General features: G+C 35.5%; 7 protein-coding genes and 1 long non-coding RNA gene across 8 annotated transcripts in view; 2 read left to right on the forward strand and 6 right to left on the reverse strand.

Annotated features, from left to right (window-relative positions):
* LOC128212092 (allene oxide synthase-lipoxygenase protein-like) overlaps positions 1-3,121 on the reverse strand; it is a 3,537-nt gene extending 416 nt beyond the window's left edge. Inside the window, exons 1-5 of the mRNA XM_052917351.1 lie at positions 2,957-3,121; positions 2,617-2,794; positions 2,218-2,437; positions 1,785-2,040; positions 1-1,684 (exon numbers count right to left, since the gene is read on the reverse strand). The exon at positions 1-1,684 is cut by the window's left edge and continues 416 nt beyond it. Of these exons, the coding sequence (XP_052773311.1) occupies positions 334-1,684; positions 1,785-2,040; positions 2,218-2,437; positions 2,617-2,794; positions 2,957-3,018 (2,067 nt within the window). The 5' untranslated portion in view covers positions 3,019-3,121 and the 3' untranslated portion in view covers positions 1-333. The remainder of the gene's footprint in view (positions 1,685-1,784; positions 2,041-2,217; positions 2,438-2,616; positions 2,795-2,956) is intronic.
* Positions 3,122-5,786: 2,665 nt separating this feature from the next.
* Positions 5,787-7,766, reverse strand: LOC128212097 (tenascin-R-like). The gene has a single exon (XM_052917355.1). The coding sequence runs from the start codon at positions 7,725-7,727 to the stop codon at positions 6,855-6,857; it is 873 nt and encodes a 290-aa protein (XP_052773315.1). The 5' UTR covers positions 7,728-7,766; the 3' UTR covers positions 5,787-6,854.
* A 9,803-nt stretch (positions 7,767-17,569) lies between these two features.
* Positions 17,570-19,385, reverse strand: LOC128212099 (uncharacterized). Its single transcript, XR_008257388.1, has 2 exons — positions 18,612-19,385; positions 17,570-18,143 (listed from the first exon to the last, which is right to left on the reverse strand). It is a non-coding gene; the product is annotated as an uncharacterized LOC128212099 (long non-coding RNA).
* A 10,665-nt stretch (positions 19,386-30,050) lies between these two features.
* Positions 30,051-34,393, reverse strand: LOC128212098 (perlucin-like protein). Its single transcript, XM_052917358.1, has 5 exons — positions 34,291-34,393; positions 33,916-34,004; positions 31,569-31,662; positions 30,935-31,145; positions 30,051-30,121 (listed from the first exon to the last, which is right to left on the reverse strand). The coding sequence occupies exons 1-5, from the start codon at positions 34,337-34,339 to the stop codon at positions 30,097-30,099; spliced, it is 468 nt and encodes a 155-aa protein (XP_052773318.1). The 5' UTR covers positions 34,340-34,393; the 3' UTR covers positions 30,051-30,096.
* A 5,100-nt stretch (positions 34,394-39,493) lies between these two features.
* Positions 39,494-40,717, forward strand: LOC128210752 (uncharacterized). The gene has a single exon (XM_052915105.1). The coding sequence runs from the start codon at positions 39,494-39,496 to the stop codon at positions 40,715-40,717; it is 1,224 nt and encodes a 407-aa protein (XP_052771065.1).
* Positions 40,718-43,814: 3,097 nt separating this feature from the next.
* On the forward strand, positions 43,815-46,685 carry LOC128210753 (forkhead box protein L2-like). Its single transcript, XM_052915106.1, has 4 exons — positions 43,815-43,889; positions 44,479-44,886; positions 45,347-45,653; positions 46,068-46,685. Exons 1-4 carry the CDS (start codon positions 43,815-43,817, stop codon positions 46,580-46,582), a joined length of 1,305 nt encoding a protein of 434 aa, XP_052771066.1. The 3' UTR covers positions 46,583-46,685.
* A 2,658-nt stretch (positions 46,686-49,343) lies between these two features.
* On the reverse strand, positions 49,344-54,411 carry LOC128210754 (monocarboxylate transporter 9-like). Its single transcript, XM_052915107.1, has 6 exons — positions 54,288-54,411; positions 53,366-53,509; positions 52,832-53,047; positions 52,250-52,618; positions 51,686-51,736; positions 49,344-49,486 (listed from the first exon to the last, which is right to left on the reverse strand). The coding sequence occupies exons 1-6, from the start codon at positions 54,409-54,411 to the stop codon at positions 49,344-49,346; spliced, it is 1,047 nt and encodes a 348-aa protein (XP_052771067.1).
* A 15,398-nt stretch (positions 54,412-69,809) lies between these two features.
* LOC128210755 (monocarboxylate transporter 9-like) overlaps positions 69,810-72,089 on the reverse strand; it is a 2,515-nt gene continuing 235 nt past the window's right edge. Inside the window, exons 2-5 of the mRNA XM_052915108.1 lie at positions 71,695-71,910; positions 71,113-71,481; positions 70,549-70,599; positions 69,810-69,949 (exon numbers count right to left, since the gene is read on the reverse strand). Coding sequence (XP_052771068.1) covers positions 69,810-69,949; positions 70,549-70,599; positions 71,113-71,481; positions 71,695-71,910 — 776 coding nt within the window. The remainder of the gene's footprint in view (positions 69,950-70,548; positions 70,600-71,112; positions 71,482-71,694; positions 71,911-72,089) is intronic.

Raw genomic sequence — 72,089 nt, forward strand, 5'->3', positions numbered from 1 at the left:
ACACAAACACATTACAGACATACAATGACATATAACAGAATTAATCAGCGTTGATAATTGTATATTAATAAGATAGCAATAAACAAAGGTAAGCTAATACAAACATTTCGCATGCATTTAACAAATGCTGCTAAGTGTATTATTATCCGAATAGAATTCCTAAACATTGAGCTTCAGTTCAATCAACGTACTTCCTGAAAAGTGTTCCTCCTTTTTATGGTTTACTAGTACCCGTCATTTTTATGACACCTTTGTTCGAAAATTATATAGCAAAAACAACACATACACACAAACGAGTTCAAATCAAGGACAGATGTATTATTTTCATAACATCTATATACTGATTGAGTTAGGTATGTGTTCGGGATCCAGATAAAGGTATTGCAATTCTATTGGTCTTTTGCTATTATTTTCCTTGATGATAGCAGACACCCTTCTGAGTTTCATCCGAAATTTTTTGACCAATTCCACAGCAGCTGGGTCTTGAATGTACTCTTTTTCAAAATATCCGAGACATTTTGTCGTGCGTTTGCTCAACAACGTTGCCACTGTCATAAGTTCCAGATGCGTAGGTTTCGGAGGCAGAATTGATAAAATGTCGACGACATTACGTTTCCTTTTGTCTTGAGGAGGCTTTCCCATCAGTTTCGACGGGTAGTTCAAGGGAAAGGCATACTCTTCATACTGCTCGAAGTTCACCGCTGCATGCCCGACGCTGCATGTGTAGATGATACTTGTCAACACAAGAGCCAAATCCTCTTTGTTTTCGAATTTACTGTCACGTCCGGGGACACCTTTAATCCCAAGTCCACCTTTTGATACGGGGAGGTCCATATCACGTCGCCACGCCTGTACCTCACTGTCGCTTCTTAATACCTCGTCATCTTTGTAATACAGGTTGACGTAGTCTTTCACATACTGGTTGATAGCGTTGTACGTGAGTAAAGCATCGTCTCTGAACGGATAATAGGGAATTACCTTTTGGTCATTTACCCCTCGAGTTATCAAATCTGTCGGAAGAGTGCCTTCAGCGTTCAAACGCCATTTACATTTGTATTGAGCTATCAGGCTTTTACTGCCATTTCCGCCTGAAGACATAATTTGATCAAAAACTTTCCCTTCTCCAAGCAACGATTTTATGCACTCCTTATTTATCGCCATCATATTAAGAAAATGTGGGGCAAGTATTTTGAATACCGGATGAGAAGTGGATAGGAAACGATGTGCAGCGACTGCAAACCCTTCCATGATCAGATGTGTGTATGCCAGATGGTGTATTGATTGGTGCACTTGCGCATCGGCGTTGTTGAACCACATTTTTGCCAATTGCCAGGTTATTTCGTCATCATTCGGGGTAAATACTGGATTACCTACTGTTTTATTCTGGAAAAGCTGAATCGCCACTGGCACGATCTTGCCATATTCATTACGGACAAAAAGAGCTATGGGCGAACAAAGAGTGATGCCCTCGTTCGTTGGGCAGTCTTGCAGAATGTTGTGGTCAACGATAAAAAGACGGTTTGCAGCGATTGCATCCTTGATTGTAAGATTCTCCGAAGAAAGTACCTTGTCGTTTTGGTCTACTTTAATATTTCTAAGTTGGGCCATGTTCCTCACCAGACAAATAACGTTGCTATTCACTCCATTAAGGCGTTGCATACCAAACTTTTCATCGCTCATCCATCTGAAACAAATACATGTAAATACCATTCCAGTAAAAATTAACACTGTATTTGATTAAAAGTCCACGCGATCGACTTATACTACGGAGTAAACTAGCCCACCTGTCTAAATCGCTGGGCGGTGTTGTAAACGTATACAGGTTCTTCAAGCCCTCAATGTTTTGCCCCCACTGTTTGTTTACGAAAGCAATAGGAATGACCTTTACACGAACAAGCACTAGTTCTAGAAAAAGCTTCAGCATGTACCAAAATGAAAATGTTTCTTGGGAAGGTAATTTCCTGACATGAACTGGCAGCCCATCTTCATATTTATACACATAATCCCGCTTCGCTTCCTTTAATTCGCGCTGTCTCTGTTCTAAAAGTAATAATTGTTTCATCTGTGACGTACTTTCTATAATGTAAACTTATTCATATTACTTTTATTTCTTTATAAAAGGATTCTTTCATTCAAAATAATCTTCAACAAATGATCACAACTAATGATTATTGTTTACAAATCTATATGTGTAAATGTTATCAGGGTAAAACGTACCAAACCTCTCTGGGAGTTTTTCATAGATCACGTCATTTGGCAAGTAGGTGTCATAATCGTGAACGATGCATGTTTCATTTGACGTTATTCTACGAAAAACTGCAAATTCCCTACTCCATTCAGTTTGCATATTCTCAACTCTAACTGTGTTGATCAACCAGTCACGTTTGTCATCTGGATTACACTTGCGCAGTTCTATACTGTCAACTTCGTAAGGTAACTATAATGAAGTCAATAACATATGATGTCTATTTAAACGCTAAAATATGTTCATGTTATACTTGTATGTTCAATTATTACAATGTTTATTTATATAACATGGGGCTACATACATGTACGGGTGCAATTAAGATTCTTGATAAAAAAGGCAAAAAAAAAACATAAGGAAATATAATATACCTTAATGTGTTGTTTCTCGAACGTATCCGTCTGTCCCCCTTCAAAATCATCCTTGAAGCGTGCTTCCAGTTTTTGTGTCGGTGCCTCATTTCCTTTCGCGTAAAGTGTAATAAAAACACTTGCAACTTCACTTTGTTTTGGTTTATCGCCAGTCTTAACTGTTATTTTAAACGTGTTCCTGAGAATGATATTAAACAAATAATAAGTAAATTGGTTTCCAGTCAATGAAATAGATCGTTTATAGAATACAATTTGTTATGATCTTTTATTGAAACAGAATAAAAAGGGACTAAACATTTATTCTTTTTTTTTCTTTTTGTTTTTAAGGTTGGAAATTTACCTGTAAAAAATTAAACGTAGAACGTATTTGAATGCCCACGTGAAAAATCTTCTCGGAAACATGCTTCCAGCGTTTGTGTCCAACCGCGGAAAGTGTAAGAAATGCCCTTTTTGTGTCACTCTCTAGGGGTTAATCGCCAGTCTTAACTGCTATTCTTTATGTGTTGGCCCTGACAATGATATGGAACACATAAGCAATTATTGTGTTTCAGTTAACAAAAAAGATATAGTTAACAAAAAGATAGCTTACAAAATGCAACATATAAGGATCATTTATTGTTGTAAATGCAGCAGGGCCGGTAATATCGTTTAAACGTTTATTTGATGCATTTTGTTTGAAGGGACGGGGCAGCATTTACCGTTGAGATATGATATTTTTACGCTGGGAATTTATCTGCAGTGAATACTTTGTCTTGATAAAATAAAAGTTAATTTCCATATATGCAGAAACGCATTGGATTGTGTGTAACTGAAAAAAAGAATTCCTATACGGTGTTAAATAAATGTCCTTTTGTTTTGTAATTTCGTGCATGAAAAAGCCTATTTTTCTGGATTTTAAACGGTTTTAACCGCGTGCATTAGGTGCAAAGCATTTTCACAATGAAATTTAATATATTTTACAGTTATCAAAATGAATTTTTCCTTCCAACCTGCATTGGCCACCAAAAAGAATGCAACTTCCCGATTCAGAACAGTAAATTAAAGCAAAACGTATGAGCAGGACGATTATTTATTAAAGGATTCAATTGTTACCCCTAGTCATTTATTTAGTAGTTTTAACACTCACATAGACACCCCTGTACTTGTGCATGCATATCGTGATCCTGACGCTGAGATATCTTCGACACCGCACATCCCATTTTTAGGCATTTTCGCTGTATTTTAGAGTGTAAAATAGCCTTGTATACGAATAAAAACGGTGGCGCCATTACGTCATAGATGCGCCGACGTTGGCGTTACGTAGGAAATTGAGAGTGCTAAATTTCAAGACCAGAACCAACATCCTAGCCCTTTTGGCACCGGAGATTCATCGAGATTTGCATTCCCGTACCGGGTACGTTGAGGGAACGTTGAAATGTACGAACTGTCGCGAAATTTGGTCATACTTTGACGCGTTGGAAACCGGTGACAAGATAACATCCTTGGCACCCCGACAGGTGCATCTTGACGGGTAGAGTGTCCCCTAAATGGAAACCTTGTCCCAGTCGCGGCCTATGCAGGGATGCTGATATATCTTCGACACCGCACATCCCATTATCAGACATTTTTCGCTGCATTTTAGAGTGTAAAGTAGCTTTTTATACGAAATGAAACGGTGGCGAAATTACTTTATAGATGCGCCGTCGTAGGCGTTACGTAGGAAATCGAGAGTGCTAAATTTCAAAACCAGAACTAACATCCTAACCCTTTTGGTACCGGAGATTCATCGATATTTGCATTCCCGTACCGGGTACGTTGTGGAACGTTGAAAAGTACGAACTGTCTCGAAATTTGGTCATATTTTGATGCGTTGTAAACCGGGGCAAAGATATCATCCCGGGCACCCCGACAGGTGCATCTTGAAGGGTAGAGTGTCCCCTAAATGGAAAAGCTGGTCCCAGCCGCGGCAAGTGCCTTGTTGGCGAATGGAAACGGTGATACAATGACGTCAGAGATGCATGGACGTTGCTATAACGTTGACAATCGAGTGTGCTAAATTTCATGACCAGTACGGACCTATTATCATTTGTGGTTCCGGAGATATCGAAGAGATTTGCTGCATCTTCATACATGGTAGGTTTGGGCACGTTGAGAAGTACGAAATGTCGCGAATTTGGTCATACTTTGACGCGTTGGAAACCGGTAACCAAATATCATCCAGGGCACCCCCACAGATGCATCAAGTAGGGAAGATCTTCCCCTAAATGGAAATATTGGTCCCAGCCGTGGCAAGTGCAGGGATGCTGACATATATTCGACATCGCCCACCCCAGTTTTAGGCCTTTTTTGTTCATTTTAGACTATACAATATCCTTGTTGGCGAATGTAAACGGTGGCGCATTGACGTCAGAGATGTGCCGACGGTGGCGTAACGTAGGAAATCGAGTGTGCTAAATTTCAAGTCCAGTACGGACCTAGCATTTGTGGTTCCGAGATATCGTCGAGATTTGACTTCCGTTACAAGTTAGGTTGGGGCACGTTTAAAGTTCGAAATGTCGGGAATCGGGTCATACTTTTACGCGTTGGAAACCGGTGACCAAATATCATCCAGGGCACTCCGACAGATGCATCAAGTAGGGTAGATCTTCCCCTAATTGGAAATATTGGTCCCAGCCGTGGCAAGTGCAGGGATGCTGACATATCTTCGACATCGCCCATCCCAGTTTTAGGCATTTTTCGCTGCATTTTAGAGTATAATTTTTGGCGAATTTAAACGGTGACACAATGAGGTCAGAATTGTGCCGACGGTGACCTAACGTAGGAAATCGAGAGTGCTTAATTTCAAGACCAGTACGGATCTCATAAGCACAGCATTGTTAAGGGATGAAAACGATCACTTCTCGCGTCCATAAATCCATAACCTTGGATGGTTTGAGACGATCGCCAAGATTAGACATTGAACTCTTTCGTGAAGCTATTCATATGCAAATATTTTCAAATCATGGTATGATGGCCGTTATCTTGATTGACTAGTACGATAGCTTACGATGAATCGTTCTGGCGATAAAGATCCACATCTCAGACTAGACTGACTATATTAGGCTGGTTTGCTAACTTTCAGTTAGTAAGACATAAATAATTTTCCATCGTCTGGTAAATATTGTACAAATACAAGTTACAAGAAGACAAAGTCGTGTTTTAGTCTTTGTGTTCAAACATGTAACATCACCAAAATAAGCTCACAGAACCAGGTTTGATTTATCAATACATTATTCGTTGCAAATAAAAAATACCGAAACTTAATAAACGGCCGTGAGAACTTTTGGTTTTTAGAAATGAGTCAGGTTTTCTCTGCTTAAAAATATGTTTTGCTACAGGATGCGTCACAGGGTTGTAAGCACACCGATTGAAAGGTCACAGCTCTCGGACATTATTTCACAGATGTAAACTTTTTGAAATCTTTATAGCATTAATTTTGTTTATTATGTTTGATTGAATAATAAATACCAAGACAACGCGATTCAGAAATTGGCAACACATACGAAAATGGTAACACAAATAATACCAAACTGAAAAATAAATATGCGTTAATGACACAAATCTATGAATTATTATTATTATCAATGTCGATAATAAATACATGAAACCAATCAGTGTTTATTATAATCCGCTAGTGTATTAGTGACATATTAAGAATTCACGATTGATTCTTTAACACCTGTTAATTGAGTTTAAGTACATGCCGAATATTTGCAAGAATTGATATTTTTGAGTTTTCTTCTTATTTGACCTGTCAACACCTTGTATATTGTTGGACTATATGCGTAGCTTTTATATGCCAATTTTGCTGACATTATGCCAAATTCAAATAAGAAGCATATATTCAGATATTTACATTAAACTCTTACTTAAAAACATTTTCCTTGTTGACATTCTCAAAAGGAACAATTTAAAACGGTAAACTGGACTTAATCCATCTGTGTGTTTTTTTTGGGAAAATTATATTTGTAATTAAAACATTTAAAAACAATAGATGTAAAAATCTTTTCTTCTAAAGTTACTGAATTATAATAAAAAAATGGATATAATTTTTATCAACCCTTGTTTACCGAAGTTTACAAGTTCTGGACCTTGGAACATATTCAGGGTTAACGATTGATTTTTGAAAAACGAACAACAGTGAAATAAACAGTACACGTTGGCAAGGTTTGATTTAAACAATTGCCGAAGATTGTTTAACGTGACACGTAAAATACGTTTTAGTTTCGTGGTGCGCGTCGAATTTTCATTTCAGTCATAGAAAGGGAACCATAATGGTCAGTCCAGGTGTACCAGTTCATCCCTTTGCCGAATACTGTATTTCCATAGTCACCGTTCATATTTGCATAATGGCAACTGTTATACCACCATCCTCCTAAAAATCTTTTTGCACAGTCGGTTACACTAGCATCGTTGTCTCGGTCATTTGTTGAAAACTCTCTGTTATCGTGATACGCTAAACTATCCCCTGCGGTGCCATTGTATCCATCCACGTGAAGCGTGTAGTTTCGAGATTCTTTTTCTACCGAAAACCTACTATACTGTGCATAGCGAGTTTCGCCGCCCCACTCCATGTCAATCCTCAACATACAGGGTTCGTCACTACATAAGGAGACAATTTTGTCATTGCCGAGCCAAAAGTTGCCATCCAAGTCTCCAAAGCCATGTTTGTACTCATCCCATGTTTTATTGAAGTCTGAAGCAGACACCCGCCTTTGGAAAACAGTCCATCCTCCATTGTCGGTCTCCATGTCACATCGGACGTCGAATGCAGATGTTTCCGATCCCTCTAGATAGACGGTATATACGCCAGTTTCGATATTTCCCTGCTCCAATACGCCTTGACAATCACCTGGAAATGTCACGGGAGAAGAAGAAGGTGTAGGACCGGCCGTATACTTCGTCCTAGCGATGTACTCGTCCAGCACAGACCTCGTCGCATTTTCAACAATATCCTTCAAATTTTCACAGCAATATGTTTTTGTGTTTGTCACGACGACCTGCTCATTGCTGCTACATTGATCAACGTTGATCAAAACCTTGCAAAAAGTGGAGCCCACAACCACGAGAAAAATGGAAATTCTTAGGAACATGGTGCCTTGTCCGACGCTGAAGATCAACTGAACTATTTTTCGTTTTAATCATATTATGTTGCAGATTTGTTTGTATTATTTTCCTCAATGATTGTTATCAGCACAAAGCTTTTTAACAAGCAAGACTGATATCAATAGGTATGGTAAGGAGTGAATACACGAACGATGAGTTTCAGCTTAAATGGCAAACAATCAATAGGGAAATATAATGTATATATTGGATCGTCAACTACTATTTTGTTGAATATAAAGAAGGCAAACGCAAACCACTAAAGAAATACGGTTTTCACCATTTTAGGAGCTAACACTGCAACAAAATAATAATGTCGGAACTGTAAATGTTGCATCAATAACACCATAAGACCTCTCAATCGGTAGCGCAACTTAAAAGAAATATAGTTGTAAGGTTTAGTACTTCCTTTCATGGTTCATGTGATTTTTTTATTACAACTATTTAATCAAAAAGGCAAAATCAAAACACTAAAGAAATAAGGTTTTCACCATAACACCGTTCAATCGGTAAGCGCACCTGAAAAAATATATTTGTAAGGTAAGTACTTCCTTTAATGTTTCATGTGATTTTGTTTATAATAACTGTTTAATAAATATGTCTCGTTCTAACACAAACCATTACCTTTGTAATACACATGCATATGTGTATTCTAATAGATCATGAAAGATGCGATCGGACCTAGCTGCCAGAATCCAAACTATGAGAACGGAGCCAGACATGAACGAAACAAGAAACCGAACATCGTAATACACACAGATATATACATTACTAATCAAAACACTAAAGAAATAAGGTTTTCACCATAAGACCTCTCAATCGGTAGCGCAACTTAAAAGAAATATAGTTGTAAGGTTTAGTACTTCCTTTCATGGTTCATGTGATTTTTTTTATTACAACTATTTAATCAAAAAGGCAAAATCAAAACACTAAAGAAATAAGGTTTTCACCAAAAGACCTCTCAATCGGTAGCGCAACTTAAAAGAAATATAGTTGTAAGGTTTAGTACTTCCTTTCATGGTTCATGTGATTTTTTTTATTACAACTATTTAATCAAAAAGGCAAAATCAAAACACTAAAGAAATAAGGTTTTCACCATAACACCGTTCAATCGGTAAGCGCACCTGAAAAAATATATTTGTAAGGTAAGTACTTCCTTTAATGTTTCATGTGATTTTGTTTATAATAACTGTTTAATAAATATGTCTCGTTCTAACACAAACCATTACCTTTGTAATACATATGCATATGTGTATTCTAATAGATCATGAAAGATACGATCGGACCTAGCTGCCAGAATCCAAACTATGAGAACGGAGCCAGACATGAACGAAACAAGAAACCGAACATCGTGATACACACAGATATATACATTACTAATATGAACTAAGGCGCTGTAGTCTAAGTTTTATAATTGCATCAAGTAAAGCATACAATCAGTGAAAGGAAAACGTTTGTAATACATACACAAACATGGACGATTATATTGTTTACATTTACATGATATCTTTTTCAAATGTTAAACTTTATTTTTTTTATTTTTAAAGGTGTTTTAATAAGTTCAACAATCGCAACATGTGTACATGTATTGTCTTTATCAATCACTTTATATAAACATTATAACACAAATTAATTTACGTTTATTTTCATAAACAAATGCAGTTAACGTGTTGTGTCATCTCCTAACTTTACAATCAAATCGATGTCAAAGACTCGTCAGTTGTAACTAAAAGTGTAGAAACAATCCACATGAATTAGCCAGAGATGTACCTTAAATTAAACAATTTGGCAAGGTTGTTTACGTACTTCAAAGAATGTTCTTGTAATGAAAGGAAAATTGTTTAGAAATAACCACAATTAGTGAATAATATTCCTAACGAATAAAACAACATTTCTGTCTTAAAAACATGAATATTTCGTCTAACAAATTCATCAGTTTTAGATATAATGAACAGTGACGAAAACTACAGGAACAAACCCGGTTACCAGAATTTGTTCAATGTTACAAAGTTAGTCCTATCATAAACCAAACAAGACAACAACACAGACAGACAAAACACATGAACAACAATATACAGTCGAAACTCGATGGCTCGATATTCTAGGGACCGGCCAAAGTACTTCGAGCCTCGAGAATATCGAGCCAATCGGGATTGCTAACAGAATGTTATATTTTCATTTGTTACATAAAGTCTTGTTTACCTCGTATGTTATTGGCTAAGCTATCTCCGCAAGAGAAGGAAGAGTATTTATTTGGCATAGTTACGCACCCTAAATTTCGTAATATGACTTATTCGATTATTAGAAAATATCATTTTATTTTTTTATTTATAATAAAAATACATTTATGCGAAAACAAGCAATTGTAAACAGCGGGTAACACAAACATAGCTTTAAAGTTATATCAAATGCATAGTAATTTAGGGATGGATAACAATTAGAGACATTACTTAAAGTGATGGCATGTTTATTCAAACTGTTAAACCATTCAAATTCGATAATAATTATAATATCAGTCAAGCAATTTTAATCAATTACCTTGTGCTAAATGAAGCCAATCAAATAAATCAAGGAGTGAGATTCTAAATTGAACCCGCGAAAATGACATCGACACAAGCAACCAAATCAAAGTGTGAAATTCTTGTTTGGGACCGTGAAAACGACTTCGAGCGTGGAGAAATATCGACCCTCAAGATATCAAGCCATCCGATCGAAATTTATATGAACAAAGAGTAAATAAAAATCGGTCCTTTTAATTTGGTTCGAGCCAACGAGAATATCGAGCCATGAGATATCGAGCCAACGAGTTTCGACTGTATATACTAATAAATGGCGTTGTTGTTAACGCCTTGGAACGCTCAGCAAAACATATTAGCTGAACCGCACACTTTTCCCAATAGTTAACAACAACTGCAAAAGTGTAAGCCTTGTCGGAGCCAAAGTTCCAATCTTTGTTATACAGTCATCGTCCAACAAAAACAAAAAATTTGTAAGCCACCTTCAGATTCTGATAGAATAACGATAGCCGTGCAATCACTATAAAATAAGAGAAACAATTTCAACATAAAAACTCCAATACCCATTTAAGTGGTGCCATAGCATTTAAATACATACAATACAAAAAAGAAAGACAAAGATCCACCAAGTATTCATAGAAAGTGATCAATGCAATAAGTTGTGAAAATACTAAATGAAATAAACACCACCAACACTTAACATTACGTACATTATGCGAAATGTCATTGATGAAAAAGGTGGCAGATTCAAAAGCTTGTTGACTTTTGATTCAAATCTTCTATTCAAATGCCAATTATTGTCATATAGTTAATCTTACACATAAACCTAGACTTGTTACGTTATACATGTTTGTACAATGATCTTGTCGCTTTAATAGATAATTTGCATATAACATTGCAGCTTAGTACATTACGATGCTAAAGACAGTTTCATAATCCCAAAACAATGACAGACAACCCATTAATCATGACACAATATATTGAAAATTCACAAACAGTTAACTTAAATATTCACTTCATATTTTGCTACAAATACGTCTTAATTATTTACATTTTTCAAATATTTATATTTTACTTATTCAAGTCATTGCGGAGATGGAGATAGGGCACAAAATTATGTGAAAAATAAAAAATATTGTTTACTCTTTCTATCTGACCAGGATTAAAATACATGTACGTTATAACTACGGCAATCTTAACTTAATTTATGAATCCCTCATGCTAGAGTTCACTTATCTAACTGACCAGTTACGCCAACGTCGTATATCTGAAAACTTTAGAAAAATTCTGCATAACGTCTTTACGCTCATATTCAGGATTTTACACTGTATGTGTCTTTTCATCTTTCGGATACAAATCAACCGTTGAATGATATTTTATTTATTGAAAAAAAAAACACCTGAGATGAATTTAAAACACAAACCAATTATAGTCCTTCTTTAATTTACTTCATTGACACCTCACCATATAGCATGAAGACAGACAACAATTAGACGTACAGTCAAACCACGTTGGCTCGAACTCGCTTGGCTTGACCTCTTCATTGACTCAAGCTGGATGTAAAGGACCGATTTCAATTTACTAAAGGTAAGCATTCCCGCTTGGCTCGAATATTTGGGAGCTTGACGCATATTTGCCGGTCCCTTGGAGTTCGAGCAAACGGAGTTTGGCTGTATTTCAAAATCAATTCGTGACTTAATAATTGTGCTCGATACTGCAATTTAAGTCATCAAAATACACATTATTTGATAATATGTATACGCTGATAGTTTTTGAGCCGTGTAGGAAGAGTTTCAGTTTACATCAGATTGAACAAACGCAATAAACAGGAATATAATGTCAAGTTGTGTATGGACACGCAATGTTTTGGTAATGCTCAAGTTCTTTCGCTATACAATAGGAGAACAAATACACTGCATATTGCAAAAACAAAAATAACAGAAACCAATTGTATAACAGTGAGTTAAGTTGTCCGCTCGTTAGTGTGCACATTAATGTGACTGAACTGTTCATAGAAAATACTTAAAAATTAAACAAATTCTGAACACTATGCCTAGCGTTTACCGAACCAATGATTTTACCAGTTCTATAAAAATTGCTGCAGGTTATTGAATAATATTGCCCATCCACCTTCAAGTCCTGAGAGTCACGTTGCTCAGGGTAGGGACTGCAAAAGGTGAAATGATCGAATTTTGAAAATGAAACGGGGCATAAACAAAGTGGTATGGCTCGTTGTTTCGATACAAATATTGATAAACATCATGCCTATAACGAGTGTACCCACGTTTGGTAAATATTGAGAGGGAGATGATACAGTTAAGGAGAAGACGAGATCCTTTTGTCTGGCCTTGCGCAAATATATATATCATTGCAATGATCTTCAACACAACATGATTGCAGTTTTAAATTAATTCAACTTACGATAGAACATGCATAGTTTTTATTTGACCGAAACAATGATCGAATAGGATTGGCAACTTCTGTTTTTATGCCAATTTGCCATTGGTGTCCCATTTGTATTTGGTTTCCCGGATAGACGTACAAAACTAAAAAAAAACAGGTCGTCACATTTCATTGTGCAAGTTAACAAACAAGTATCGATGAATACTAAGCACAAGGTGATTATTAACCTACTTGAAATCAATGTTTTTGACAACAAAACAAATCAGAAACGCAATGGTGCATGATTGCCGAACTTATCGTGATTGATAAATCATTGGATATAGTATTATTCAAATAAGTATTATAGTGACAAAGTGAACACTGTAATAATGTCTGCTGCATGGTATATATTGATTATGCATGACGTACAGTCAAACGCAAATACTTGGAGGAAGACTTTCGGTTTAAGCAAAATAATGAAACAGGAATATAATGCGAAATCGAATAGACACGCTTTGTTTTATTAACTTCCTTTTTGTAATAACATATGTACAACCTTTGATGACACAGCAACTTTTCATTATATGAGTTCCTGCTACAGATGGTTTAAAATATTACGTAGTGAACATTTGTTACATGTATATGTATTTGAATTCAGCATAAACATTATCTACAGGCTAAGGAACAGGGTTGCAAGCATTTTGCAACTTCAAATATCATGCAATAAAAAATCCTTATTGATTTAATGAAATATATCAAAACAAATACCAATCAGAAATTGAAAATCATATTTATTAAGGCATAAGGAAATGTCAAACATAACATAAATTTCTGTATATGTGGCAAAACAATTTGGAAAGGCGATCCTTCGAAAGTATTAACTACACACAAAGTTTGAACATAGCAGTTTCAGTCGACGTCCCCTACCAACGCCAGTTTTCTAAGAATTCATTTCATTTGAGCTGATATATGTTTATTCTTACAATATTTCAAAGATGTTAATTACAATGTAAGATTCGTAAACAAATATAGTGTTATACTAGTTTAAATACATTTCTGTACATGCCATATATGTATGAATAAGCTGCAATATTTGAATGTATGATAAGGTTCAACCACATAGAGGATTATTGTTTGTTACAGTACAGGATAAACAATACTATTCACTGAGTGAGCACCTAAAGTTACATTTTACGAGTTAAATATGTTCATTGTGTGTTCACGACGTAACAATTTTTGCAATCTGACACTGAAACAAATTATGTTCCTTTTTGTCATGCTTACAATCAATAAAAAACAATACTAAATCAAACTTTAAGTGGAAAATCGTAGCAAAATTAGGTAAATAATATCTTAATCGGAAATGACGTCTTTGATTATTCTTCCCGTTTTCGATCATTCAGAGTTTTATTTTCATCGTTAATTTATCAATGTCATATTAGGAATCCATTACTGTTTGTTCAAAACACCTGTTAAAGGATTTGAACACTTGTTGAATACTAGGAATACATCTGTTTATCTTCTTATCCAATCTTCCAGAGCCTTCCATTTGTTCAGGTTTATACTACTTAACAAAAGTGAAATACTGTTGGATTATATGGGTAACTTTAAATATGAAGATGATTGCAAGATGACATATGAGATATAGACGAAAACGTGCAGATACAAACAAATATTTCACTTATATTTTGCTCGTAAACATTGCTTTTTTTATCATTCTAAAAAGAGGTAATTTAAAAAGTTGAAATAGATGCTATGTATTAGTGTTATATTTGGAAATATTAGTTATCAGTACATTGGAAAAAGTACAAATCAACACTGCCCTTTCTGATATTAGTGAAAAAACATAACAACATCCATAAACAATGTGTTAACTCTTGCATGCAAATGGATATTTTGGACAAGCGAATATATGTGTTGTTCATGATTGTTACCTAAGGCAACCGTGTGTCATCACTTCAAAGGCCTTACGGCAGCAGCAGGTTTTCTGTCTCGACATATTTAAAGTACGGCATACGCTATTCCACAAGGTGTGACTGTTACAGTCTGTGACTATGGGATTGATGCGGCGGGCCTATAATTGCTATTAGTCGTAGATAGTTTAGACCCCACAAATATTGCGGCCCTTATTGTTTTCCATAGCACACATTGATTTTGAAATTCATTGCTAAAACCGTATTTACTGCCTTGACACCTTTCAGGTACTTGGACCGTAGTTAACACACGTCTTATAATTTAATTAAGGTAAGAAATATAATGAAAACCATATGTTGTTGACCTTTAACGAAACTTAAACTGGACTGTACATTGAATGATATCCGATATCACGCTCTAGTCCGTTTCCTGGCTTGAAACCAGTACTGGTCTCCATTTTGAGAAACAGTGTTGGATACCTTGGTTGGATGTGGAACCTACAGTGTCTTGAGTGCGTGAGGGACACATATACTACTTAATCTCTTTCACTCTGAACAAGTTGCATTTGTGTAAAAAGTAAGAATATAAATTGCTCAATTGACATGCTCCCATTTGGTGTAACTTAATAATTCATGATTTCAAAAAGGATATAAGTTATAATATTTATATAAATTGTATGGCTGATATCTTGCGATTGATGAAAATTGTACTTAACAGTTTCATCTCCCTAACAATATTTTAAACCTTTGCAAGATTTATTTATCAAGATATGTTGTTAAACTATTTTTATTACATCAAAAAGTATATTTTCACACACGTTGACCTTTATTTAAGTTTCTGAATATGAAACTCTTAGCTCTTGATATCATACTTTCAGGGGAAATACTTTTTTGGAGATCGGCAGTCATTTAAACACTTACATTTTGAATCAGTGTCAATGACTGGCATTCAGGACATTATGTTTGAATCTTTACGCTTATGGTTAATAATTGGCTGATTATCAGTTGTCTGACCGTCATTCATTACAGGGCATAGAGCTTTAAACAATAGGCCCGTATGTTGTTTTAAAAAAGGTGTACATTTGGGGTAGTATACGCAAGGACAAAAGCATGCATAATTTTCATCTTAATTGGTCTCCTGAAGTTTAATGGAAGATTGTCGCTGTTTTGTGTCTAATAGCTTAACTGCAGTTTATCGGCTATATTTTATCGTCATCGATGTGGTGCAAAATCAACATACTTGCGGGTTTGATCGAACAGTGACGACAGTTCTTTCTATATTTTTTAACGGAAACGACATAAGTAATGAATAACAATTGCTACTAGATTAATCATTGCCAGATTCTAGTTAAGTTTTATGATCGATGAAAAGCAAAAACGATTACATGAAACACCAAATACAAACACTTTTGTGATCCGTTCAAACAAAATAATCGCGTTTCCTTGCTTATCCAAAAGTTTTTTTTATTGCATAATTGTTATACCATGTGTATCTCATATTTTTCGTTTAACGGATCGCCCATATCCTAGACTGGTTTCAACTCATTATTCGTCGTGTTGTTCACAATTAAAATGTTTGGATTAAACTTAAAGTATCAGAAATTGCATGATCCAATTGAACTCAATTATCTATTTCAACCCTCAAGTCAAAGGCTTAACGTAAGTCCTAGGGAAAGATGTAATGCCCAAAAGCTCTCCCTAAACTGTATTAACCTGCATACGCCTATGTTTATACATATACGTAATATGAGTTTAACCGGTATTTACGTAGTCTGTTTAACAAAAACAACCCATCGAATCGAGGAAGGCGTCGATTTGTTTTGTTTTGTCCAGGGCTTTCAAATGTTTCAATAATTTACATTGGTTAAATGTTCATTAATATCGGCTAGATATCAGTCAGATAGGGAGCAAGCTTGTCACTTTCAGGAAAGATCGAAGTGTGAATAAACAGCATGCACATATAGTTTCTGTAAAAACTTCAAACGTTGACCAATTTCATATAAAATGAAAAACAATAAATATTAGGGAGAGTAACGATGGCAAGTTATGAAGGCAAGGCTCGTTTCAAAACTACTTTGAGAAATAATGCCCTTACAAATTATGCCTAGTTCATTATAAATTAGCACAGCAATGGCAAACTAAGAAAACAATCTATTCTTGCGCAATTTACTTAAAACTACATTATACAATTTCCTATAGGATTATTCGAGCCGAACGCCAAGACAAGACATTAAATTCATCCTTGGGATTATACACTTACAAACAGTTTCCAATTATGGTATGGTAGGCTTTTTTATTGATATGTACGATAGCGGACGATGGATTGTTGGTAAAATTGCGATATTAAAGGGCCAAAACTCAGACATGTGATACAGAATATATTAGACTTGTTTGGCAACTGTATGTGAGTTTGTTTATAAATGTGTTTTTCATCTTCTGGTAAAGATATTATACAAAATGTTGCTAGAACATGTAATCGTGTCTTAATCTTTGTGTTAAAACATTCAACATCATCACAATAAGCTCTCAGAACAAAGTTTGATCTATCAATACATTATTCGTTGCATATTTTTTGAAACTCGATTAATGGTTCTGAGAACTTTCGTTATTTAAAAATGATTCAGGTTTTTACTGTTTCAAAATACGTTTAACTACAGGATGCGTAACAGGGTTGCAAGGTTGAAAGGTCACATCTTTCCTATTTCACAGATGTAAAGGTTTTGAAATATTTACAACCTTGCTGCAGTTTATCATGATTGATTGAATAAAATAACAATACAAGGCAAATCAGAAATTGAAACACATATTGTATGTAGGTATACATATGTCTTATGTAGCATGTATTTCTATATAAATGACGATGTGTTTTGGAAAGGTGATCCGGTGATCCGTTAAAAGTACAAACTACATCAAAAAAAATCGGACATAGCAGTTTCAACGCCCCCTGGCGCCGCACTAAGCGGTTATTTTTCCCAAGAGTCCAGCTGACATATCCCCGACGGACCAGACAATAACCAACCCTATGTTAAAATATATTTATTAAAAGCGTGAACATATTAAGTACATTCATTTAAACTGACATAAGCTTAATAATACAAGTTTTCAAACATGTGTTTTACATTCACAATTATAATGTTGTTGGTGTTATAGGAGCTTTACATTTATGCACAAGATATGTCTGCAAATAAAAATGCACTACTTCTTTAAAAGAATGATAAGGTCCTCACACATGGAGGATATATTTTGCACTTTTGCACTGTACAACTTTATTTTTCCCTTTTTCCCCCTTTTTTGCTAAATGGTTCAGATAGTAAGCACCTACACACATAGTACCACTATGAATAATTGAAATTATGATAAACAAAAATCAAATAACACGCAATTGTATTTGTAAAAGTAATATCTTTAAATCATTGTTACCAATCAGAGTTTATTATTGTCCGCTAGTCTATTTTTGACATATTAAGATTTTACAATTCGAATGATTAACACCAATTAATGGATATTAAGTATATCTTGAATACTCGATATATTTGATACATTTAGCTTCCTATTCGATCTTCAAGCGCCTTGTCATTGTTGACGATCAAACTACCTGAAAAATTAAAAAAAAAAATGTTGGATTATATGCGTAACTGTAATATGAAAATTTTGCTGACATGTTGACGTATTCAAATCAGAAACAAATGTACAGATATATATTAGACGTTCACTTGAAAACATTTCCTTTGTTGTCATTCTAAGAGGAAACATTTTAACATGATAAACTGGAATTGATCTTTTTGGTGATTTTTTTTGTAAATTAAAGTGTAATAAAAACGTTGAAAAAAATCGTCATTAAAACTGTTCTTTTAAAGTAACTGAATTATCATACCACTGTTGTGTATCATTTTTTTATTAACCCTTGTATGCCGAAGCAGTTGTTTGAGAAGTTATGGAAAATATCCAGTGGCAATGACTGTACATTTAATAACAATTTTGAAAATAACAGTAAAAATAACAGAACATTTAGACAATGTTTTATTTAAACAATTGCCGATTATTTACGCGACACGTTAAATACCTTTTAGTTATGTGGTGCCCGTCGAATTTTCATTTCAGTCATTGAAAGATAATGTATGCTTTCAGGCCAGGTGATCCACTTAATTCCTTTGGTAGTTACGTTACTTCCGTACAACCCGTTAAGATTTGACTTATAGTATCCTTTATACCACCATGCTCCCGAAGATATCTCTGCACAGTTTCTCTCACTAGCATCGTTGTCTCGGTCGTTTGTTGAAAACTCATAGTTATCGTGAAACGCCAGACTATCCCTTGCAGTACCACTGAATCCATCACGTGAAGCCTGTAGTTTTGTGATTCATCTTCTACCGAAAAACTGCTGTACTGTGCATAGCGAGTATCGTCGCCCAACTCCATGTCAATCCTCAACTCAAATTGCTCGTCGTTACATAAGGAGACAATTTTGTCATTGCCGAGCCAAAAATTGCCATCTAAGTCTCCAAAGCCATGTTTGTACTCATCCCATGTTTTATAGAAGTCTGAAGCAGACACCCGCCTGCTCCCTGCTCCAATACGCCTTGACCTGGAAATGTCACGGGAGAAGAAGAAGGTGTAGGACTGGCCGTATACTGCGTCCTGGCGATGTACTCGTCCAGCACAGACCTCGTCCCATTTTCAACAATATCCTTCAAATTTTCACAGCAACATGTTTTTTGTGTTTGTCACGACGACCTGTTCATTTCTGCCTCATTGATCAACGTTGATCACAACCTGGCAAAAAGCGGAGCTCAAAACCAAGAGATAAAATACAATCTGTAAGAACATTGTACCTTGCCCGTCGCTGAAGATCAACTGAATTACTTTTTTTCTGTTCTTATCGTTTTATGTTGTAGAACAAAAGAATGTTTGATAATTATTTTCCTCCATTACTGGTATCAGTACATTTTTTTAACATGCAAGACTGATAGCAATGAATATTGTGAGGAGTAAATACACGAAGGAAGAGTTTCAGCTTAAATGAAAAACAATCAACAGGGAAATATAATGTATATAATATTTTTTTCAATTACTTTTTTGTCTGATATAGACAATGCAAAGACAAAAAACTAAAGAAATAAGGCTGTCACTATTTTGGGAGCTGAAATTGCAGTCGGTACCGTAAATAATGCACCAATAACAACATAAGACCTTTTAATCGGTAGCGCACCCGAAAAGAAGAATATTTGTAACGTTTAGTACTTTCTTTAATCACAAAATCATTATTTTTGGAATACATGTATAGATGTGATTTACTCGTAATAAAACTCAAAAATAGGAAAATGTGTACTGAAATAAATAAATTTGCAAAATTGTTAAACTATTGAATTTGAAAAAAAAAACACACTTATGAGTGTAAGCTTTATACAAAAATATTGTTGAACCTTACTTTAAAGTAAGTTGAAAATACATTTAAAGATATCATTCATGAAAAAATGTAGATAAAACAAGGTAGTAGAAGACGTATTAATTTTTGCCATATTGCGCATTTTCTTGAGCTGACAATAAAACACAGGAAATGACATTGTAGGTCTATGTCGTGTGATTTATCAGCTCTGTTTTACGAGATAGATATTTTGGTTACAAAAATTGTAAACTCTTGAAAAAGAAACTCTGTTTAGACTTTGTCAATATTTAATGGTATCAGAAATAAAGTAAAAAATATCAAAGTAAGATCTTAGCTGATGGGTTTGTCCTGTCATTATAGCAAACAGCTTTACATAGGAAATGGAGCTGCCGTACACCATTGGTAAATTAGAGAAGATTTGCGCTTTGAATTGGACCGTTGTTAAATTGTTATAAACAGGATTTCTACCTGTTATTTCATTGTACTGTTGTATTTTTTGGATCTATAATACTCAATGCAACATATCAAGACAACACAAATAGTTTGGAGTACAAATTGTAATATGTTTGACATGTAGCAAATTCTAATCGATTAAAAGACCCAGCTTTGAAGTAATAGTAGTTTAACCATTTTGATAAATATTTACACTTTGTCAATAATGCCAAGCAAATCATCTGATATAAACAGAAATGGAAAATGTACGCACATGTATATCATTATATATCAAACATTAATCCATTAACAATCGTCTTCTAAAATGCTGTCCGTAGTATGCAAACAATAATTTTCCTTTCCGAAAAAATACTCTGACAATCTTCATAAAATGAACTTAAGGATAACATAAATATGAATGCACTGTCCACAATATGTAACTTTGAATTTATTATAGAATCAATTTCTTGAAAGTAACAAAACAACGATGTTTTCATTATTATTATGCCCGGCTCAATAATATTGATATTATTTTGACACACACACATACGCACACGCACACACACACACACACACACACACACACACACACACACACACACACGCACACGTTGCCATGTGTTATTAAAATAATGTCAATTGTCTGCTATGTTGTTATATTTTCCAGTCCGACTTAGACTGAGTCCGGTAGTTCTTCATCATCGTGGCCATGTTGAATGCCTTTCGCACAATATGGATTTTGAAAAGTACTCTGACTAATCTGGGGTTATTATTTGGGTATCTTGGAGTCTAAACTTGGAAATCATTAAGCAGAAGCTAGCATGTGTGAGTGTGTGAGCTTATAGTCATAGACGGGCTTTAAGATATTATATTTGTTAAAAAACAACTAGATGTTAAAGATCTTTTTACAAAGTCCCTGATATCGCTCATAACGTTATTGTTGACTCCATGTATATTTGCAGACAATTGCTGTTGTTTGATATAATACAATACATATTAGATGCCATGGAGGGTGATAGCATATAATGTTAACCCTCGAGGCATAAATGTCCATTAACGTTATTGGGTTAACATTATATTAATATTGACTGCCTTGAAAGTGCGTATTGTTTTTTAAATGCAATTCTTCTTTATTTCTTTTATTGTTTCTTGTATTCTTTTTTTCCTCCTGGTTTGTAAAATGGTTCTTTCATAATAAGACTATATATAGACAATGTTTAATGGTTGGCGTTGAATAACTCTACGAACCCTTTTAAGAGCTTCCATTTTGCTTCGGCTTGATTCATTTGTTTGAAGGTTGTATCAGGGCATTGACTTCTGAAAATTACTTTATCAGTTAATACGTTTTTTCCTCATTTCTTTAAGTTCGTTGCTTGTTTCTCTTTCTCCGTTGCATGTTGTGGTCGTAACACAATGTTATGACATAATGACATATAGCACAACTAATTTATGTGAGATAGACACCAATTTTACAGTTGTAGCTTTAAAAACAACGCTTGGTCGGGTTGGTAACGAAATTAGTTTGAACAATTATGCTCTTACGACCGAAATGACAGTTAAACCACTGCTGAAGTTTGAGAACGGATAAATCTAAGTTGACAATTGATTTCAAGTTTTACAGCATAACTAAAATATGTGTCGGACGAAAGGGTAGTTTCCCGTGTTAAACATAAATGCATTTCAAATTTCTTTGCAATTATTGTAAAATTATTGTGTAATCATAGACACAGTTAATATTATAATTCATCAACTGGAACAGTGCTTCCTAATATCAAGTATTGTTTTTCCATCTGCTTGGACAGGGGTTTATTTTTATGTTAAGGTATTCATTTAATGAATGCTATTTATAATGTGATTATCATTTGAGTGATTCAGAAAATATTAGAAATAAAGTTAAGTTTAGAGACAAAGACACGTTATCCATTATCTATTTTGTTGATATTTGAACTTTGGAAGATCAATAACGTTATAACATATTTGATTTCGAGCTAAAAATGCCCTTTTGCTACAAGTTTTACAAATATTATTGGCAATATCAGCAACACAAAAGCCTTTGGCAACGTACAGTTGTCATAATTACAGATATAACATTGTCAGAAAAATGAGAGTTTTCAGACTTTTTCCTGAAAAAAATATATCAAAAAATATATTTCGCTAAGAGTTATTTTCAAGAATTAATTTGCTTGAAATCATTTTTGACCCCAGTGCAAAATACTGTGAAAAAAAGCGTTTGTGTAAATGCTCTGTCTTTCACCATAATTAGCTCACAGTACCAAGTGAATTAAATCAATGCATCGGAGATTGCAACTTTTAATTTTAAGAAAACCTGAAAAGCGGCCCTGAAAATCGTTTTTATTCAAGGTCGGTGGTTTGATACACTACAAGTCATGTTATTTGTTTCCCAACAAAATCCAATATTGTTTTGAATAACATAGATGCAATAATGCAAACATAGTAAGGTGAGGCATTTGTATTTCTTGCTCTAGTTCTATATTGTACAGATTCTTAATCATTTGTAAAAAAATTTGTTCAATATTGCATTTCATGTTTCATGTATTTAAATCACCTATATTTGGCTAAAATGTATTGGTATTACCTTAACCTTTTTACAAAAGGAGAGGTGAAAAGAAAGACAAGCAATAAGAAAATTTAGAAGATAAACGATGATAAGCTATAATAGTCATAACAGTACTAGTAGTGCGGACAATTCTGTAAACTTTTAAGTTATAGTATGAATATGAATATTGACTTACTATGCTAATTGTTGAAAGCCTAGAATTTGCACTGATATATAAAATGGTTTAAGTAAACTAGACTTAAGAGCAAAGCGTTTCCAGACAAAATTGTTACAACGCAATGTTCTAGTATGTATGCGGATTTTATATTGTCTGCAAGTATGATATATTAGAAAATCCTAACTAATAGAGTCCGAGTAATACCAGCTAATGCAGAGAGCAATACAAAGGAACTCACTGTACGTCTTTGAACGTTTTTCGGTATGTGTTGATATGACTCCGTAGGAAATTAAACCATTTTTCTCCGTGCCAAAACCTTATTAAAATATACTTATCGTACACGTTGAATCCTATGGTTTATAAAATTTCTCAAAATTGTCCCGCATTGCCTCCATTTTGTTATTTTATCTGTTAAATTTGGTAAATACAATACGGTTCGTGGTACACCTCCTATTTGTATTAAAATCAGGTTTGGTCAAATACAAGTACTTTGAGGAAGACTTTCGGTTAAAACACATATAGTAAGCAGGAATATAATGAGATGTCGCACAGAAGTGTTTAATTGTTTAAAAAATGTGGCCATGACGCATACATTGCTTTTTTACTACTCAATTTCATATGTGCGTATGAATGGCTTTAACCGGTAGTTTCAAATTATGCTTAAGAAATTAAAGTTCGCTCAAAGGTTCTAACTTTTAAACATATAATATACATATTCATTGAGATTTAACATCGGATGTCACTTTGTAGAAAAACTGTTTCAAAAATCAACTTGCTCAGGCAACAAATTAATCTAACAAACGACTTGCCTAGCTTGTTTAATTCAAAGTGATGGAAATCCATCCTTTATTAGAACATTTTAAATTATATAATAGGCAGAACTATATTAATTTATCTTAAAAACTATTCCAATCGTATCAAAAATAATTTCTGTATATTTCTTGGGCTCAAATATCTGACACATGTTTTACGCTGTTAAATTAAAAAGAACAGACTCTTCTTGGACATTAAGTGGAATAAGTGGAATAATTGGTGGTTTGGTTTAAACCTGACCTAGTTTGAAATATTATGACCCTATATAGTGTAGCCTACAATAGAGGTAGAAATGAAACACGTCCGAGTAAATATAGCCGTTATTATTGTATCCATGGTTGGCGATAATGGGTTTGGAAATGCTCAGGTATGAAATTAAACAAGGTACCTTTGATCGAACTTTGAAATATAAATAGCCATAACTCAGGTGTGACTGATGAGACATGACTGATGGCTTTCGGAAAGAAGTATTATGTATGGATTGTACTACAGCTTGGTCGATGTTGGATGGGAAATGGTACAGTTCGAGAGCAGAATATATCGTGTTTTGTCTTTGTATCAAACATACTCCTCAATACTGCCTGTCATTATTATCAGCTCGCAGCACTTATACATGCGTTAAAAGCTGAAGCTACTAATTTTAAAGAAATTATTAAAACGGCTATAGAATAATTAACAACATGGAATGGAGCAAGTATGAACTTCTGTAGTCCGATTCTTCAAAATAAGCCGAAGCCACAGAGAGAGCTGAGGAACAAAGTAGCAAGAACATTATCAAGAAAAAAGTTGTAAATATCAATGCAACATTCCTGAACTATAAAAACACAATTCAATAAATAACAAACAATGTTATTAAGTATCATCATATGTAGCATATTTATGTATGTATGTATATAATTATTTTTATGCATATATATTTAAAGTGACAATAACGTTATTGTTTTTTTTGTCCGCTCATACGCAATTGGATATTCGCAATATATTGTTCAATATACCTAGTGATAGATGTTTTAGGCACTTGTGAAGTATAACGCAAAAGGAAATCATTAAGTCAATCTCTGAGTTTGTAGAACTTTCAAAAGGTGAAGTAGAATTATTTCATTGTCTAAATATGAAGATAAGACAACACATGTACATATTGAAGAACAATAACCAACACATGTTTTTAAAAAAAAATGTTTTATTCCAAAATGGGCAACAGGAAGAAAAAGCGTTTAACTTCAAATGAAGAGTGTGAGTGAAATTGATATTTTCAACAATTAATAATATCTTTCTGACTTTATGACAATAGTTTCTGAAGCAAAACCTTAAAATACACTACAAAGCAACAAAGTTCGGTATTTCAAAACTACTGATTATATGAAACATAAGATAATATAATCCTTCTTTGTAGCATGTTCTAATTATTTTAGAAATAGAAAAAAAAATATTATAACATAAAATTGTTTTTGTCGCGGAGAATTTCTCACGTATTTTTCAGTCACATGGTATCCGACGAATTTTCATTTCAGTCATAGAAAGGGACTCACGCCAGCCGGACCAGGCATGCGAATTAGTTCCCATGCCAAATTCTGTATTTCCGAAGCCTCCGTTTAGATTTGATAAATGGCAGGCGTTATGCCACCACGCTCCAAATAAAGCTGTGCGCAATTGGATCCACTTTTATCATTGTCTCGGTCTTTTGTTGTAAACTCAAAGTTATCGTGATACGTCAGACTATCCCCTGCATTGCCACTGTATCCATCGACCTGAAGCCTGTAGTTTTCGGATTCATTTTCAATCCAAAAACTGTCGTATTTTAAATAGCGAGTTTCTCCTCATCTGTCCATATCAATCCTTAGCACACAGGGCTTATCGCTACATAAGGAGACAATTTTGTCGTTACCGAGCCAGAAGTTGCCATCCAAATCACCAAAGCCTGCTTTATATTCATCCCAGCTCTTGTAGAAGTCTGAATACGACATACGTCGTTGGAAGACGGTCCAACCCACTTGATAGTTCCTGTTTCATCGAACGTCAAATCCGAAAGTTTCTGGCCCCTCTGGGTAGACAGTGTAAACGCCTGTGGAGGTGCTTCCCTGCTCTAGTACCGGTTGACAGTCGTCGGGAAATGTCAAAGGAGGAGTCGTTGAATTGACAGATAGTAGCTGGGTCTAGGAAACGTGTTCCTTTAACACCGACCACGTCACATTTTTAAGAATATCCTTAAGATTTCTATAGGAAGAATTTTCAGTTTTTGTGTTGTTGGCACTCTCATTGCTACCAAATTGACAAAGATTGATCATAACTTTGTAGTCAGGGGAGCTAAGAACCCCTTGGCAGTGAATGTAACTAAAAAAACACAAACAAAATTGAAATAAGTAAGAAAATGTTGTCTTGCCCGTCCCTGACAATCGACTAAACAACTATGTTCCTGTTTCAACATATGAATGAATGTTTAACGATAGCTTAAAATGGTTTGGTTATTTATTTTCCTTCAATTTTAGTCACAGATTAAAACCATTTTTTCAAGTGAGACAGATAAACATCGGCAAGGTAATATGTGAACACTTACAGGGTGTGTCTTGGCTCAAAAGAAAAATAAACAACAGGAAAATATGTAATGTAATAGAACTTATTCTACTGCATTACTGTTTGGTCAGACATAAACAAAGCAAAGATAAACCACTATTGAAATCTGCAGATTATGAATCGAAATTGCAACAAAAGACAAATTAAAGCCAAAAGCAAAACACACTGTATGAATAACATTCAAGATCTTTCTATCAGTATTCGTATCTAAACATTTGCACTACTGAATGTAATTATTTGTGAAGTAAACTACTGACCTTCCTTGAACCGGATATTCTGCGCTGGCAGGTTTTATCAAGTGTTCGCGTATCGGATGTCGGAATAAATGTGAAGTAAGGTGTTCAAATACCCTTTTACGGACCACCCCTCTGATCACAGAAATGTATTACTAAGGGAACTATAGTGGTTGCTACTGTTGTGTGTACAGTGTATACTGTGGATATATGTGATACATCGAAGGATCGCCCTCCCGGAAAGTATATACTGAAACAACTTTTTAAACTACAGGTACGAGTAGTCTTCAATTCAGCTAAGAGCTGGTTAAATGGCACGAGGATGAAAGACTAACAGACACGAAGCATCTAGGCAAAATGCAAAGATTACTTACACATTATACCTATACGCTATCGCCTTGGGGAGGACAGTGACGTTTTTTGTTTCCATCATCGTACAAATATTTTAGAACAACAGCCCGTTGTACAAAATTAGGTTATTGAACAGAATTTATAAAGAATCGGCTATTTTTAGTCACGAACTTTTTCTTTGGACACTCAAAACTCAGCCGAAATGAACCAGGTATATTATATGGCATCGACACAAGTGCATGGCTGATTAACCCCTTGTTTAAAGTACAAATAACGATGATCTACATGGAGGCACTTAAAACCGCATTTAAAGCGAACAAATCATTTTCCACCCATTTTTATTTACATGTTGCTGAACAATTTACATGGCGTGGCACATCTTATCCTTCGTATTTCAATGAAATTGTTAACATATTACAGTTTAATACTCATCCCAACTTAATCAGGTGGATAACCGAGAAGTGTAACTGTTGGGTATCCTTTTCATGCGATAACCTTTTAATTTCATTCGTTTAGTATACGTCACATTTATGGCGTCACACAAATATAGGCACAGATACGTTACTAATTCAGTTTCAAAATGTTTGGAAAATTACCAAAAAGACACTAGAATGATAGTATAAATAGTTAAGATCAAGTTTATCATGCTCGGCACGAAAAATAGAAAATATATTTTATTTTCTAATCTTCGCAGAAACTTGATCAAAATTGAAAACTTATCCATTATTCTCTATAGAGCCAAGTTGCTACTGAGTGACAACTTAACTTCTATGGTACATTCTATAAAGTAATCAGCGAAAGTGTGCATTTAAATAACTTAATAATTCCAAAAAACGAACTAGTGAGAGAGAGAAAGAGAGAGAGAGAGAGAGAGAGAGAGAGAGAGAGAGGGAGGGAGGGAGGGAGGGAGGGAGGGAGGGAGGGAGAGAGAGAGAGAGGGGGGATTGACGAACGGTAAATAATCCCATTATCATTGTGAGACCGTGGTAACGTCTAGTTATCGGTCTAACGCTTAAAGCAATATATATCCATGTTCCAATCTGGTTTCGGTGATTTCTGATGGAATCTGCTTTGAGCCAAATTCAATTTCTTAAGGAGTGACGTGAAGGAATGGCATCAGTTAACATGCAACTGAAAACCTTCTATGAAGGTTTTTCCATTCAAAATTGAACAACTTACAAAAATGAGACTTTGCTGAGTTTTGGGTGTCACCCTCCCTATACTTCATGTTCTTATGAAAGACTTGAAGTTTTTTTGACGTGATTTTTTTTAAATTTGAGCTGAAGATGTATAGTATGATATACACTTCGGAATATCAAATTCACACCTCTAATTACTCTATATCGAATAAAAACACAATAAAAGACCGTGGGATGAACCTGTCTTACACGAGCGGCTATGGTAGATGCTTTTTCTCCCACATCAGTAAAACAAAATTAAGTAAAAATGTATTTTTTTTGCTGGTACTCTTTTGTGCTTAGTGAAAATAATTGGGTATGGATATGCGTTAAAATGCGTTCGTGGTTGTCATGGATATGCGCGCAGAGATTCAGATTATGTTAATAGTCAAATCGGTCTTTAAATAGTTTTAAGGAGAGTGAAGCATTATTTCTTGAAAGGTGCGTGAAAACTGTTCTATGGTGACATTTGAAGCGAGAAATAATTAATAAGCGTTCGAAATATTGCCACAAGACAAGGTTTCCATGATCCTACAGACGACAGTCTTTAACAAGGGGGGTAATTTCAGTGTGGTGACCATTAAAAAGGAGTTCCATACGGGCATTTTATATTTGCCCGTGGGCAAGATTAAAAGTATCTTCCATGGCCGAGAGTGTAAGATAGGTTCATTCCGACTTGAGCGTAGTGTGTTTTGCGGAAACGAGGTTTACCGAGGGTCGGGATGAACCTATCTTACACGAGCGGCTATGGTAGATTCTTTTTCTCCCATGTCAGTTAAACAAAATTAATTAAAAAGATGTATTTTTTGCTGGAACTCTTTTGTGCTTAGTGAAAATAATTGCGTATGGTTATGCGATAGCAAGTGGTTGTCATGGATATGCGCGCAGTGATCCAGTTAATGGTAATGGTCAATTCGGTCTTTTTAAATAGTTCTAAGGAGAATGAAACATTATTTCTTGAATGGTGCGTGAAAACTGGTTTATGGTGTCATTTGAAGCGAAAAATAATTAATAAGCGTTCTAAATATTACCATAAGACAAGATTTCCTTGATGCTGTTGACGACAGTCTTCAACAAGGGAGGTAATTACAATGTGGTGACCATTAAAAAGGAGTTCCAAACGGGCATTTTATCTTCGCCGGTGGGCAAGATAAGAATATCTAGCATGGTTAAATTATCGGATCTACTTATCTGAGGCGGGAGAAAAGAATTTCTAGCATGATTAAATTATTGAATCTACTTATCTGAGGTGGGAGAAATACCAGTCTAAAAGGTGAGAGAAATTTGTGTCCCTGTAATAAATGGGGGACAAGTGATGAAGCAGAAGTAATCATTTACCAACAAAATGATAAAATTAAATATCAAAAATAAAGAGAAACAAAACATGCCTAAACAAACACAAAACATGCACCCACCTTCCTGAATGTCTCAGATAACATGATGTATAATACAAGGATACAAAACAATCAAGATTAGAGAAAGAACGGAGTACCCGGAGGAAGACCCCTTGGTGACCACAGACTAAACTCAGCAAAACTGGTAGGCTCCCAGGCTTTACTCATATTTATATTATTTAGATAATTCAGCTGTAGAAAATCATATTCCTGTGCTAAATAAAAGTTTTGCTAAATGGTGTTGTTGTTTTCTAATTACGAAGGCTGAAAAGCTATCCGTTCGTTTAGCGTAACCTCGATGTGTCATGACATATTATATATGTGATGCAAAACCTGTCCCAAAATAAACACTTTCAACGCCGTACAAACAATACAACGAATGAAATCAGGAATAAATAACTAGACAATATCGATATCGCCATTTATTATCTGTAATGACATTATCAAAGTGAAAGTTAACCAACGATCTCTGCTGGTTCCCTGGAAAGAGACAGAAATCAATACCATCGCATCAACGTCTTATATAATTCCCTTAGTGCATTAAATGGAGTATGCAATCACTGACTAAACAACAATGTCAATGCTTTTTTTTCATTATATTAACATGCATGCACAGATAATAATGTATTTTATTTTATGTGGCAATTTAAAGGCCGAAATTATTACGTCGGCACCCATTAATAATTAATGAATATATCTGCATTTACTAGACCAATCTAATAACAGAACATCCAGTATCCCCATAATTAAACAATGGTGATATTTCGATAGTTGCTTAATGTTTGTTGCATTGTAGCGTGTCTTGTTTTGAGATTGTTTGGCCTTAAACTTAGTGAGTTAAAACACAACACTCTTAATATACTCTTTTTAATCCTGCTTATCTAGTTCTGTAGTAATATACGCCTTTCTAAGTTGATAGTTTAAGTGACGCGTCCACAGTACGTTATATCTCCCGTCTGGTGGTGTGTGTAAGCTTATTTATACTCGCACTCGGGCCTTGCCCAATCGGCGTTTGGTCCGATAAGATTGTTAGTAAGTTTAGACTTTTAGGGCAAGTGCACAGACATAATTTTACCCTGGCTAGCGCTACCCTGGTTCTTTAACGTGCACCAGTGTATAGCACTGTCCCACCGGGGACCCCAATTGAACGTCCCTCACGGAATACAATTATTATTTATAGTGGTGCGGCGGGGAATCAAACCTGCGACCACAGGATTTACAGTCCAAGTGTGTTACCATTTGACCACGGATCCGTATTTCTCATCTATATGTTTAAATGTGTTTTATACTTACGACGTTTTTTGACAAATGTAACGCTGGGCGTGTGAACACGCCTCGTCATTCCAATTTGTACTGTGATGAAACTCCAGACAGTTTTCATTTCCACCGCTGTTACTGAGGAATATCTTGTTCTGCGCACTGGCGTTGAGCACAGGGTCACCGGATGAGACCCATTTCCATTCACCTTCTAACAGAATATCGTCTGCTCCAATCCAAAAGTCAGCTGCAAGCAAGTGAATGTTTAATTCATGTATATTATAAATATTTCAATAAATACAACAGGGACAAGCGCAGTAGTCTGATGTTCATATATAAACCTTTTTCAGAGACACAAATGCATCATAATACCCTTACCGACTTATGATGGAAATACCAAATTAAATCTGTCAGTGCAACTCGAGTACACTGGAACACACGTTACTGGGGGTTGAAAACATTTATATCATTGTACCATTAACCTCACAAATTTCCCTGCTTTTATCAATTATTACAAATTTAAAATTATAACCCAGATTCAAGTTTAAAACAATGATGTTATTTTGGTTATTGATATTGACAGAGCTTAAGGCGTTCATGTTATCATCATACCGAATATGTGTTAACTTTAGATGAAATATCGCAAGAAAATGTACATTAAAGGCAATACTATTTAGCTTCACGATTTCCTGTGCGAGAAATCTGTATGCTGCTGGGTCTGTAATCTCGGCGAGACGGCCATCTAATAGAGTGTTGCACACACTCTGAAAGTATTTATCATTCATGGAGTCGGATATACATGTTCTATAAACCAGTCAAGTTTCAATTTTTTTGGTATGTTTAAATGTTGCATAGCCTTATATTTGTGTTTAGGTTATCGCTTATTAATTTAACAAATCAAACATTCACATTAATAGGAAATAATAAAATGTGCTTTATTAACGCCATTGAAAACATAAACTTAATTTGTCATCAACCTAAAATACTTTGAAATCAATCAAGATTTCAAATCAACAATCCAGTCACGCAGATAATTAAGCATTAGTACAAGTGTCTTACTTACAATGTACCCCACTAACCTTAGCATAAGTCCAAGTTTAATGGTATCGATCGAGGTCTCCAACTTACGGCGCCATCAATCGAGGTCTCCCACTTACCTAGGCATCAATCGAGGTCTCCAACTTACCTTGACATCAATCGAGGTCTCCCACTTACCTAGGCATCAATCGAGGTCTCCCACTTACCTTGGCATTAGTCGGGGTCTCCCACTTACCTTGACATCAATCAAGGTCTCCCACTAACCTTGACATCAATCGAGGTCTCCAACTTACCTTGGTATCAATCGAGGTCTTCCATTTACATTGTCATCAATCGAGGTCTCCTATTTACATTGGCATCAATCGAGGTCTCCCGATTACCTTGGCATCTATCGAGGTCTTCCACTTACCTAGGCATCAATCGAGATCTCCCACTTACCTTGGTATCAATCGAGGTCTCCCACTTACCTAGGCGTCAATCGAGGTCTCCCACTTACCTAGGCATCAATCGAGGTCTCCCACTTACCTAGGCATCAATCGAGGTCTCCCACTTACCTATGCGTCAATCGAGGTCTCCCACTTACCTAGGCATCTATCGAGGTCTCCAACTTACCTAGGCATCAATCGAGGTCTCCCACTAACCTTGACATCAATCGAGGTCTCCAACTTACCTTGGTATCAATCGAGGTCTTCCATTTACATTGTCATCAATCGAGGTCTCCTATTTACATTGGCATCAATCGAGGTCTCCCGATTACCTTGGCATCTATCGAGGTCTTCCACTTACCTAGGCATCAATCGAGATCTCCCACTTACCTTGGTATCAATCGAGGTCTCCCACTTACCTAGGCGTCAATCGAGGTCTCCCACTTACCTAGGCATCAATCGAGGTCTCCCACTTACCTAGGCATCAATCGAGGTCTCCCACTTACCTATGCATCTATCGAGGTCTCCAACTTACCTAGGCATCAATCGAGGTCTCCCACTTACCTAGGCGTCAATCGAGGTCTCCCACTTACCTAGGCATCAATCAAGGTCTCCCACTAGCCTTGGTATCAATCGAGGTCTCCCACTTACCTTTGTATCAATCGAGGTCTTCCATTTACCTTGTCATCAATCGAGGTCTCCCATTTACCTTGGTATCAATCGAGGTCTCCCACTTACCTTTGTATCAATCGAGGTCTCCCACTTACCTAGGCGTCAATCGAGGTCTCCCATTTACCTTGGTATCAATCGAGGTCTCCCACTTACCTAGGCATCTATCGAGGTCTCCAACTTACCTAGGCATCAATCGAGGTCTCCCACTTACCTATGCGTCAATCGAGGTCTCCCACTTACCTAGGCATCTATCGAGGTCTCCAACTTACCTAGGCATCTATCGAGGTCTCCAACTTACCTAGGCATCTATCGAGGTCTCCCACTTACCTAGGCATCAATCGAGGTCTCCCACTTACCTAGGCGTCAATCGAGGTCTCCCACTTACCTAGGCATCTATCGAGGTCTCCCACTTACCTAGGCATCTATCGAGGTCTCCCACTTACCTAGGCATCAATCGAGGTCTCCCACTTACCTAGGCGTCAATCGAGGTCTCCCACTTACCTAGGCATCAATCAAGGTCTCCCACTAGCCTTGGTATCAATCGAGGTCTCCCACTTACCTTTGTATCAATCGAGGTCTTCCATTTACCTTGTCATCAATCGAGGTCTCCCATTTACCTTGGTATCAATCGAGGTCTACTACATACCTTGGCATCTATCGAGGTCTTCCACTTACCTTTTCATCACTCGAGGTCTCCCACTAACCTTGGCATCAATCGAGGTCTTCCACTTACCTTTTAATCACTCGAAGACTACCCGTACTTTAGTATGATTCGAGGTCATCCACGTACCTTGGTATCAATCGAGGTATCCCACTTATAAAATTACATTTATCAGTTAAAGTGCCACCATACCTAGAAATTGACGGCGGTATCCCTCTTACCTTGGCATCAATCCATGTCTCGCGATCATGGCTGAAGTGGTAGCAAAACTCGTGGTATCGGATAAACCCGTCTCCACAATCTCCATTGACTGGATAGAGAAATTAAAACTGTATTGCAAACTTAAGGGATGTTTTCTGACAGCACAAAGTTATTTTAAGATATCTGAGGTATATTTATGCAGGGGATCCAACGTGTTTTGTGTTTTCACACACAATATTCATTTTCTTGAGTCTTCTTGAAAATCATTCTCCTTTAGCCATATATCTCCTTACTCTAGCAATTTTCAAAAGCAGGAAACGATACACGCTTAAACGTAAACTCAAAACATTAACTAGTGGGTAGTGTCAAGAACTTATAACATGCATACAAAATACCTGCTGCCGTTACAACTCCAAACAATACAAGAACTATCACTTCTTTCATAGTGCATGTGGCTGTGTTTAATTATTACTCTCTGTTTAAAAGCAATGATTTTCTACTGATAAGACAAATAACACATGATAAAGTATTTTTGCCTCAAATGCAATGAATTTAAGTACATTCCGTCGTTATCTAGCAATTCAGACGAATTTAGTCAACGAGATCATTTCAATGGTGTGCAATAATGCACCATTTAACAAGAGCATCGCAATCTTATTTGTAAACGCTGATTTACTGTTCAGATTATTAAAGAATATGTCCTCATCACTTATTTTTTCCAGTCATGGAGTTATCTGAAATCCTCCATATATCACGGCCTCTAAACGCCAGCTCCACCACTTTACAGTGGTGCAAAGAAAACGAGCTGTCGACACTTCCGTGGTGCAGCTGTGTCCGAATCGGACTTGTGCATATTTTGAGATCTGATTGCATAGCAAGTACATTTCGGTGCTTACACACCCCGTAAGAACTTTCTCACGCATGCAAACATAACTGTTATGTATAGTACCTATGCCGGAACAGCACCTAGCCATTTGTTTTCGAAATAGTTTTCAGTAAGGTTAAGGTAGTTCGCGTAGAGTTTTGTTTCTGCAAGTAGTATGCATAACCAGCATAATGTTCAATGAATGATAAACATAGCAACTTTTGTATTCATTCCAAAAGCGTTTATTTTTTTATATTACTTCAAGCGCAAAACATACTCGATAGCGCCACCACTAGGGCAACAGCGCCACCACTAGGGCAACAGCGCCACCACTAGGGCAACAGCGCCACCACTTTTATAATATGTGCCTTTTTTCCTTTTTAAGAAGTGCTTATCAGTTTTGTTGTGTTCCGGCATAGGTACTATACATAACAGTTATGTTTGCATGCGTGAGAATGTTCTTACGGGGTGTGTAAGCACCGAAATGTACTTGCTATGCAATTAGATCTCAAAATATGCACAAGTCCGATTCGGAGAAAAGCTCCTGACACCACAGTTTGCACAATATTGAAACGAAATAGAAACCAGCCTACAGTAAAAGTGTTCTTACGCGGTACCACATTCTCCGATTTTCGAAATATGTCCGTTAAATGAAATTATCAAATAAAATATAAATCATACTCACGTTTGTTCATGTAAACATAGGGCACAGCTCCACCACGGAAGTGTCGACAGCTCTTTTTCTTTGCACCAGCGTAAAGTGGTGGAGCTGGCGTTTAGAGGCCGTGTATATGCACTCTTGTAAACCTTAAAACGAAGAATTTAAAAGCGTTTAGGTTATGACCATGGCACTTTGTTCAAACGCCTATGACGGAAGGTGCATGACGACACCATTACCATGACACTACCGATAAAAAATTCTTATTGTTTGTAATAATACTTTTGAGCTAAGGGATTACACAAATTACGTTAACCAGTTAGTATGTTACTTATTTAGTGGAGTTCGCAAACCATAACTAGTCAACCTGTTAGTGTTTCACAGCTAAAAAGGTAATCAGTGGCAGTTCTGGGCACTGTCAAGCCTGTTTTTAGTCTTATGATATTTCTCTTACCAAAAAGGTAAGTCGAATATTTACTAGATAGCTAGATAATTATTGCCAAAATTAAGTGGTTGACATGAAACAATTCGCGAACGTTAACAGGTTATCTAAGGGCAGTTATATGCCACCATAGATAACAGATATATCTCTCTAGTTAAAGTGTGTGTTTTTTTTGTTTCAAAATATTTAAGGCCATAAGGCTGAGACTCGATGGGGGGAGCCTGATGACCGAAGAAGAGTCTCAAAATCGTGGACTTCCCCCTAAGCGCCGACCCGCAGGTCTAAGTGAAGGTTCCATCAGTTGCAGACAATATACAATGTCATCAGCTCAGCGTGTCCCGTGCCCGCCTTTCAACATACACGTGCCAGCGGATGGAAAAGGTATGCCGTTTTTCGGTCACTCTCTCGGGTTTTAAATGATCAGATATTGAAAACTTTCTCGAGTAATGACAACAAACTGCTTGTAACGATTGTGAATCGTCATAAGAAATATAAAAAAATGAGTTTTAACTTTGACTACATAGAATTTACTTTCAAGCGTTTTGATGAAATATGGAGCCTTAGGCCTAAAAAAAAAATACATTTGGTTCGGGTTACCCGACCCTACCTACGGAATAGGCGCCGACCCTACCGTTTTTATAGTCAGTTTGAAAAAAAAATGAAAAACTAAAAAAAAAAAAAAAAAAAAAAAAAATTCGTTTTTTTTTTTAATTGCTTTTTAATATTAAGTTTAAACCTTAAATGCTTGTACAGAAGATAGCTTTAACACCATTCTCCAATGATGAAAATTATATTCTTATATAAAACCTAATAAAAAAAATAAATAAAAAAAAATTAAAAAGCCTACCTACCCTACCTATTTTTGTTTAGGATGTAACCCTAACCAAACAATTTTTTTTTAGGCCTTATCAACGAACGAAATAACAACAGCGAGCTTGATATCTACCATGAAAACTAAGGTGTGAAAATATCAACTTTTAAAACTTCTTTTAAAGATCATTGTTGTGACTACCTATTGATTAAAACTAAACATATCACTTCTGAACGCGAAAATGTTGCCAAAAGTATTACTTAAAAAGGTTGCATAAGTTTGTAGAAAGATGTAATTTGAAATAAATAACTACTGTTTATAATAAAATACAAGCGTGCATTTACGTTTGATATTAAACGAAGATGCATAGGTAAAAGTTCATTGGTGAATACTCATAAAAGGTTTGCACTGAAACACGAGTAGATAATTCACTATAAACAACCTCTTGGAGAATTATTTCTCAAAAATATTTTTCTAGTGCACTATTTCTCCAAGAGCCGGAGTAGAAATGACGATTACGTCACCAGCCAACAAAACAATGCGTAAGGGGCGTCCCACGGGTATTGGCATAGCAAACACTTTTCGTAAAGGGGGAAATCAGACAATAAACTAAAATACCAATAAAACCGAAAATGAATATAAAAATTAAACTTGTTGAATTCGATGTAAGATCGTATTGATATCACTCTATGACACCCGTGAAATATAAAATATTAGCTTACAGTGAAATAAAAAAAAATCATCTTTATCTTTATTATTCGAAAATATGATGGACACTACTTCATTCCGCCAAAAATCGTTAATAAAGCAATTAAAATCAGCAATTCCGTCAATTAGTCTTTGACAGTTACTGTTTGATGTTTGTTCGAAATAAATAAAGAAAATACTAAAAATTGAATTCATTTCGAATGGATTGAAGGGACTCCATTTAATATCCATAAAGTTCCCTTTATGTTCTTTCGGTATTTTTTTTTTCTTGAAATACAATGCTAAGTGTTTTCTAACTTCATCAATAGTTTGATCCACTGGCTTATAGATAGAGTCGCAAAGTGTGCTATACCCGTCAATCATTCTAGTAAGTTGTATTGTTATGCGTTGTGAAAACGTATATGTAGAATATACGAGTATACATCGGGTAGTGTTTTAAATGTACAAATACGTTTTGCTTTATATTAATCTTTATCGCATTGTGGTCCCATTGAGGGTTATGAACGTATTATGCACCAGTCAATTGTATACCCCCCCCCCCCCCAAGGTACGGGGGTATACCGGGGATAGTGGGGGGAATGGGCCATGTGTTACCTACCGGATGGCCCTGCAGTGCCGAGTGAATGCGGCGGGGTTTATTTTCGCGCATAAACTAGCGGGGAATGGGTCTTATCTAGGATGTCCCCGGGGGGCGAGGGCATTTGGCGGGGACTGTGTCGACAAATCAACGACATAAGGCTGATCCGTGGTAAAGTGGTAAGTCACACGACAGTCAACCCAGGGGTCGCAAGTTCGAATCTCCGCATCACCATGTAAATACTAACCGTCTTCCGGGAGGGACGTTTAACGGGGATTCCGCCTGTCGGTGCTATACTGTTTCGCGTTGATGATGAAGGAAAGTTCAAACATAACATTTCATAGTGTCTGTCCACAATGCCTCACATTTTTTTAAAAAATAGCTCATCTACCTTATGTTTACTTATCCATGTGTCCAAATTGTTAAAATAATAAAATGTATAAATATAATTATATCTTTAATTATTATTTGTTTTTTTTATAATAATAATAATAATAATAATAATAATAATAATAATAATAATAATAATAATAATAATACTACTAATAATAATAATAATTATAATAATAATAATAAAAATGAAAATGAAAATAATAATAATAATAATAATAATAATAATAATAATAATAATAATAATAATAATAATAATAGTAATAATAATAATAATAATAGTAATAATAGTAGTAGCAGTAGCAGAAGCAGAAGAAATAGTATAGTAGTAGTAATAGTATTAGTAGTAGTAGTTTTACTAGTTAACTAGACTTATATAAAAGTAGAATAATAGAAATAATACTAGAAGTAATAGTGGTAATGTTTGTGTTTGGCCAATGTCATGTATTTGACGATATTGCCATTCAACTGAAACTAGTAAATAGTAGTGAAAACATACGTCTTAGGTTTCAAAAACAAAACAATAAGTTGCGAAAAAATAGTTGTAATTGTTTTGTAGTGGTACTCAATAAATTAGAAGAATCCGTCAATATTTTAAGTTTGACTTCAACCTGTCAACTGAATGTATTAAATGTTTATTGCCTGAGGTCATCGCTAAAGTCAACGCTTAGTTTACTTCCGTTTAACCACGTGACTACTCGCGTTAAACATGGCGGTAATGAATGGATTTCATAAAAAGGTATTTGAAAAATAATATATTACAAATAAAAAATAATAACTTTTTATATTTATACAAAATGCATATCTGTTATAATATATATCAACGTAATATATCTACACTCAGTGACGTAGTTTAATTCAATAATAGTGTATATACAAAGTATTGACCGCATTTTAAGACGCATCAAACTTATGCCAGCATGTATATATATCCATTACTATTCCTTATTGTTGAGTGCAAAATTGTCATGAAAATCGTTCAAAAAATATTACAAGCAAAACAATAACAATATTGACGTCCGGTAAGGTTCACTAACCCAAATCAAGTCACCCAAAATTTCCGGATAGCATATTTTTTAACCATTTCTATAGACAAAAAATATAATACCAGTAACGTAATTCTAAAATTTATCTCTGCGATACCGAAATGATGTTTATCTACTTTCAGACAATTGCGTGCTTGCTTCCGTTTGCGATATTGGTCAGTCTTGTATACATCGCGCCTCCAGAAGTCCCTACTGCTGAGCTTCCCTCCGACGACATCCCTCGAATGGACAGTAAAACTAACCACTTCCGGTATAAAGATCCCGAGTTCAGCTACCAACAAACTAAAGAATATGAAACCAAGTTTGCAGAGATATTCAAAACTTTTCCGAATCATCAAAATTCCACGAAGTACCTGATTTATTTCTGTGATATTGAGTGTGGGGGATTAGGAGACCGTCTTAAAGGTATTGTAAAGGTGTATATGCTATCAATATTATCGCGACGAAGATTTGGGATACGTATGAAAGAACCTAGTGATATTGAAAACTTCCTCCAGCCTCACGTGATAGACTGGCGAGTAAATGAGGCGGAAATTGCCGGAAAAGACCGAAAAACGGTGGATTATAAGACGTTGCATGATTTTATTGCGATTGACTTAGAAACGCATGATCGTGATCCTGAAAAAGTGTTGAAAACCGATGTCATATTTATGAGGGCAAATCAAGATTGGACAAAGACTTTAAGGAAACTGAAAGTAAGCCCAGAGAGGTTCCCCCAGATCTACCAACATCCGTCCAGTGATCTAACACGTATCATTTACAACGGGTTATTTAAACCTACAGACACGCTACAAAGACTCGTCCACAATTTCTTCGAAGAAAAGGTTGGAGGGAAAAAACTCGCGTGTCTTCATGCCAGAATGGGAGAAAGCAATCACACCCGTTATTCATTTGATGTGATAAAAACTCCCTTAGATTTTCTCAAACAATACGACTCACAACCAAACTATAAGATTATGATTGCAACTGACAACGATCATGTCAAAAACTACTCCAGAACATTCTTCAAAAACTTCATTGATACTGACTTTAGTGGTTCTATAATGCATATTGACTACATGCAAAACAATACAGTGGACGCACGGACGAGGGAGACTGGTTTTATGCACAGCTTATTGGATCACATGATTCTCGCGCGTTGTGACACTTTGATTCTCACAATGAGCGGTTTTGGCGTCACCGCCGCCTCGCTCCGCTACACTTCCGCCGAGCTGTTTGTCTATATGAAGAATGAAGTATTTCCGGTTCGTCGTGAACTACTGCGAGAGGTTTTCCAATGGCGGTGCATCTCCCACGCTAAGACTGGTTATGTCTGCGATGGATAAATATCATTTACACGCTAAGACTGGCTATACCTGCGATGGATAAATATCATTTACACGCTAAGACTGGCTATACCTGCGATGGATAAATATCATTTACACGCTAAGACTGGCTATACCTGCGATGGATAAATATCATTTACACGCTAAGACTGGCTATACCTGCGATGGATAAATAGCATTTACACGCTAAGACTGGCTATACCTGCGATGGATAAATAGCATTTACACGCTAAGACTGGCTATACCTGCGATGGATAAATATCATTTACACGCTAAGACTGGCTATACCTGCGATGGATAAATATCATTTACACGCTAAGACTGGCTATACCTGCGATGGATAAATATCATTTACACGTTACCTGTTTATGCCTGCGATGGATTTATGCCATCTACATGTTAAAACCGGCTATGTCTCATATAGATACATGCCACATAGTTTTAAATTGAATTTAAGACTGTACATATATATGTATTACTTTCTTAGGAGTTGTTTCAATTTGCGCTGTGTCTCCAAGACTACTTTATCTTGATTGATAGATGTTACTGGTAGTATTGTTTATGCAGTGTAGTTTATAGCAATAACATAACCGATATACTTAAAAAGTGAATGTCTCGGTCGTCGTCATAATTTACCAAGTGTACAACAGATATGTCAAGTGTATTTGTGTGTAGAGTGTACAAGCTAATATAGGGGATGTCCCTGTCGACGGTGAGATTAACAAAGTCAGCGACGGATATTTATCACATGATCTATTGTATAGAGTATATAGGCATCACGTCTCGAGATAACTGTTATATACTTGAATGCCTTGATCTATAGTATAGAGTATATAGGCATCACGTCTCGAGATAACTGTTATATACTTGGATGCCTTGATCTATTGTATAGAGTATATAGGCATCACGTCTCGAGATAACTGTTATATACTTGGATGCCTTGATCTATAGTATAGAGTATATAGGCATCACGTCTCGAGATAACTGTTATATACTTGGATGCCTTGATCTATTGTATAGAGTATATAGGCATCACGCCTTGAGATAACTGTTATATACTTGGATGCCTTGATCTATAGTATAGAGTATATAGGCATCACGTCTCGAGATAACTGTTATATACTTGGATACCTTGATCTATAGTATAGAGTATATAGGCATCACGCCTTGAGATAACTGTTATATACTACGATGTCCTTGATATATCGTATAGGTAACATGCCGTAAGATACTTTTATGTACTTGATGTATCTAAAATAGTGCATAGAGTATATAGGCATAACGCATTGAGACACTGTTATATACTAGGATGTCCCTGATATATGGTATAGAGTATATACGCATATCGTCTTTAGATACTGTTTTCTCCTAAGTCAGATAAGTAGATCCAAAAATTTTACCATGCTAGAAATTCTTATTTTGCCCACGAAACTCCTTTTAAATGTTACCATAAAAAAGTGTTCACGTTCCTTTCAAGAAATTATGCTGCACTCGCCTAAGAACTATTTAAAGACCGTTTAGACTATTAACATAATCTGAATTACTGCGCGCATGTCCATGACAACCAAGAATTATTACATATCCATACGCATTTATTTTCATTACGCACAAAAGAGTTCCAGCTAAAAAATACATTTTTACTTCTTCTAATAAAACCCTCGCGCAGGATGTTTTTTTGGAATTTCGGTAAACCTCGTTTCCGCAAAACACCCTATGCTCGGGTCGGGATCTTACACTCTTGGCCATGGCGGATACTTATAATATACTGGGATGTTCCTGATATATTGTATTGAGAATAAAGGCACCACGCCGTGGGATATGGTTATATACTAGGATGTCCCTGTCTACAAACATTTACTATGTCTACATATAAATATTGTCAATCGAGTTATGGAACTGAACAGTTCAAACTTATACTATTTCTAATGTTTCTTCTATTTTCATATAAAACGTCTTTTGTTCTTATTTGCGATAGATGTCATATATATTATATTGAAAAAAAATTATTATGTTGCGTGTCTCTCAGTGTTGTGCCATATGAACATTCTTTAATTAGTTTGTACTTTTATAATGCTGAATTTATGTTAAGAACATTTATGTTATTTCTAAAGCGTCTTTAGAATTGACGTATCATTTGAAATTATTAAATGTTATTCAATATAACTGTACGTTTGTTAATGATTGGCCGGTGTGACTCGCATGTACGAATTCGTTATGTACAGTGAGCTAGTGTGCGCAAACGAGTGAGTGATTGAACGAACGAACGAACGAACGAACGAACGTACGAACGAACGAACGAACGAACGAACGAACGAGCGAACGAGCGAGCGAACGAACGAATGAATGGATGCATGCATTAGAAGTGAACAGAAAACGTCCTAACATATGGAAATGTATTATATCCATACACAATGGACATGAAAATTCTCATGGAAGCAATAATGTAGAATGCGAACATTTCAATTAAACTTGAACACAAAAAGAAACCCATTATAGATGGATACAAATGATAACATAACAATTGCTAAAAGATTTACAAGTCCACGAATAATTTTCTTTCTTTTTTAAAGAATATCTATAAATATTAAACGTTGAACTTTAACAAATCGTCATATTATTTGATACCCAAAAGATCAAGAACTTGAAAGTGACATAGCTCATTAATAGTATTTTAAAGCAAACTCAATACATTTCACGGGGTATGGGAAGTAACTGTAAATAAAAAATACAGATATTACAAATTGATATGCCAATTATGTCAGTGAAATTCGCTCACCCTAGTGGCGGGCGGCTAGCTTGGATATTCCTACGAAGGTGTGAAAATAATTCACTCAATACAAGTACCGCTATCCTTTCAAAAGCTGACAATCAAACAATCATAATCACTCAACTTCTGACTAAATCATATATATATCGCCTGATTGGGTGTTTATTTTAATTCACTTGCATCATCACACCTATGCGAGGACATTCTGATAATAGGAATTTATGAAAGCACTACATATCTTTTCTGGTGAAATAGAGCAATTCGGATATAAGTTTAAAAACAAAACCTATTAAATTTAAAAGGTGAAATAGTTTTATTTGGTGGGAGAGGATGCAGCGGTTTACGATCGAAAACCTGGCCAAAGGGAAACAGACCTGTAGCCCTCGCCCCGTTAATATTGCAAAGGTAAATAATGATTTTGTTTTTTCTCAGTATTTTAAGTACTCACAGATGAATATATAATTTACCATTCACCGCCTATACATTTGATAGTACAAGTGAATATACCGCTATACAGTTAGCGATTGTGACTTCATCCCTACCCTAATCTAGTACTTTTTTGTATAATTATGATATTTTGGCCGTTTCAAGAAAACAATCAATGTAGAGATTCTTACCAAAACTCGTTTCTGAACGTGTGACAGTTCGTGTTTGGTTTACTAGACAGACAAACAGAATTGTTTATGGTCGTAAAGATGTTAATTGCAGTTTCTTTACTTATGTAATTTAATCTACTGTGTATATTATTTGATCAAAATGAAAGGTAAATGTCAATTGTATGTAATTTCGAACCCCTTCGGCTCGAACTCGCTTGGCTCGATTTCCTCGTTGGCTCGAATTAGATGTTGGAGGACTGAGGGTCAGCATTCCCGCTTGACTCGAACTCCACGAGGCTCGAGGTTTTTTCGCCGGTCTCTGGGAGTTCGAGCCAACGGGGTTCGACTGTAAAACATATTAGGAAAATAAATTTAGATTTTGATTACTGATTTTTCAGATTATGTTTGCCAACCATGACGGTGTGGTCGCACGTGATGGCGCTAACTATTTGAACAGTAGCCTGCATCTAGATGATGTATACAGTATTATAAGCAAAGACGTCCCCCTCTCTGCACTCGCCAAGGACGTCACGACACCGGAAGTGACGCAACAATATTGTCATGATACCACATCGACATATCACGCAATGGACGTCCGAAAATTAGACCAACCAAATCAGGCGTTCAGCACCGTGCCAATCGAGAATAATTTTCAACCAGAAGAGAACGTCACCACGGTCGACCACGATCTCTCTCCACTGTGTTCTCCCATTGACGAATCACGCGGTCGAGGGACCCCCTCACCACCCCTACACGACAGTGGTATCGAATCAGATAACTCTCCGACTGCTAGCCAGCTGTCAAAGGTAAGGCCACCTTCCACTTCTGTGAGAGGTTTTTAATGAATTGGAATAAATGTACATTTGTTTATATCGAGTATCGCTACTGTTCAGTTGGTTTCAACAAAATAATAAAAAGCAGCTTTGCTTCAGACATCTTATCAGACAACTATTATTGAAAGAAACGTTTACGACAGTGTAATATGCAAGTAAACTTGTATGAGAACAGGGGATATGCATTCTTTGATTACAATCTGAAGGAATGAACATAAAGCTAAATGTAAAGAAAAGAAAAACTTGTTAGATGCCATTTTCGGACGGTATCAAAATGGACAGATTTTACTCTACGGTCGTTTTTTTTTTATTTATTTACCGTTTACAAATAGATGGTATAGAATCGAATTATTTTTGTGAATGTTATTCACTTGTTCATATTTTTTGTACACTTTTTTTTTGTTTTCTGTCAACAACCAACTTGCTCTTTCAGACGTTAAAGACGCTAAACAAGAAAGCAGCCGCGGTACAGTCGAGAAAAGTCACACATTCAAAATCGTCCTCATCAGATTTCTCACCTGACGCTGAGGAAAAGGAGAAACCCCGACAGTCCTACATTTCCCTGATTGTTCAGGCAATCCTGAGCAGCCCCGACAGTAGGATGACCTTGGGCGACATTTACCGGCATATTTCAGACAACCATAGTTACTATGACAACGAGGAACGCTCATGGAGAAACAGCATCCGGTATAACCTTAGCATCAACGAGTGCTTCATGAAAAACGGGAAGGAAGAGAGTGGTAAGATTTCTTCTGGCTCTAGGCATTTGTACAAATCGAAATTGTTTGAATGTAATCGCATGTGTTAAGTTATTTGTTTATTTGTCATCATCATCACCACCACCACTTGGCACAACTGGAACCTAACAATGTTATAAAGACTGTCCAGTGTTAATTCGGTTTGATATCCGGTGTATAATCTGTTTGATCCATCCTTATCACGATATAAAGATTAAATGACACTCACATTAAAAGTCAATAGTTTTATAATCTCTGAGATTAAATGTACAGTACATGTCATTTCGCGATGGTTTAGCAATAAAATATCCCTATCGATAAGAGACAATATTTTGCCTTTATTAGCACACCTTTATAGATGAAATGAAAACTACTGTTGTGATATTTATCTTAAGCTACTTAACATTAATATTTCAGGCAAGGGTAACTACTGGACCATTCATCCTGCCTGCTTGGATGACTTCCGAAAAGGAGATTATCGCCGACGGCAGGCGCGGCGCCGTGCCAAACGGAATGTAAAGACTGTTAATTCAGCGTCTGCGACGTCATCAGTCCACATGGGCAGCTATGTACCCATGACGTCATGCGTCACCGGCTACCAAGGTCAGCAAGGACTCTCTGACTTGCCGGGTCATCGATATGGCGCACATCAATTCGCGTCTGCGCAGACGACACTTCCGCATACGGTGCCACAGAACAATATTCCATATTACAGCATGATGCCGCCTTACGGTTCTGTTCCGGTTTACGCTTCACCGTATCACGCTTTTCCACCCATGCCGTACGCCTTTACCGGAAGTTCCGCTCAACCGGAAATGGACAGTAGAGGAATTGTGCCAGCTCGCACCTGGTACACACCTACCACGAACACCGGAAGTGCCTACGAACCGGAAGGGGTCTCGGATAGCAACACTGTTGTGATAGAAACGTGAAGTTTTAAATCACCGAAGTCAATGTGCTCACACATGGATGATTTATGTGCTTATTTTATGTCTGTACAGAACATTTGTATAGTATATATATGTATATTGTAAAGTGCGCAGTTGTTTATATGTTAGATGCTTTGTTTTATGCAGTTTTAGACATGCAAAAGTTCTGTTTTTTATTTTAAGTTTGTATTGAATTGTTATTCTCAATGTAACACAATTACTTATTTTTATTTTACTCATTTTAAACGGATAACACACCAGCTACATTAGTCAAAGTGTGAATTTTGGTTTTAACGTTCAATTTAATTGTTTTATTAATAAATAATGGTATTATTATCCCTGAACCAATATATAAAGTGTCAATTGTGAAATAAATAGAGCAATTCAGATAAGTTTTATTACTATTCCAATGCATACATTAAGTCAATTGAATGCTACAGAAATCTCAGTTTACATTTAAACAATCCGCCCTTGATGGAAAGACAAGCTTTGAATGTTAATAATAAGAATTAAGCCTTTTAATAACAGGATCTCTTGAGTAATCCTATAATCAGTTCTTCAGATCAGTTGACTTCGATCAATTGATTTGTTATTCTATTCAAAGGGAACTTCATTTTGATTCTTACTGTAAAGTATCGCTAGTTCGTAAGTTGTCGGTAGACGCTTTAAAAAGTCAAGTGGTTTGCGGTTAAGAGAAAGAAGATCACAGGTTATCTTTTAAACCATGGTTATGACAGTAAATTAAGATAAAAAGAGAAATCTGTAGTTCTGTTATAAAATTAATGATCTCAGGGAAATGGACAAAAAAGTTCTGTCAGAGGAATAGGCAAATGCACCGACAGAAAAAGTTAATGTACGGAAATACATAAAAAATGTCCACGCCCTTTAAACTTGTTATAAATACTAATTGTTTGAATTACTTAAAGGAGAATACACACTTTATCTCGTTTTCTTTCTTAATAGGCGTGCACTTGAGATACATAATAAAGTTAAATAACAAGACCATACAAAATTGTTTTATGCTAAGCGTCAAAGTCTATCTAGCTATCCTGAAAAAATAACTTAGCCCGAAATCAAAAAGAATACTAAATGGGTGATATCTTATGTAGAATATAGTCATCAGAGCCTCCTTAATCCATTCTCAATTATCAGATAGATCACGGGAATCACACATAACTCATTATTTTCTGATATCAATTGCAAAAAAAACACCATTACCAAGGGTAAGGAACTGCTGTTTATACTTGCTGTGATTCACTTTACCAATAGTTTCATTTTATATATATTTTAATGAGTCATTAATTTTTTTCAGAATTAATAATTATTATCAATATGATCAGTTCGAAAAAGTGATCGTACGGAATTCCACATAAATTCTTTCTAAACGTTCGGTTTTTTTTTCACAAATGACCAGAGTAACACAAGCAAAGGGGCATAACTCAAACACCATTTAAGCAGTATTTATGGGCCTTGCGTGTGCGTTTTATATTTGGCAACACTTGATATGTTGTATTCGTTAACGATTTAATAGTTATTACCTATGTAAAGGTTTCTACACGTACCCCCCGACGACGACGACCACCACGCCATTTATATTATCACAACACATCAACATCGTTTTCTCTACGAAAAGAACAACATCAAGAAACGACCATCTTAGTGTACACAAGAGCTACAAGGTTAGATTTAAGCAGTGTATATGTCGTGAAATTTATTTGCTTACAACATCTGTTACTTTACGGTAAAATCCCACAGATGGCTCTGTCGACTGACAACTGAAGATAACAACCCTCAATCAAGTTCATAATTAAATTCAATAATACCATACAATTTGATACACTGAAATACATTATGTTAAAATAAGTGTACCTATGTTTCGGCTTTAAATGGCTGCAAAGCATTCTTTAAATATTATTGTTTAGACCCGAAAAGCAGAAATTTGATGTTTTATCTTGGATTTAATTAACTATACAGCCAAACAACATAACATCACTGGATATGCCCGTATATCTCTGGAAGAAAATATGACTGAAGAATGATTTAATTAGTGTTTTTGAGGATAACAAATAACACACATAGAAAAGAAGTAACCTCTTTTCTATGACTCAAATGCAATGAAAACTGAACGGACGTCAACGATGGCCAAACATCAGTACTATCAGACGTCTGGAACGTCACATCCGTATGCGCATCGGTTATGTCTTAAACCAACGATGTCATACATCCAACGCATGTCGCCGGAACGTTCCCTTACGGTGACGAACCTTCAAATAACACCGCAGACGGCATTTGAAATGGAACGCCCTCAAACTAAAGGATCACCGCGTCTCGTAGTTATCAATACGTCAATTAGAAGAGCCTTTCCAGAACGCGTGGCTCAACGTAAACATGTGCCGACGTTTCCGAAATTGGCGACAGATCCGCCCAATAGACACACAAACGTTTCGCGTCTTACTACCTCATCTGTCAATACCGTAAATCTCAGACGAAGCAGTGCACAATCGTTTAGACGCGAGGCTTCATCAGCTAATCGATTAAGTGCGCGCATGAATCAAGCCGAGCGTGAACATTCATCACGATTGGATCAAAATAACGATCAAGGTCAAAGTCAAGGTCACCAGAGAACTTTTCTAACTCAGAGACAAAGCAACACGTTCGCCGCATATGCAAAATACAATGAGATAGTTAATTCGACTAAATTGAAAGAAAAGACAACTGAGAGTCCCATCACTTCAAACAATAATGACCTGAGTGCCTTGACCCCTCAGCGGTTGTTAAGGGCAACCACGGATATGGTCTTGTCAAATGAAAAACACGTATGGATATCTGATTGGATAGCTAGTACGTCAGCGGCTATGAACACGGATGACTCGAAAAACGGAGAGTCGAAAGTGAATAAAGCTCTTTCTGTGATACATGAACACTAATGAAAAACTCTGTACATAAATTGATTAACATATCGATGTGATAAGGGACAGTTCCTGCTGGTTATTTCACCGACTGCTAGGCGCTCTTTTGTGTAAACAAAATCAACCATTGATCATGCGTAATCTATGACATTGGATACTTGCTCAAGTAATTTGTAATATTAATTTATGTTATTCAAACAGTCTATACAACTTTTGCAGAAAAATACCGCACATCTGTCATATGTCTATGTTTGTAAAGATCAACACATTCACCTCTTTAGTTTCTATGTTTTAATTGTTTATCAAACTGATCTTACATTCCTTCGGAAATCCTCGGCCATTTCCCATTGAAAACAAAATCGGATGTATGCCGGTATGTCAGTAAAAGAAGTTCGTAAAAAATACATAATGATATAAGTTAATAGTAGTGTTTTAATGTGTTTCTTAAGTCATCAAGTTTAACTGCTTCATTGAAATTACTACGCGATCTACTTACAGCGTAGTTAATTGTAAAGATTTCTGACATTGTAAACCGTCAATATAATTCCGAGGTTGTTTTCGATAGAAAATGGCGTAGGCGTTCCGAATAAGGTAAATAGATAATGAAGTATGACGTCACGGCCAATGAAGGGAATCGACGTGTTAACGTAAGCTAACACACGAAACACTGTGGACGAAATGTTTTACAATTTGTGACTTAGTATACGTCTTATTTAAAAAGACACCGATGCCTTCGTAAAACTGTTGTTATATCAACAAGAATTATTAAACATAAAGTCTACAACACTAATTGATTCCGAATACTTATTTTATTGGCACTACCTTTAACTGATATCTATAGGTAATCGATCGTAACAGTATAATTTAAATATTAGGAATTTTAATTATGCAGGTTAACGTTATGACTCAACAGTTGGGAATCTTAATCATGTATCCAATTATACACCACACTGGCGATCAAATTAAACTTAGATATACAAAATACACATGAAAACACAACATTTAGTTTCAAATATTATTCAAAATTTTACGAGCTACTTCTTCTGATGTCCCGGCATACATCCGTGGTTGTTTTCGACGGAAAATTACCGAGGAGTTCCGAATGCTACTTACCTGAGTTTCATTGAAAAACCATTTTTTGGTTAATAGCTTAAGTATTAAAAATCACACTTATTCCAGCGATCGCTGTTGGTCCCTTGGACTAAATTCGTAATACATGGACAATAACTAAAACTGTCGGCTGTACAGTGCAGAACTGTACATCGGGTGTTTTATCCATCCATCATAATGCCCATTTAAACTTCCATAGCGTCTGTGTTTTTAGCATTATGAGGACAACCATCATTTTATGAACAGAATGTATTCAACACCTGAAATGAATGGCATACTTTTTCAACTGCGTCCACTTATCATTGATATTTAAAATCATAAATAAATAGAAAACCATATTTTAATAGTCAATATCATATGCGGTATTGGGAATACTTCTGGTACACAAGGGTAATATTCCGCATGGTTAGTCATGCTCTTCAAAGATACGGGGTTTCATTTTCTGTATTCTCATCCATCAAACCGCTTTGGTGAGTCGGATTCGGAACATGTGGAAATTTCTTGATCGGAAGACACACCAGAATAATTCCAAATACTGAACTGATAAGTAAACTGGCTCCTTTGTATGAAAAACAAAACAAAACATTTCTTTAAGTAAACATCTGCATATTATTTAAACAAAAATATAGGCAGATCTGATATTTTTTAACTTAAAAATACTTCTTATTGAAAGACAATAGCTCCATTATCAGGAAAAATATAGTAAAAAGGATTAGAAATGAAGAAGAAGAAGAAGAAGAAGAAGAAGAAGAAGAAGAAGAAGAAGAAGAAGAAGAAGAAGAAGAAGAAGGAGAATATAATGATGATGATGATTAGAAGGACGAGGACGAGGAAGAAGAAGAAGAAGAAGAAGAAGAAGAAGAAGAAGAAGAAGAAGAAGAAGAAGAAGAAGAAAAAGAAGAAGTGCGTGAGATAAGTCGACTTGACCAATGATCAAACATGTTAGTGCAATACAATGCACATTTTCATTTTGGATGGACATATACGAAACGATTTCACATGCTACATATTATACATAATTGTCATAACTTATTTATGAAACAAAATGTTTTGAAGTATCTATGTAATCTGATGAACATGAACATACCTGCAATAAACATACTGTGGGTATAAGTCAACCCGCTGTCGAGAACAATTCCTGAAACATTTGTCAATGTGTTATATGAAAATTATTAAACTTTCTTCTTTAACTGAAAGAAAATCAGAAATTGCAAGTAGATGTGTTTTCATTAAAAGCTTTCTGGTGATTTTTAGAGTTTAATCAGAAAATGAATATTAAATCTTCCTGTTTAAAACTGTACAGTGAATTAACAATTTGACATTTTTCACTGTTTTTCCCGCACTCCCTTCCAAATGGTCAATAGTAAAACTGTTTTGGTGATCACTCGTTAGACTTTCTTACACTGGTACAAACCATTATTCTTTGTTTAATAATGTTAATAAAGTGTTTGAGGTTTAACCGTAGCATTTCATCCCAAACAAATTAACCTCTTTACGTGAAATAATAAAAGAACAATATTATGAAATCAAAATATACAATGAGCTAGTCCATTCCGCCATATCTTTAAATGACTTAGAAATTCGGATAAAGAAATGCTCAATGAGGTTTAATTACTATAATATAAGCTAGTTATTATTTTTCAATGCTTACCTCCTACAATTGGACCTAAAACAGAGCCTAATCCATTGCCGAAGTGTACAACGCCCAAAGCTGCCGAGATAAAGTGGGTACTGACAAATCTTCTATTGATAGCAACCACAACCACGTGACAGCACCCGTATAACATTCCAACCAGAGTTCCATACACCACATGCCCGCTGTAGACGTTGGCCATAAGCGGATAAAGACATGTGGCAATACCCAGAAGGCATATTGTCACACTGTATATGTATACTTCATTGACGGCCGAAAAATTTGCTAACACCCCTGTCAGTAATCTACTCGGTATACTGACTATTCCTGTCAAAGACACTATAAATGTAGACTGCATTGCTGTAAAGCCGCTATGTTGAATGTATGCTGGCATATACATGTAAATTGTAGCAATTCCCAATCCATACATAAAGTAAGAAACGAAGCACAGCATTGTTCCATTATTAAAAAGAGATTCCCAGTAGTTTTTAAGCAGACCTCTCATATTCGAACCATTTTCGTTATCATTAACTCCTTTCACACCAAGTTTTCGTCCTATCTTAGCATGTTCTTCAGCCTTATTCGGCTTGCAAACCATACCACATGTAACAATGTTCGCAGAAATCCCCGCCATAATAATGAACATTCCCGCGATGCCGTAGTGATCACGTGACACTTGTAATAGAAAGGAGCAGGCAAGAGTTCCGAATCCGACACCGACAAGAATTACTCCTTGAGCAAGATTAGTGCTCTTCTCTTTGAAGTGGAAAGCAATGGTCACATATGACGCTGACATAGCAAGTGTTAGTCCAAGGCCTGAAATTATAAAGGGCATAGAAAAACCTCATTTAATTATGAATGGTTATAATTCATAGGTTTGTTTTAGATTTTGATAAAAAAATAACCGATTTGTAATTATGATGTGTATAATATCCAAGAAGCTAAGCTATATACAAAATAATACTGATTTGTTTTATGTTCAATAGCATTTGATTCAGCTTTCTCTTTCTACCTCTGTACAAGCGGCATGTTCTTGTCTCATTATTAGCAAAAATGTCATGTCGTTTAGTCTGAAACATGAACAATACAACTGATTGCAAAAACGTTAATGGAACCCATATAAACATGTCTTACCACAAATAATGCCATAGGTAACTATGGCGACGTAGATGTTGTCTGCGAATGCCGTGGCCAAGTTCCCAGCAGTAAGCAGAAAACCGGAAGTCACCATTGCTGTTCGGCAGTCAAAGCGGTCAATAACGACACTCGACAATGGTGCTGTCGAAATTTGAAATCATTTTTTATTAAATACTTTAGTAAAGAATGTGTAAATGTGTTCATGGCAATTCATGGTTTATGCAAAATGTATTATGCTTGATGAGCCAATATGCTTATAAGCTAACAAGTGTAATTGTGTACCAAATGGTGGTACGTATTATTCGCTCAATCGTTAATGATATTATCTGCATATACTAAGATGTTCTAAGATAAAACCTTTGATCGAACTTTAATGTCCAATGAGACAAATTCCAGTTTATGTATACCACGTGACAAATTGCGGCATAAATGCTACGATGGAAGGCAATATTTTGCTTCGAATAAAGGATTTGAACAAAGATAACTTCGTTATTTATTTACCATTTTGAATGAAATATAGCGCAGTCTACGCCGCTTACAGTGCCCGCATTCTATTTTTTACCAAAGTTCGATTGAGAATTTAGTTTCTTAAAACACTTCGACAAACCTTTTCACATTACGGCCGTCTGACCGAGCACTGTCAAAACATTATTTTGGAAACAGGTGAGTCGAATTTTTTGATAAAACTAAGCACCTTATCAAACTCCGGTAATAAAACGCAGGCGGGAAAGACTGCCCTTTGTTTCAATTAAATATGTGTAGTAAAGGAAACGTTATCTTTGTTTTAAGTCTTCATTTAAAGCAAAATGTTGCCTTCCTACGTAGTATATATGACGCAATTTATCACGTGTTATACAAACACTGAATTCTGTGTCATCTATTTTTCATAACCAGAAACAGTAATAAAAACATCTCATACCTCCAAGCATGAACAATGCGGAATGAAGCGCACCTGCCCATGACGTCAGAGCCGCTACCTCGTGATACCTCTCGAGAAGTACGGCGTGCACGAGACCTACACAGTTTACCAGTCCGCCAAACATTACGTTTGCTAGAAACGTGGCTATTAATACATCAACTGGTAAATCCATTGATATTTTAATGTTATCAGTTACAGTACAGAAGCTCTCATTTCGTTCTAACGTAAAGTATCCTTCGATATAAGAAACTTTTAAAGCACTCCGGGTAAAAATGTAAAAATGCCCACATGTGTTGCAAAGTTTATGCCACATCACGATAATAGTTGTATTTTAATGCACTATATCATGTATATTGAGCATCGCGTTCACGTGAAAATAACCCACTGACTTACTTTTGCCAAACTGCTTACAGAGACAGTAACTACATAACCCACTTATTTGTTATGATAGTTGAGTCTTACTGATGTATTAGGCAAACAGGTTTTACGATGCGCTCAGTTAACATTGATAGCGAAATTTATAAAGGCCCCATTTCAAGATCGCGGTTTTCAAATTATTTGATAAAATATGGTGATTTAATTTACCTGTTAATGATGAGATGGTTTGCATACAAACATAATAAACACAATCTTCCTCGAGTGTATTAAACATCACATGTAAGTCCTAATGCAGCTTTTACCATTGATGGAAGTTTAGTTCAAGTGTTGTTGTGAAATTGAGACCTGAATAACAAACAATACAATAGGGTTATTAGTACTGCGTTTTGATCCGGGAGGTTGTATTTGACTCGAGTGGATTTTTGCAGATTCGGATGTCACGAAGCGCAAGCCGGATAAAAATCAAAATCTGCAAAAAATCCACGAGAGTCAAATACGACATTCCGGATCAAAATGTAGAACGAATATCCCTTTTATCATACACATTGCTTGTTAGATCACTTAAAAGCCACATGTTTTCATAATAAATGTCATATTAACGACGCACTATTTTGTTTTATGACGTCATTTTAACATCGCGCAACGATACTTGTTATGACGTGACTTCACAGGGGTGGAATACGGCCGTATTGCACTGGAGTGGAATACGGACTACCGTATTTTGCGATATGTATTGCGTGTGGATTTATGATGGGTGTATAATAAAAACAATGTCTGCTTCGGAGTATGTACTTGTACATAAACCAATGTAAGCGTAATTCTGAATAGCAGTCAAAATAAATTCAGCTTAATCCAGAACGTCAACAAAATTAAAGCCATGCCTGAATAAACTGTGTGAATACCTGTTTAAACCAACGGATAAATCCAAAAGGAATACCTTTGTGAAACAATGTAAACTTAATCCTTTACATCAGTACAGAGAAATGTAAGGTTAATTCTGAATAACAGCAGAAAGCAATGTTAGCTTCATTATGCATATCGATAGATAGCAATGTCAGGTTAATTCTGAATAACAGCAGAGAGCAATGTTAGCTTCATTATGCATATCAATAGATAGCAATGTCAGGTTAATTCTGAATAACAACAGAGAGCAGTGTTAGCTTCATAATGCATATCAATAGATAGCAATGTCAGGTTAATTCTGAATATCAATACAAAACAATGTAGGCTTATTCCTGAGAGTCAGTGCAGAGTAATTTCTACCTATCCTTTAATACAGCTTAGTTCACCCCTTCCTGTGGTTGTCGTCCAATGAGCACGTTATGAGTTTAGAAATATTGGCTGAATTATTCGTTTATATTTACTTTGTGCAAATCATCTATTTAGTTTATTCATGAAGTAAATCTAGTAAGATTCATTTATTCCAGCTATCTCTAAATACCCTCTGACTAAATACGTAATGTATGGACTATAACTTACACTCTCGGCCGCACAGCGCAGAGCTGAAGATTAAACGGGAAAGCTAGTCACGTCTCACTCAGTGATTAATTCATCTGATAGAATGCCCATTCAAACCTTCCATTCTTTATTTTTATTAAGCATTATTGGGTTGAGGATGTGGTTTGTATAGAGATCATTTCACAAACATAATGTATTCAACGTTGGAGATGAATGAAATTCATTTCAACTGCGTCCAATTTCTCGTAAGGAAACATGTATTATTTTTATTCTCCAATCCTCCTACAATTGGACCTAGAACGCTGCCTAAGCCATTGTCATAGTGTACAACGCCCAATGCTGCCGATATATAGTTGGTACTTGGAAACAAAGGTTGGAAACAAAGCAAAGCATGGTGCCACCGTTGAATCCAAGTAGTTTTAGGACGTATATCATTTTGGAACCATTTTCGCTAACATTAATACCGTTCAAACCAAGTCTTCGTCCGATCGTAGCATTCGGTTTACAACCCAATCCACATGAAACAATATTCGCAGAAATTCCTTCCATAATAATAACTATTCCCGTCATGCCGTAGTGATCACGTTAGACTTGTAATAGAAAGAAGATTGTCAGAATTCCGAATCCGAAACCAACTAAAGTGACTCCTTGAGCAAGATAAGTGCTCTTCTCTTTGAAGTGGAAAGCAATGGTCACATATGACGGTGACATAGCCAGTGTTAATCCAAGGCCTGAAATGATATAGGGTATATTAAAATCGTAGTTGAAGCATTAATGATAATAATTTATACATTTTGTTTTGAACATTATTCTTATGTATTATATTGACTATTCTTTGCTTGAACCGCACACGCACACGCACACGCACACACACACACACACACACACACATATATATATATATATATATATATATATATATATATATATATATATATATATATATATATATATATATATATATATATATATACTTCCGGTACGTTTATTATTTTTTTTTATTCTATTGATTTTCCATTTATGTCATTTTATATCAATTGCTTAACAGAACAAGATTCTTATATTGGCCATTCAATGCTTGATAACTGATAAGTTAACATAATTATATTGAATATATATATTCAAGAAGAAAACATATAGTTTTTTTCAGTTGATTTGTCCTTGCAACCCTTCGTCAATACAACGAACACGAGCTAGACCTCCGGTAACTTTAACTTTGTTGGGGCATAATGTATCATTCTTTGCTGAATCGTTGATGAAATCTGCAAATACTCTATCACCTAAATAATATCTGAAATCATACTTCAGTGTTTAATGCAACACAATCTATTGATCTATTTGTTTTACCAAATATAGTTAAAAGCGGTTCATACCTTCAAGCATGAACTATTCCCAATGTAGCGCACCTGCCCATGACATCAGTGCCTAAACAGTGGTATTAATACAATAAATGGTAAATCCATTATCATTGTTTAAGTTTTATAATATTAGCTTTCTTTTATTTTCTTCTATGAATCCATTTCTGACTGATCATTAAAACTTCTGTTAAAACGAAAACAGTTTACTGATAATCAAATTGGTGACCATATTCATCCGTAAAGTAAATCGATTTTGTATGGAAATGTAAATGCGTTTATGTTGGTTATAATACGTGTACTGTCGTGTGTATGTATTTATACGCTCACATGTCCTTTTACATTGACAGAACTATTGGCTTGTTCCAAGGGGAAATAACTCCACGATTTTGTTTCCTTTGTGCAGACAGCGCAGATACTTGTATTTTGTCAGAGATTAGAGATGACTTGCATTTATCCGTTTATCGAGTATAAACATTTGGCGGTCGATGTGGAAAACACTTTACTTAGGCAATTCGTACAGCTGTTGCAACTACCAAATCGATATCTCATTCGGTTTTGCGCAGTCAAGCCTTTTTGTTATCTCCAAGGCGACTGTTACCCTGGCAGGCAATGAATTGCGATCTATGAATTCACTTATGAGATAATTAAATTAAACCATTCGATTCTTTCGTCTAACTAAAATCAGAAGAAGAGTGTTCTGTAAAACTGCAATATTGGCACTGCATTTATTCATAAGGTTAACAGGCTAAAGTTATAACTATGTTCAAAAGAAATGTTGTGTCAGTTTTGTTGTGCTTTGTTACAAGTATTCGACTGTTTTATCGGTTTGAGGAAAAGGCATTTAGTAAACATTTGCTAAGATCCAACAGAAGCTGAAATTAAAATCTGTTTAGAGTATCACTACTGTGTCACAGTCTAAACGTACTCTGTCAACGTGAGATCTTTTTCGGTTAATTTATACCATTTGTTCATTGTTAACTTATTAGCGCAATCAAAACATCTCATTCATCTTCGATCACAAACATAAAGAAAATTGATATTCTGAATAGATAATGAATGCCAATAACAAGGAAAACACACTGTATATCAGACAAGTTCCAGGTAGCAAATACATTAAATGATTTTGATATTTCGAAATCATATACCATTTATGTTTGATAACAGATGATCATTCCAAAATGCAATTCGACTAAATTGAAAGAAAAGACAACTGAGAGTCCCATCACTTCAAACAATAATGACCTGAGTGCCTTGACCCCTCAGCGGTTGTTAAGGGCAACCACGGATATGGTCTTTTCAAATGAAAAACACGTATGGATATCTGATTGGATAGCTAGTACGTCAGCGGCTATGAACACGGATGACTCGAAAAACGGAGAGTCGAAAGTGAATAAAGCTCTTTCTGTGATACATGAACACTAATGAAAAACTCTGTACATAAATTGATTAACATATCGATGTGATAAGGGACAGTTCCTGCTGGTTATTTCACCGACTGCTAGGCGCTCTTTTGTGTAAACAAAATCAACCATTGATCATGCGTAATCTATGACATTGGATACTTGCTCAAGTAATTTGTAATATTAATTTATGTTATTCAAACAGTCTATACAACTTTTGCAGAAAAATACCGCACATCTGTCATATGTCTATGTTTGTAAAGATCAACACATTCACCTCTTTAGTTTCTATGTTTTAATTGTATATCAAACTGATCTTACATTCCTTCGGAAATCCTCGGCCATTTCCCATCGAAAACAAAATCGGATGTATGCCGGTATGTCAGTAAAAGAAGTTCGTAAAAAATACATAATGATATAAGTTAATAGTAGTGTTTTAATGTGTTTCTTAAGTCATCAAGTTTAACTGCAAACTGAAATTACTACGCGATCTACTTGCAGCGTAGTTAATTGTAAAGATTTCTGACATTGTAAACCGTCAATATAGATCCGAGGTTGTTTTCGATGGAAAATGGCGTAGGCGTTCCGAATAAGGTAAATAGATAAGTATGACGTCACGGCCAATGAAGGGAATCGACGTGTTAACGTAAGCTAACACACGAAACACTGTGGACGAAATGTTTTACAATTTGTGACTTAGTATACGTCTTATTTAAAAAGACACCGATGCCTTCGTAAAACTGTTGTTATATCACCAAGAATTATTAAACATAAAGTCTACAACACTAATTGATTCCGAATACTTATTTTATTGGCACTACCTTTAACTGATATCTATAGGTAATCGATCGTAACAGTATAATTTAAATATTAGTAATTTTAATTATGCAGGTTAACGTTATGACTCAACAGTTGGGAATCTTAATCATGTATCCAATTATACACCACACTGGCGATCAAATTAAACTTAGATATACAAAATACACATGAAAACACAACATTTAGTTTCAAATATTATTCAAAATTTTACGAGCTACTTCTTCTGATGTCCCGGCATACATCCGCGGTTGTTTTCGACGGAAAATTACCGAGGAGTTCCGAATGCTACTTACCTGAGTTTCATTGAAAAACCATTTTTTGGTTAATAGCTTAAGTATTAAAAATCACACTTATTCCAGCGATCGCTGTTGGTCCCTGGGACTAAATTCGTAATACATGGACAATAACTAAAACTGTCGGCTGTACAGTGTAGAACTGTACATCGGGTGTTTTATCCATCCATCATAATGCCCATTCAAACTTCCATAGCGTCTGTGTTTTTAGCATTATGAGGACAACCATCATTTTATGAACAGAATGTATTCAACACCTGAAATGAATGGCATACTTTTTCAACTGCGTCCACTTATCATTGATATTTAAAATCATAAATAAATAGAAAACCATATTTTAATAGTCAATATCATATGTTTTATTAATCAGCGGTATTGGGAATACTTCTGGTACACAAGGGTAATATTCCGCATGGTTAATCATGCTCTTCAAAGATACGGGGTTTCATTTTCTGTATTCTCATCCATCAAACCGCTTTGGTGAGGCGGATTCGGAACATGTGGAAATTTCTTGATCGGAAGACACACCAGAATAATTCCAAATACTGAACTGATAAGTAATCTGGCTCCTTTGTATGAAAAACAAAACAAAACATTTCTTTAAGTAAACATCTGCATATTATTTAAACAAAAATATAGGCAGATCTGATATTTTTTAACTTAAAAATACTTCTTATTGAAAGACAATAGCTCCATTATCAGGAAAAATATAGTAAAAAGGATTAGAAATGAAGAAGAAGAAGAAGAAGAAGAAGAAGAAGAAGAAGAAGAAGAAGAAGAAGAAGAAGAAGGAGAATATAATGATGATGATGATTAGAAGGACGAGGACGAGGAGGAAGAAGAAGAAGAAGAAGAAGAAGAAGAAGAAGAAGAAGAAGAAGAAGAAGAAGAAGAAGAAGAAGAAAAAGAAGAAGTGCGTGAGATAAGTCGACTTGACCAATGATCAAACATGTTATTGCAATACAATGCACATTTTCATTTTGGATGGACATATACGAAACGATTTCACATGCTACATATTATACATAATTGTCATAACTTATTTATGAAACAAAATGTATTGAAGTATCTATGTAATCTGATGAACATGAACATACCTGCAATAAACATACTGTGGGTATAAGTCAACCCGCTGTCGAGAACAATTCCTGAAACATTTGTCAATGTGTTATATGAAAATTATTAAACTTTCTTCTTTAACTGAAAGAAAATCAGAAATTGCAAGTAGATGTGTTTTCATTAAAAGCTTTCTGGTGATTTTTAGAGTTTAATCAGAAAATGAATATTAAATCTTCCTGTTTAAAACTGTACAGTGAATTAACAATTTGACATTTTTCACTGTTTTTCCCGCACTCCCTTCCAAATGGTCAATAGTAAAACTGTTTTGGTGATCACTCGTTAGACTTTCTTACACTGGTACAAACCATTATTCTTTGTTTAATAAAGTGTTTGAGGTTTAACCGTAGCATTTCATCCCAAACAAATTAACCTCTTTACGTGAAATAATAAAAGAACCATATTATGAAATCAAAATATACAATGAGCTAGTCCATTCCGCCATATCTTTAAATGACTTAGAAATTCGGATAAAGAAATGCTCAATGAGGTTTAATTACTATAATATAAGCTAGTTATTATTTTTCAATGCTTACCTCCTACAATTGGACCTAAAACAGAGCCTAATCCATTGCCGAAGTGTACAACGCCCAAAGCTGCCGAGATAAAGTGGGTACTGACAAATCTTCTATTGATAGCAACCACAACCACGTGACAGCACCCGTATAACATTCCAACCAGAGTTCCATACACCACATGCCCGCTGTAGACGTTGGCCATAAGCGGATAAAGACATGTGGCAATACCCAGAAGGCATATTGTCACACTGTATATGTATACTTCATTGACGGCCGAAAAATTTGCTAACACCCCTGTCAGTAATCTACTCGGTATACTGACTATTCCTGTCAAAGACACTATAAATGTAGACTGCATTGCTGTAAAGCCGCTATGTTGAATGTATGCTGGCATATACATGTAAATTGTAGCAATTCCCAATCCATACATAAAGTAAGAAACGAAGCACAGCATTGTTCCATTATTAAAAAGAGATTCCCAGTAGTTTTTAAGCAGACCTCTCATATTCGAACCATTTTCGTTATCATTAACTCCTTTCACACCAAGTTTTCGTCCTATCTTAGCATGTTCTTCAGCCTTATTCGGCTTGCAAACCATACCACATGTAACAATGTTCGCAGAAATCCCCGCCATAATAGAAAGGAGCAGGCAAGAGTTCCGAATCCGACACCGACAAGAATTACTCCTTGAGCAAGATTAGTGCTCTTCTCTTTGAAGTGGAAAGCAATGGTCACATATGACGCTGACATAGCAAGTGTTAATCCAAGGCCTGAAATTATAAAGGGCATAGAAAAACCTCATTTAATTATGAATGGTTATAATTCATAGGTTTGTTTTAGATTTTGATAAAAAAATAACCGATTTGTAATTATGATGTGTATAATATCCAAGAAGCTAAGCTATATACAAAATAATACTGATTTGTTTTATGTTCAATAGCATTTGATTCAGCTTTCTCTTTCTACCTCTGTACAAGCGGCATGTTCTTGTCTCATTATTAGCAAAAATGTCATGTCGTTTAGTCTGAAACATGAACAATACAACTGATTGCAAAAACGTTAATGGAACCCATATAAACATGTCTTACCACAAATAATGCCATAGGTAACTATGGCGACGTAGATGTTGTCTGCGAATGCCGTGGCCAAGTTCCAGGCAGTAAGCAGAAAACCGGAAGTCACCATTGCTGTTCGGCAGTCAAAGCGGTCAATAACGACACTCGACAATGGTGCTGTCGAAATTTGAAATCATTTTTTATTAAATACTTTAGTAAAGAATGTGTAAATGTGTTCATGGCAATTCATGGTTTATGCAAAATGTATTATGCTTGATGAGCCAATATGCTTATAAGCTAACAAGTGTAACTGTGTACCAAATGGTGGTACGTATTATTCGCTCAATCGTTAATGATATTATCTGCATATACTAAGATGTTCTAAGATAAAACCTTTGATCGAACTTTAATGTCCAATGAGACAAATTCCAGTTTATGTATACCACGTGACAAATTGCGGCATAAATGCTACGATGGAAGGCAATATTTTGCTTCGAATAAAGGATTTGAACAAAGATAACTTCGTTATTTATTTACCATTTTGAATGAAATATAGCGCAGTCTACGCCGCTTACAGTGCCCGCATTCTATTTTTTACCAAAGTTCGATTGAGAATTTAGTTTCTTAAAACACTTCGACAAACCTTTTCACATTACGGCCGTCTGACCGAGCACTGTCAAAACATTATTTTGGAAACAGGTGAGTCGAATTTTTTGATAAAACTAAGCACCTTATCAAACTCCGGTAATAAAACGCAGGCGGGAAAGACTGCCCTTTGTTTCAATTAAATATGTGTAGTAAAGGAAACGTTATCTTTGTTTTAAGTCTTCATTTAAAGCAAAATGTTGCCTTCCTACGTAGTATATATGACGCAATTTATCACGTGTTATACAAACACTGAATTCTGTGTCATCTATTTTTCATAACCAGAAACAGTAATAAAAACATCTCATACCTCCAAGCATGAACAATGCGGAATGAAGCGCACCTGCCCATGACGTCAGAGCCGCTACCTCGTGATACCTCTCGAGAAGTACGGCGTGCACGAGACCTACACAGTTTACCAGTCCGCCAAACATTACGTTTGCTAGAAACGTGGCTATTAATACATCAACTGGTAAATCCATTGATATTTTAATGTTATCAATTACAGTACAGAAGCTCTCATTTCGTTCTAACGTAAAGTATCCTTCGATATAAGAAACTTTTAAAGCACTCCGGGTAAAAATGTAAAAATGCCCACATGTGTTGCAAAGTTTATGCCACATCACGATAATAGTTGTATTTTACTGCACTATATCATGCATATTGAGCATCGCGTTCACGTGAAAATAACCCACTGACTTACTTCTGCCAAACTGCTTACAGAGACAGTAACTACATAACCCACTTATTTGTTATGATAGTTGAGTCTTACTGATGTATTAGGCAAACAGTTTTTACGATGCGCTCAGTTAACATTGATAGCGAAATTTATAAAGGCCCCATTTCAAGATCACGGTTTTCAAATTATTTGATAAAATATGGTGATTTATTTTACCTGTTAATGATGAGATGATTTGCATACAAACATAATACACACAATCTTCCTCGAGTGTATTAAACATCACATGTAAGTCCTAATGCAGCTTTTACCATTGATGGAAGTTTAGTTCAAGTGTTGTTGTGAAATTGAGACCTGAATAACAAAGGAGTTTGTATTTGACTCGAGTGGATTTTTGCAGATTCGGATGTCACGAAGCGCAAGCCGGATAAAAATTAAAATCTGCAAAAAATCCACGAGAGTCAAATACGACATTCCGGATCAAAATGTAGAACGAATATCCCTTTTATCATACACATTGCTTGTTAGATCACTTAAAAGCCACATGTTTTCATAATAAATGTCATATTAACGACGCACTATTTTGTTTTATGACGTCATTTTAACAACGCGCAACGATACTTGTTATGACGTGACTTCACAGGGGTGGAATACGACCGTATTGCACTGGAGTGGAATACGGACTACCGTATTTTGCGATATGTATTGCCTGTGGATTTATGATGGGTGTATAATAAAAACAATGTCTGCTTCGGAGTATGTACTTGTACATAAACCAATGTAAGCGTAATTCTGAATAGCAGTCAAAATAAATTCAGCTTAATCCAGAACGTCAACAAAATTAAAGCCATGCCTGATTAAACTGTGTGAATACCTGTTTAAACCAACGGATAAATCCAAAAGGAATACCTTTGTGAAACAATGTAAACTTAATCCTTTACATCAGTACAGAGAAATGTCAGGTTAATTCTGAATAACAGCAGATAGCAATGTTAGCTTCATTATGCATATCAATAGATAGCAATGTCAGGTTAATTCTGAATAACAGCAGAGAGCAATGTTAGCTTCATTATGCATATCAATAGATAGCAATGTCAGGTTAATTCTGAATAACAGCAGAGAGCCATGTTAGCTTCATAATGCATATCAATAGATAGCAATGTCAGGTTAATTCTGAATATCAATACAAAACAATGTAGGCTTATTCCTGAGAGTCAGTGCAGAGTAATTTCTACCTATCCTTTAATACAGCTTAGTTCACCCCTTCCTGTGGTTGTCGTCCAATGAGCACGTTATGAGTTTAGAAATATTGGCTGAATTATTCGTTTATATTTACTTTGTGCAAATCATCTATTTAGTTTATTCATGAAGTAAATCTAGTAAGATTCATTTATTACAGCTATCTCTAAATACCCTCTGACTAAATACGTAATGTATGGACTATAACTTACACTCTCGGCCGCACAGCGCAGAGCTGAAGATTAAACGGGAAAGCTAGTCACGTCTCACTCAGTGATTAATTCATCTGATAGAATGCCCATTCAAACCTTCCATTCTTTATTTTTATTAAGCATTATTGGGTTGAGGATGTGGTTTGTATAGAGATCATTTCACAAACACGATGTATTCAACGTTGGAGATGAATGAAATTCATTTCAACTGCGTCCAATTTCTCGTAAGGAAACATGTATTATTTTTATTCTCCAATCCTCCTACAATTGGACCTAGAACGCTGCCTAAGCCATTGTCATAGTGTACAACGCCCAATGCTGCCGATATATAGTTGGTACTTGGAAACAAAGGTTGGAAACAAAGCAAAGCATGGTGCCACCGTTGAATCCAAGTAGTTTTAGGACGTATATCATTTTGGAACCATTTTCGCTAACATAAATACCGTTCAAACCAAGTCTTCGTCCGATCGTAGCATTCGTTTTACAACCCAATCCACATGAAACAATATTCGCAGAAATTCCTTCCATAATAATAACTATTCCCGTCATGCCGTAGTGATCACGTTAGACTTGTAATAGAAAGAAGATTGTCAGAATTCCGAATCCGAAACCAACTAAAGTGACTCCTTGAGCAAGATAAGTGCTCTTCTCTTTGAAGTGGAAAGCAATGGTCACATATGACGGTGACATAGCCAGTGTTAATCCAAGGCCTGAAATGATACAGGGTATATTAAAATCGTAGTTGAAGCATTAATGATAATAATTTATACATTTTGTTTTGAACATTATTCTTATGTATTATATTGACTATTCTTTGCTTGAACCGCACACGCACACGCACACGCACACACACACACACACACACACACACACACATATATATATATATATATATATATATATATATATATATATATATATATATATATATATATATATATATATATATACTTCCGGTACGTTTATTATTTTTTTTATTCTATTGATTTTTCATTTATGTCATTTTATATCAATTGTATAACAGAACAAGATTCTTATATTGGCCATTCAATGCTTGATAACTGATAAGTTGACATAATTATATTGAATATATATATTCAAGAAGAATACATATAGTTTTTTTCAGTTGATTTGTCCTTGCAACCCTTCGTCAATACAACGAACACGAGCTAGACCTCCGGTAACTTTAACTTTGTTGGGGCATAATGTATCATTCTTTGCTGAATCGTTGATGAAATCTGCAAATACTCTATCACCTAAATAATATCTGAAATCATACTTCAGTGTTTAATGCAACACAATCTATTGATCTATTTGTTTTACCAAATATAGTTAAAAGCGGTTCATACCTTCAAGCATGAACTATTCCCAATGTAGCGCACCTGCCCATGACATCAGTGCCTAAACAGTGGTATTAATACATTAAATGGTAAATCCATTATCATTGTTTTAGTTTTATAATATTAGTTTTCTTTTATTTTCTTCTATGAATCCATTTCTGACTGATCATTAAAACTTCTGTTAAAACGAAAACAGTTTACTGATAATCAAATTGGTGATCATATTCATCCGTAAAGTAAATCGATTTTGTATGGAAATGTAAATGCGTTTATGTTGGTTATAATACGTGTACTGTCGTGTGTATGTATTTATACGCTCACATGTCCTTTTACATTGACAGTACTATTGGCTTGTTCCAAGGGGAAATAACTCCACGATTTTGTTTCCTTTGTGCAGACAGCGCAGATACTTGTATTTTGTCAGAGATTAGAGATGACTTGCATTTATCCGTATACCGAGTATAAACATTTGGCGGTCGATGTGGAAAACACTTTACTTAGGCAATTCGTACAGCTGTTGCAACTACCAAATCGATATCTCATTCGGTTTTGCGCAGTAAAGCCTTTTTGTTATCTCCAAGGCGACTGTTACCCTGGCAGGCAATGAATTGCGATCTATAAATTCACTTATGAGATAATTAAATTAAACCATTCGATTATTTCGTCTAACTAAAAATCAGAAGAAGCGTGTTCTGTAAAACTGCAATATTGGCACTGCATTTATTCATAAGGTTAACAGGCTAAAGTTATAATTATGTTCAAAAGAAATGTTGTGTCAGTTTTGTTGTGCTTTGTTACAAGTATTCGACTATTTTATCGGTTTGAGGAAAAGGCATTTAGTAAACATTTGCTAAGATCCAACAGAAGCTGAAATTAAAATCTGTTTAGAGTATCACTACTGTGTCACAGTCTAAACGTACTCTGTCAACGTGAGATCTTTTTCGGTTAATTTATACCATTTGTTCATTGTTAACTTATTAGCGCAATCAAAACATCTCATTCATCTTCGATCACAAACATAAAGAAAATTGATATTCTGAATAGATAATGAATGCCAATAACAAGGAAAACACACTGTATATCAGACAAGTTCCAGGTAGCAAATACATTAAATGTTTTTGATATTTCGAAATCATATACCATTTATGTTTGATAACAGATGATCATTCCAAAATGCAACAATCGTTTAGACGCGAGGCTTCATCAGCTAATCGATTAAGTGCGCGCATGAATCAAGCCGAGCGTCAACATTCATCACGATTGGATCAAAATAACGATCAAGGTCAAAGTCAAGGTCACCAGAGAACTTTTCTAACTCAGAGACAAAGCAACACGTTCGCCGCATATGCAAAATACAATGGTCTTGTCAAATGAAAAACACGTATGGATATCTGATTGGATAGCTAGTACGTCAGCGGCTATGAACACGGATGACTCGAAAAACGGAGAGTCGAAAGTGAATAAAGCTCTTTCTGTGATACATGAACACTAATGAAAAACTCTGTACATAAATTGATTAACATATCGATGTGATAAGGGACAGTTCCTGCTGGTTATTTCACCGACTGCTAGGCGCTCTTTTGTGTAAACAAAATCAACCATTGATCATGCGTAATCTATGACATTGGATACTTGCTCAAGTAATTTGTAATATTAATTTATGTTATTCAAACAGTCTATACAACTTTTGCAGAAAAATACCGCACATCTGTCATATGTCTATGTTTGTAAAGATCAACACATTCACCTCTTTAGTTTCTATGTTTTAATTGTATATCAAACTGATCTTACATTCCTTCGGAAATCCTCGGCCATTTCCCATCGAAAACAAAATCGGATGTATGCCGGTATGTCAGTAAAAGAAGTTCGTAAAAAATACATAATGATATAAGTTAATAGTAGTGTTTTAATGTGTTTCTTAAGTCATCAAGTTTAACTGCTTCATTGAAATTACTACGCGATCTACTTGCAGCGTAGTTAATTGTAAAGATTTCTGACATTGTAAACCGTCAATATAGATCCGAGGTTGTTTTCGATGGAAAATGGCGTAGGCGTTCCGAATAAGGTAAATAGATAAGAATGACGTCACGGCCAATGAAGGGAATCGACGTGTTAACGTAAGCTAACACACGAAACACTGTGGACGAAATGTTTTACAATTTGTGACTTAGTATACGTCTTATTTAAAAAGACACCGATGCCTTCGTAAAACTGTTGTTATATCACCAAGAATTATTAAACATAAAGTCTACAACACTAATTGATTCCGAATACTTATTTTATTGGCACTACCTTTAACTGATATCTATAGGTAATCGATCGTAACAGTATAATTTAAATATTAGGAATTTTAATTATGCAGGTTAACGTTATGACTCAACAGTTGGGAATCTTAATCATGTATCCAATTATACACCACACTGGCGATCAAATTAAACTTAGATATACAAAATACACATGAAAACACAACATTTAGTTCCAAATATTATTCAAAATTTTACGAGCTACTTCTTCTGATGTCCCGGCATACATCCGCGGTTGTTTTCGACGGAAAATTACCGAGGAGTTCCGAATGCTACTTACCTGAGTTTCATTGAAAAACTATTTTTTGGTTAATAGCTTAAGTATTAAAAATCACACTTATTCCAGCGATCGCTGTTGGTCCCTGGGACTAAATTCGTAATACATGGACAATAACTAAAACTGTCGGCTGTACAGTGCAGAACTGTACATCGGGTGTTTTATCCATCCATCATAATGCCCATTCAAACTTCCATAGCGTCTGTGTTTTTAGCATTATGAGGACAACCATCATTTTATGAACAGAATGTATTCAACACCTGAATTGAATGGCATACTTTTTCAACTGCGTCCACTTATCATTGATATTTAAAATCATAAATAAATAGAAAACCATATTTTAATAGTCAATATCATATGTTTTATTAATCAGCGGTATTGGGAATACTTCTGGTACACAAGGGTAATATTCCGCATGGTTAATCATGCTCTTCAAAGATACGGGGTTTCATTTTCTGTATTCTCATCCATCAAACCGCTTTGGTGAGGCGGATTCGGAACATGTGGAAATTTCTTGATCGGAAGACACACCAGAATAATTCCAAATACTGAACTGATAAGTAAACTGGCTCCTTTGTATGAAAAACAAAACAAAACATTTCTTTAAGTAAACATCTGCATATTATTTAAACAAAAATATAGGCAGATCTGATATTTTTTAACTTAAAAAACTTCTTATTGAAAGACAATAGCTCCCTTATCAGGAAAAATATAGTAAAAAGGATTAGAAATGAAGAAGAAGAAGAAGAAGAAGAAGAAGAAGAAGAAGAAGAAGAAGAAGAAGAAGAAGAAGAAGAAGAAGAAGAAGAAGAAGATGAAGAAGAAGAAGAAGAAGAAGAAGAAAAAAAAGGAGAATATAATGATGATGATGATTAGAAGGAGGAGGACGAGGACGAAGAAGAAGAAGAAGAAGAAGAAGAAGAAGAAGAAGAAGAAGAAGAAGAAGAAGAAGAAGAAGAAAAAGAAAAAGAAGAAGAAAAAGAAGAAGTGCGTGAGTTAAGTCGACTTGACCAATGATCAAACATGTTAGTGCAATACAATGCACATTTTCATTTTGGATGGACATATACGAAACGATTTCACATGCTACATATTATACATAATTGTCATAACTTATTTATGAAACAAAATGTATTGAAGTATCTATGTAATCTGATGAACATGAACATACCTGCAATAAACATACTGTGGGTATAAGTCAACCCGCTGTCGAGAACAATTCCTGAAACATTTGTCAATGTGTTATATGAAACTTATTAAACTTTCTTCTTTAACTGAAAGAAAATCAGAAATTGCAAGTAGATGTGTTTTCATTAAAAGCTTTCTGGTGATTTTTAGAGTTTCATCAGAAAATGAATATTAAATCTTCCTGTTTAAAACTGTACAGTGAATTAACAATTTGACATTTTTCACTGTTTTTCCCGCACTCCCTTCCAAATGGTCAATAGTAAAACTGTTTTGGTGATCACTCGTTAGACTTTCTTACACTGGTACAAACCATTATTCTTTGTTTAATAATGTTAATAAAGTGTTTGAGGTTTAACCGTAGCATTTCATCCCAAACAAATTAACCTCTTTACGTGAAATAATAAAAGAACCATATTATTAAATCAAAATATACAATGAGCTAGTCCATTCCGCAATATCTTTAAATGACTTAGAAATTCGGATAAAGAAATGCTCAATGAGTTTTAATTACTATAATATAAGCTAGTTATTATTTTTCAATGCTTACCTCCTACAATTGGACCTAAAACAGAGCCTAATCCATTGCCGAAGTGTACAACGCCCAAAGCTGCCGAAATAAAGTGGGTACTGACAAATCTTCTATTGATAGCAACCACAACCACGTGACAGCACCCGTATAACATTCCAACCAGAGTTCCATACACCACATGCCCGCTGTAGACGTTGGCCATAAGCGGATAAAGACATGTGGCAATACCCAGAAGGCATATTGTCACACTGTATATGTATACTTCATTGACGGCCGAAAAATTTGCTAACACCCCTGTCAGTAATCTACTCGGTATACTGACTATTCCTGTCAAAGACACTATAAATGTAGACTGCATTGCTGTAAAGCCGCTATGTTGAATGTATGCTGGCATATACATGTAAATTGTAGCAATTCCCAATCCATACATAAAGTAAGAAACGAAGCACAGCATTGTTCCATTATTAAAAAGAGATTCCCAGTAGTTTTTAAGCAGACCTCTCATATTCGAACCATTTTCGTTATCATTAACGACTTTCACACCAAGTTTTCGTCCTATCTTAGCATGTTCTTCAGCCTTATTCGGCTTGCAAACCATACCACATGTAACAATGTTCGCAGAAATCCCCGCCATAATAATGAACATTCCCGCGATGCCGTAGTGATCACGTGACACTTGTAATAGAAAGGAGCAGGCAAGAGTTCCGAATCCGACACCGACAAGAATTACTCCTTGAGCAAGATTAGTGCTTTTCTCTTTGAAGTGGAAAGCAATGGTCACATATGACGCTGACATAGCAAGTGTTAATCCAAGGCCTGAAATTATAAAGGGCATAGAAAAACCTCATTTAATTATTAATGGTAATAATTCATAAGTTTGTTTTAGATTTTGATAAAAAATAACCGATTTGTAATTATGGTGTGTATAATATCCAAGAAGCTAAGCTATATACAAAATAATACTGATTTGTTTCATGTTCAATAGCATTTGATTC

The sequence above is a fragment of the Mya arenaria genome, chromosome 12, assembly GCF_026914265.1.
Source record: "Mya arenaria isolate MELC-2E11 chromosome 12, ASM2691426v1".
Classification (NCBI taxonomy): Eukaryota; Metazoa; Mollusca; class Bivalvia; order Myida; family Myidae; genus Mya; species Mya arenaria.

What these genes read in the sequence shown, in the direction of transcription:
- LOC128212097 (XM_052917355.1), bottom strand. Translation starts at nt 7,727, where the DNA reads ATGTTCCTAAGAATTTCCATTTTTCTCGTGGTTGTGGGCTCCACTTTT.
- LOC128210752 (XM_052915105.1), top strand. Translation starts at nt 39,494, where the DNA reads ATGATGTTTATCTACTTTCAGACAATTGCGTGCTTGCTTCCGTTTGCG.
- LOC128212098 (XM_052917358.1), bottom strand. Translation starts at nt 34,339, where the DNA reads ATGAAAGAAGTGATAGTTCTTGTATTGTTTGGAGTTGTAACGGCAGCA. An exon ending in TGGAGTTGTAACGGCAGCAG is followed by an intron (nt 34,005 to 34,290) that starts GTATTTTGTATG and finishes TTCTCTATCCAG; the next exon opens with TCAATGGAGATTGTGGAGAC. An exon ending in AGACATGGATTGATGCCAAG is followed by an intron (nt 31,663 to 33,915) that starts GTAAGAGGGATA and finishes AAATACTTTCAG; the next exon opens with AGTGTGTGCAACACTCTATT.
- LOC128210754 (XM_052915107.1), bottom strand. Translation starts at nt 54,411, where the DNA reads ATGTTTGGCGGACTGGTAAACTGTGTAGGTCTCGTGCACGCCGTACTT. An exon ending in TACCTATGGCATTATTTGTG is followed by an intron (nt 53,048 to 53,365) that starts GTAAGACATGTT and finishes TTATAATTTCAG; the next exon opens with GCCTTGGACTAACACTTGCT. An exon ending in TGCGAACATTGTTACATGTG is followed by an intron (nt 52,619 to 52,831) that starts GTATGGTTTGCA and finishes TGTATATGCCAG; the next exon opens with CATACATTCAACATAGCGGC.
- LOC128210753 (XM_052915106.1), top strand. Translation starts at nt 43,815, where the DNA reads ATGCAGCGGTTTACGATCGAAAACCTGGCCAAAGGGAAACAGACCTGT. An exon ending in GCCCCGTTAATATTGCAAAG is followed by an intron (nt 43,890 to 44,478) that starts GTAAATAATGAT and finishes CTGATTTTTCAG; the next exon opens with ATTATGTTTGCCAACCATGA. An exon ending in CTGCTAGCCAGCTGTCAAAG is followed by an intron (nt 44,887 to 45,346) that starts GTAAGGCCACCT and finishes TTGCTCTTTCAG; the next exon opens with ACGTTAAAGACGCTAAACAA.